This window comes from Fringilla coelebs (assembly GCF_963513975.1).
Source record: "Fringilla coelebs genome assembly, chromosome: 3".
Lineage (NCBI taxonomy): Eukaryota > Metazoa > Chordata > Aves > Passeriformes > Fringillidae > Fringilla > Fringilla coelebs.
In genome coordinates, this window is record NC_140030.1 from 73,748,979 (window position 1) to 73,821,067 (window position 72,089).

Genomic DNA, 72,089 nt, shown 5'->3' on the forward strand with positions numbered 1-72,089 from the left:
AATCCCATAAAAGGTCCTACTTTTAACATGTATAGCCAAGTATTTGTTTGGGAAGTGATGGTGTGCTAACTGGGGAGCATGAATGCTGCCATCTGACTCCTCTAAACATTTACAGCTAAGTAAGATGAGCTGGATTTTAAATATTTATCAACAATTAAAGTAACAGCTATATGACCACACCCAGATTATTAATGTGCTAGGGGAAAATGTGGTCTGAGTGTGGATGTTCTTAGGAGGGGAAAAAGAGGCAAAAACATATTAGAGTTAAAAAAAATAATATGGGAATTATTTGTTCAGCTTTAATCTTCATAATCATTATCAGGCTACAGCTTAATGACGTTCTTTCTCCCAGTTAGAGACACAGCCAGCAGTAGCAGTTTCATGAATTGCCTTCTTTCATCTCTTCACTTCATCCTGTGGGACTCATGACTCCATCTGTGGGAGTTTTAAACATATGGTGAGATATCAAACCCCCAGACTGTTCTCTGTGGCCTTTCAATTTTTTTGCAATCAATTTCAAGTCTTTTCAGTACGTTGGTTTTTTTTTTTCCTTGGCCTGTTGGAGCATTCAGTTTCTCTACCCAGTAATGCCTCCCAATCTCTCCAGACTCTGTGAATACCATGTTTCAGGGACCCACTGTACCTGGTGAGGCCATATTTTGCTGCCAGCCAGCCATCCTGCTGTATCTATAGAAAAATGGAGCCTGGGAGAAGAGTACAGATACCCAGGCCCTTGCTGAAGGAGAGAGAAAACAGCAGAGGCAGCACCCTTGGTCAAGGGACTGCATGCCTGCCAAGAAAAGGGGTCCTCTCCTATGTTTGCACCTCAAGTCCCCTCAGGATGGGACCCCAACAGTTACCATGCAGCAGTGGGAATAATCCACATTTCACAGGGCAGTTGTACAGGTAAGGCAAAGACCCATCATAATTCTGATGAAACCAAAGTGTGGGTCTTATTGCAATTAAAAATTCTTTTTAGACTAAGATCATTCAAACATTTGTTATAGCTCATTGAGCTCTCAGTAAACATTTGGCATTTTGTTTCACCTACTAAATGAAAATAAACTAGGTCCAAGCCTTCAAAAGTAGTTTGGCGCTACATCTTCCCGAAATGAATGGCATCTGTTCCCCCAAACAACTTTTAAAATCCAGCTGGACCACTGAAGTCATCATTTTAGTTCACTTACCGCTCAGCTAAAGCTACTGTCAACTTCAGCATGTTTTTCTTCTAAATACGAATTTAATCCATATAATTTAAAAGCTTGGAGATTGGGCTGACTTTGAACATATGTAGATACAACAGAACAAATCCCATTCAACATAGAGAAAACATGGTATTGGAAATATAATAAAAATTATAATATCACAGCCTGTAAGGGTAATCTTAGTTGTTTAAAAGTCAGTTGCTTTAGTGACTTTTTCCTGTTGTAACTGAAAACATCAATGCTTCTGTGATAAAATGGGAAACTATGTAACAAAGTTGAATAAAAGCAGGTCTTTGGGTAATAAATCTGTCCTGAATCTGGTAAAAAGTTTGGGGTTTTTTTAACCCAGAGCAGCAACATGGGATTTACAGAGCATTTCCAGTGCTCATTTGCACTGCGCTTGGTAGAAGAATGTTCCTTTTTGGAGGCTGAAAATACTTGGCACTCTTAATATGTTCAGCAGCTCACGTGGGGAGAGAGTACAAATATTCTGTAAAATGTTAAAGGAGCAGTTAACTGTTTGTAGATGGATATTTGTTTTCTCATATGTACTGGAAGAACAGGGAATAAAAAGGGTTTCCAGATCCAAGTTTCTGGCCATGAGTTAAGAGTCTTGGGTTCCACTTACGTATGGCTTTTTCCATAACTTACTGTGTGACACCAGTTAAATCATGTAGGAATCGGTGTAGTAAAACACTCAGACATGGACTTAGCTTTAAAGTCAAAGTCTTTCTGCTGAAACCACTGCACAAGTTTTTGTGTACAGCCCATTTTAAAGTAAAGATGAAGTTTGCAAATGGGTGGTAGCAGTATTTCCCTCTTTGACAAGTTTATTGTAACAGCACATCAATTGGTGCTTGTGCAGTTGATGGCCATTTGTTCTGACAGAATGCATTAGCATTTGTGTCTGGATATATTTTATACCTGGAAATTACTTAAGGGAAGGTTTAAAACAAGCCCAAAACACTTCTTCCTCTGAAACAATGAGCAGAAGACTAAGTACCTGATTATGATACCCATTTTTATCTGGCACCAGAACTTAAACTAGAGCATAAATAAAGCTTTGTCAAAACTACCTCTCTCCCTCATCATAGATTAATTCACTCTCCCTTGTGTATTCCATTCCAGGACTCAAAATATGCATTTAGCTGAAGTACTTACAACATGTTATCAGAGGAAGCACTCAGGTCTCTCTCCCTGTCCCTACTAGCTCATTCAAAAAACTCAGTGACAGTCACACGCTAATCTGAAGTTACCTGTTTCAGTTTTGGAACCTCAATACTGTGAATTATGAAAATCAAACTCAACCACAGGACGAAAAAAAGAAAAATTCTTCATGGCTTTTTGCCAGCTTTTCTGTGAGAATGATTATCAGGTGAAATCCAGGACTGTAGGATAAAACCTGAAGGACTTTATCATGCTCATACAGTAGATCTATTTAAACTAGTGGAGATGTTTTTGTCAGAAAAAGGAAAACAATATCAGAATTTCACCCAGCAAAAGTCACAGAATTTATCTTTTGGACCATGCCAAAAGAACAAAGTTTTAATTTTATCACAAGAGCAGAAAAAGAAAAAAAATAGCATGTAAAGCATATTCTACTTTATTTGGACTCCTTCTAATGTAGGAGAGTTCAAGTCTTCCCCAAAGTCAAGCTAAGTCAGAATGTCGGTGATAAAGTCCTAGGCAAAACCATGGAATATTTGGTGGACATCCATCAAATCACAGTTCTTTCTGAGACAGTGCCATGACAGAATCCTGACATTCTTCAGCGATTTTCAGTAATGCAGGTTACCTTGTACAATGGTTACATGATCCAAAACGGAAAGTCCCAAGGGCGAGTACAGAAGGAAAACAGAAGCCTGAAAAAGGCAAGGGGAGGTGCATAAAGAGATGAGAAGTTAAGGACCTGCGCTCATGTCTGATGTGCCATCTGAAGCAGTGAAAGGTAAAATAATACAAAAAACCATCAGTATGAGATCTACTGTTATCTCAGTTGTGTTCCTATATGTTAGCAAATCTGACTTTACAATCTCTCTAATTACCATTGTTCACTTTCCCTTTGCACTGAAAAATCAGGTAAATTGAGACACATGAATGTTATTCCAACATTTGCATGTGTACGTTGGCTCACTGTGCAAAGCAGAGTGCGTATTTGTTTCTTTGAGACTTTCCATCAGGAATCTTGGAAAGAAGATGTTTACCTCTTCCAAGGTGGCCAGAGGGAAAGTGAGCAAGCAAGCATTTTTATGGTTGTGGAAAGACTACAATCAAAACTGTCTTCTCAAAGGTCATCATCCTATATATAAACCACTCAGCTCAAAACAATATGCTATCGATCCTTTATTCCTATAACACTCACAGAGACCGAAAGGAAAGATTTGCTATGAGGCAGCTGGTTAGAAGCTGACACAATAAAATTTGTCCCTTTATTCTTATTTCATTGACTTAAAATTTTCTATTGTAAAAAGGCTTTCCATATAAATGTACAAATAATTAATGAAACTATCTCAAAGACAGTTTCTTCTTGGTCTCAAACACTTTGCTGCATTCTCTTCTCCAGCTGTAATCCCAGAGCAGCTTCCTGATGAGAGTTATCCCAGCACAGTTCAATCTAGTGGAAAACACACCACACAGCTACATATATAGATATAAAGACTAAGTCTTAATATAGCAGGGGGAATGAGTAAACCCACTAGAATTTGAGGTTTTGTGAACATCATTAACTATTTTTTTAAATTCTTGAGGTTTTGCAAAACTGAAAACCAAATGTCTTAAGAAGTCAAAAAAGCCCTCTCCCTCCTATCCTGGCTCAGTCCCCTGGACCCTGTGAGAAAGGGGAAGGCTCCTTGGCTCCTGCTACCCTGCAAGGCCAAGGCCAGCCAAGTTGGAAGGAGCTTCCATGGCAAACGGAAAGGGAGCAGTGCTTGCATTGGCATTTTCTGCTGTAGTGACAGATTGAGCCTTTTGAAGTCTTCTGAGCTCTGAAATATCAACACCTCTTTCTATTGGAATTTAAAATTGTGATGGGCAAAGTTAATGACTTCCTGGGCTCTGTTTTTTGGTTTTTGTAGGGTTTTTTTTTGTTTTTGTTTTTTTTTTTTTGGGGGGGAGGGAGGTGGGGTGGGGGGATTTCTTTTGGTTTTGTTTGGGTTTTGTTTTGGTTTTTTGTATGTTAAGATTTGTGAAGTTTGTCCACCTGTGCATTTGACAGGGCTACATTTCTTGGATTCTGTAGGCAACTGAGCCAAATCCATGCCTCTTCACACCCGCTGCAGGATTCTTTCACAGACACTCTGCAACCCCAGTTCAGGACTCAGTAGCTGGGATCATGGTCTTCTCCTTTGACTTCTGAAATGTATCCACACGTCATGGCAGGTTCTGTGTGTAGACCTACTATAGGGATCCATCTTCCTGCTCTCTGCAGAGCGCGATGCTGGAAGCTGTGCTGGCTGCTCCTCCGGACATTGACGTTTAAAATTCAATGGTTGTGACTGAAGTCCTTGCTTGTTGAGATAGTTCCCAGTTCTCCTAACGCGTCTAGGATCAGCCTAAGACTGAGATTTCTTTCACTAGCCCTGAGCCAAGGCTCACACCTGAAGGAGCACGCCCCGGCGAGCCCTCAACGCCTCGCATGGAATGAAAGGGGATGGTGCTTCTTGCGCAGAAGAGCGGGACCGAGCTGCTTGCGCTCACTTGAGGAGCCGCTGGCTGACATCCAGAGAGCACTTTGCCAACCGACCGGGAGACGGGGCAAGTCTCGGCTTTGGGCTGTTGTACAATTTAAAAATAAAAAGGATAAAAATGAGATAACTGAGCCCTGGAGAAGGTCGGATTTTGCCGCGGTGGCGGCAGGAGCACCGAGAACTCAAGCGACAAGTGTCCCCGGGAGAGCAGGGCCGGCCGGAGGGACAGCGGACGCACTTCTCGCCCGCGGGAGCTCGGCTCGGCTCGGCTCGGCTCGGCTCGCCCCGACAGCGGCTCCCGGCCGCGCTCCTGCCCCGCCGCGGGGCCTGGCGCCGCCTCCCGGGGGCTCTGCCGCGCTCGGCCCCCGCCACACCGGCCCCGGCCTCGGCCTCCCCTGCCCGCCCCTCCGCTCCCGGAGGCAGGCCGCTGCCGCCCTGCCCGCCCCCTGCACCGCCCGCCGGAGGCGGGCCCGGGCCGGCGATGGCCTCGCAGGTAGGCGAGGTGGGGAGGGGGCGGCGGGGTTTATGTCACCGCCGCGGAGGGGCGAGCCGGGGGCGCGCCCCGGCGCCGCTGATTGACAGCGGGGCCCGGCCCGCAGCCCATAAAGGCGCGGGGCGCGGTGCCGTGGAGGGACTTGCGACGGCGTCGGCAGCAGCGCCTCGCATCACGCTCCGCTCCCGGCCGGCCTCGCCCCGCAGAGCCCCAGCGCGCCGTCGGCTCCCCGATGCCAGGTGAGGCGCAGGGCGGGGAGGTGCCGTGCCCGCCGCGGGGCCCGCTCGGCGGGCGGAGGAGGCTGTCAGCCCGCTCTGCCGCCGCCCGCTCGGAGCTCGCCGTGGGCGGTCACCCCGCTGCCCACGCCGCGGGAACTCGGGGTGCGGGGAGCAGCCTTGGGGCAGGCGGTGTGCGGCACCTGCCCGCAGCAGCCCTGCCGCCGCCGCGCCCGCCGCCCGGGCAGCGTCTGTCCCGCCGGGAGCCCCTGGGCTCGAGAGGTGAGAGAGGCATCCGGGCGGCCGGCGGTATTTGGCCGTAGCGGTGGTACCCTGGAGATGCCAGGTAGTAAGAGTTCCGTGTAGAATAAAGAAAACGTAGACAGGAAGCGCTGGCGGCATCCCCCAGTCCTTGCAATAATGTGTGGAGTTGGCAGTGCTGAAGTTATTTGGCTGTACCCAGAGGACTGGATTTCTGCGCATTCCGGGGAATGCTTCATTCATTGTGAGCTGAGACACATATGGAGATGCAATTATGTGGTTTATAACTGCACAGTGCTACAGGGCAAACCGGCATCACGTTAAGAGTCACTTTATCCAGCTGTGGTTGGGTACAGAGGATTGTACATATTTTTATATATATGGAAGAGAGTGTTCGTATCCTGGCACTGAAAAAGGTACTGAAAATTACCCCTATTACTCGGAGCTGTCATCCAGTTTAGATCCCATTATCCTACAAGGATTTTTGGCTGAATATTGTGCTCCAAAGTAAGGATGTGCTAGCAATAAGCTCTATCTCCTGTAGTGTCATATGGTCTCTGTGCCAGCTACTGAAATTTCATTAAGAACATAATAATGTATATTTTCTCTATGCCTTTCCTTTTTGTTAAAGATATTTCTATAAAATCTTTAACTTTTATAGTTCCTCTTCCCTTCACCTGATGTCACATTTTACTTCTGCCATCAAGAATAGACCCAGAATAAGTGCTACAAGAATCAATCAAAATAAAAATTCTGATTTTATATATGTAGTTGCTGTTTATGCATTTCATGAGGAAAATTGTATTATTTATAGTTGATAAATATAATTTCCCTAATGCTTACTACTTTTTGGTTTATTCCTAGGAGTTATGCTGAAGAGGAGAGGGTTGTTGTGGTTTGCTGTCTTGATAACCCTGTGGGTTTCCTCAAATGCTCAGGGTAAGTTCAGACACCTCTTAACTGGATGCAGACTAACTCCCAAAGCTAAAAGTTGTAAAAAGTTGGCTTACCTGAACTACAGTGGGCAAAGTAATCATAAATTATTTTTTTAGTAGTGCCTGGGATATTTTTGGTAAATATACCTTGCCAGTGTTAAATGAAGATTTCTCAATATATTTCAAAATTGCTTTCTTTAGAAATTATTGATTAAAATGCATATAATCCCAGAAATAATCGATGTGATACTTTTCTCTGTGGTGGAAATGTATGGTGAAAGTAGCATAAACAGAATCACTGAGTGGGATCAACATTTAAAAAAGATAAAAGTAGAGAAACAGACATCTACAGACCAAATATAAGTAGAATGCAAATTGGCATGGTGCCAGACCCTCATTTGCATCTGGTTACAGTCTTTAAAAGGCAATTCTCTTTTTTTTGGGGATCGTTGTGTAGGCTCATGGACTCATAATTTGGTTTTCCATTATCTGGTAATCAAAATGTAGAAATTGCCTCAAGATCCTTATCTGATCATATATTTAAAAAAATTTAATGAATAAATTGCTGTGTAGGCATGTACATGGCCTACAGAATAGATATATATGTAAAAGTATGTACTATGTAGGGCTATAAAATATGAAGCCATATGTATAAATGTGTAATAAAAAGTTTTTGTACACACAGAAGGAGAGAATTTTCATGCAAATGAAAATGCCAGGCAGAAAATATGATTCAGTTGCCTTCTTGTAGGAACAGTTCCATTTGTGGAGGCCAAATGGGTTTGTTCTGCTGTCCTTTAGGTCTGTCATACGATTGCAGTTACTAAGTACTGTACTGTGCTGTTTCTTGTAAGACTTCTTGTAGACACATTGTCACACGCTGTTAACTTTTTCAGATGGTGACAAGGAGGAGGAGACCACCTTTGATTTACTTCAAGTCAGTAACATAAACCGAAAGACAATTGGAGCCAAGGTGTTCCGGGGCCCAGACCCCACTGTGCCAGCGTATCGTTTCATTCGGTTTGACCATATACCTCCGTGTAAGCCCGAGAAACTCAAAAAGATCCTAAAACTAGTACGGCAGAACGAGGGCTTTATCCTCTCAGCCACCCTGAGGCAGGACAGGCAATCTAGAGGCACCATCCTTGCTTTAGAGGGTCCCGGCATCAGTGAGAGGCAGTTTGAGATCATTTCCAATGGCCGGGCCAACACCCTGGACCTTATCTATTGGGTGGACGGCTTCCAGAACGTGATTTCCCTGGAAGACGTGGACCTTGCTGACTCCCAGTGGAAGAACCTCACCGTGCAGATAACGGGGGAGAACTACAACCTCTATGTTGGCTGTGACCTTATTGACAGCTTCATCCTGGAGGAGCCTTTCTATGAGCAGCTGAAAGCGGAGAGCAGCAGGTTGTATGTGGCGAAAGGGTCCACTCGGGAGAATCATTTCAGGGTAGGTGACCTGCAGAAGCTTGGGTCTCTGGTGTGGTAAGAAGGTAACTGCAAGTAGCTTGGGAAGATGCAGTGGGCACAGTTTGGTTGTCCCGGTGCCTCTTGGATTTGATGGGGTCACAGGTGTTCCCAAGCAGACTTTCTTCAGAGTGTGCTTTTATTAATTGCTGGATCTGTGTTGTATGATTTTGGGGTTCCTGAAAGCAAGGGCAAAGCAAAATCTAAATCCAGAAAAGGTGTGCAAAACCAATTTCTGGGTTTCCTGTGCAGCCATCCTTTTCTCTTTTGGATGTAAGACTTCTAGAGATGTTGGGTTTTTGTGGTGATCTGTTGAATTTTTTGCAAATTTCTTGAAGAACTGTTTTTACATTGAATTAATATATTCAAATAATGAGAACATGCCAATATTTTTATTTTTCTATTTGAAAGAAGAAGAAAAAAAAGAATTTTTAATGGAGTTGAAGCATGTGGTATTGGTCCATCCTGTAACAGAACATCCTGTTTTGCCATTTTGAATGTTTCTTTTCAATTTAAATTTTAAAAAGAGGAAAAATTTGAGAAGAGAAATACAACAAAGAGTTTTGATCAGTCCTGTAAATGAAATTATTTTTCTTTTTGTGGAAAACATTTGAGATGAAGCAATTACAAGCTTTTTGGTTTTCCTATCAAATGAAAGTGACCTTCTGCCTCATAATCTAGTGATGTGATCTGGCCCAACTGCTTTAAGGATGGCTTCTTTTCAGTCACAGCTGAAGTCAGACTTGAACTCATGGCTGCAAAAATTTCAAAGAGCCCTTTCTTTCTCATCATGTTGTGCCATCTAGTTTTCAGCCAGAGCCTGACATGCTGGAGTTTTGCTCCATGGGATGACCAATTTTGGCAGGGACTTCAAAAGTTCTTGCCCACAGCCTCTCCATTCCTGCCTCCATGGCTGTGTTACTCTGCCAGTAGTGCTCATACAACTGGTTCTGAAGCTGTACTGTTAAGTGGCTCACTGGAACAATCTGGTTTTTAGTTTATTTTTTTTTTTCTTTGAGGGTTTTTTTCCCAAGTGAAATAGATACCAGTCTGGTTTTGGAGTCTTGTCTCAGAGTAGAATCAGCACATTTGAGCAGGCAGTGAACAATGGTGCATGGGAATGATTGGCTAAGGATGGAAGTGTGATGGTGCAGAAAAGTTGGCTTTGACCCTATGAAAAATCTAAAATTCGCTATGAAAATGGAGATTTGAGCTTGTAGCAGATTAATATCTTTTATTATTACACGTTTCAGAACATACCTATCTTTGTGGCTTATAATACTGAAATTGTATATAACAAAGCTATAACCACTTTTTTTTTTCCTGTGTGTCAGGTTTAATGCCTTGTAGATTGCTTTTTATGTATTTGCATATGTCTGAATCCAGTCAGTAGCATGGAATTGAGACAGATCAGTTTTTAGTTACTCAAAAATTGATCTTACTGCTGTTAATTGCCTTTTAAAATTATTATTTCAGGGTCTTTTGCAAAATATTCAGTTAATCTTTGATACTTCAATAGAGGATGTTCTGCGTAAGAAAGGATGCCAGAGAAGCCAGTCAAGTAAGGCTTTTGTTATCTTGTTAATACTGTTCAGTTGAATCTGAAAATTAGAAATGTCAGTTGTGAAATATTATCCTAAAGCCAGGCAACAGATCCCTTTGAAATGAAAATGAGAATAAGTTGCTTTTTGGTGGTAATGGGAACTTGCATGTTTATATGATGTCATTTCTACTCTCTAGCCTATTATTTTGGTTCAGTTACTTAGGTTTATAACTCTGAACCTCTGTTTTTAAGTTGGGGGAAAAATGTGTTGAGCAGTAAATTAGTAGAAACGAAAGGGAAAAAAGCACATGTGGGAAAATACATATTTTCTTACATGAGTTTTCTGCAATTCTTTGCACACCAGACAGGTAGTTTTGCTTCTGAACTCTGCTGCTGTCAATGGGCCCACAAACTAGTCTGCCATTCTTAAAGACACTGAATTCCTTGGCAATACCTTTGGCTGAAAGAGGCTTTAGGTTTGATTCCCAAAGTATTGTTAATCAAAACAGCCTCAGGAAAATAAGAAATCAAAGGAAGAGATATGGGAGGCTTCTAGGTTATGGGCTGATATGTGTTCTCATTAGTCCAGTTCATGCTTACTCTGGCAGGAGGGGAGCACTCTGTGTGTAGGTGTGTAGTGGATTCCCTATGAAACAATTATGATTATTTGTCAAATATGTGCTAAGGTTTTGTACTCAAGTTTATAGGAGGTGCTGACTGTTTTACATCCCAGTGCTTGTAGCTGACAAGAGCTCAGTCAAGAATCAGGGCCAGCTCAATCTGTCAGAGGAATGTTGTGGGTGCACAAGACAGGACTTCAGGGTTTTGTTTGAAACTCCTGCCACCTGAAATGCCATTATTTCTGTTACTTTGCTCAGATATGTGCTCAAATACAGAAAATCAGTGAAGTAGATTGAACTCAATTTTTTCATTGTTTATGCAAAACCCAGAAATTAAATGGCAGCAGATCTTGACTTCTTCAAAGGAGTACTAAATGTTTTGAAATATCACCAAGTAGAAATGCAATGTTACTGTACCTCTACTATGAAGAGGAAACCAATGGGAGCCTAAAGGATTAATTGAATTCTTCATGCTAATACATACCTTAGGAGGAATTCTTCTACAGCTGTAAGCTGCTGATGACCAACAGATAATATTTTCTTATTGTATTTTTATCACATCTGTCAATTGCCAAATTTTCAGTTCCATAAATTATACAGATTTGAGGTTTTTGTTTTATCCTTACTGGGAATTATTTAGCAAATAATTCAATTCACAGTATTTCTGCTTTTATTTTGCAACACCAAGAGAATAATACAAGATGGAAATTTCCTGTGCAGTAATAGAAGAGAACTAATAGCATAATGAGGCCATCAAAATTACTTGAGAAATTTTTATGTACATGTCAGAGTCTGACATTGCCTATCCAGATTAATTACATACTCATGGAATGGGTCAGGTTGAAAAGGACTGCAGGACATCATCAGTGTAACCTCCCTGCTCAAGGAGGGTCATCCAAGAGCACGTGGCACGTGGGTTGTGTCCAGATAATTCTTGAATATCTCCAGTGAGGGAGTCTCCACAATCTCTCTGGACAGCTGTTCCAGTGCTTGGTCTCCCACACAGTAAAGAAGTTCTTCCTCATCCAGGTGGAACTTCTTGTGCATCAGTTTATGTCCTTTGCCTCTTGTCCTATTGCTTGGCACCACTGAACACTGAACAGGGCCTGGCTCCATCCCCTTTAGATAGTTATGCACCTTGATGAGGTCCCCTTTCCGCTGTCTCTCCTTGAGGCTGAACAGACCCAGCTCCCTCAGCTTTTCCTCGTAAGATGGAGGTGCCAATCCAGTCTCTGGTTGGACCCATTCTGGGGTGGGTATGAATATCTTTGTTGTACTGAGGAGCCTAGAATTGGACACAGCACTCCAGATATGGCTGAGGATGAGGAGAGGATGAGGAGAGGAATGGTTCTTCTCTGCCCATCTCTCCAGCCTGTTGAGGTCCTTCTGAAGGTTGGCACAGCCCTCTGGGGTACTGGTCACTCCTCCCAGGTTTGTGTCATCTGTGAGCTTGCTGAGGAGGCATCTATCCCTTCATCCAAGTCGTTGATGGAGAAGTTTAACAAGACTGGGCCCACTATTGAAACTTGGGGGATGCTGCAAATGACAATTACCACAGTTGAAAAGCCATGAATGATTTTGCTATTACAAGATATTTTCCCATTTTGATGGCAGACTTGTTGAGCTGAAGTACAGGCATTAAGATGACATATTTATGTGTTAATGTCCCATGACAGCAAGGCTGATGTTACAAATGAAGTTCCCTCAGCCCTAAGAACACAAAAGGAGACAGGACTGTGTTTTCCCAATGTATCTTTAAGCCTAATATGGGAATGTGACATACGGTGAAATGGTGGCTTGGGATTGCTGTTTGGTTGAGGGTAGGAAAGTATGTCTGTAGTGTGGTGACTGCTAATCCTTTAGGCAGGATTTATGCATTGCACTGGATAGGAAAGATGACAAAAACACACCTAAATAGGCACATCATTAAAATCTCTTCTTGAGTTGTATCAACAGAATGATATTTGCATATGTGAGAGGATGCACATTTTACTCTTCTGGTTTCTCATTTTAATCATCTGGTCCTTAGGAAATTAGCAGGAAGCCAGCAGCAGAGAACCGATTTCCCAGTGATCCCCAGGCATCTTCTTTCAGTCACTGCCAAGTACCAGTAGGAAGTGAGGATTTAGTTCTTCTAACATAGTTTTGGTTTATGTTTCCTGCTGAGATTGCAACTTTATTAATGTCCTCAGAATGTTCCGGTCAAGGCATACTCCCATCTTGGCTTGAAAAATATGAAATTAATGATCTGAGAAGTGCTGTGGGGGGATCTGAGAAATCCAGTGTTCCAATGTGGTAGGAAAATTGCATTCTTTCCAGGGAATCAAAAAGCAGCTGAAATAAACTGTTATGACACAGAGTTCTGATCTGCTATGTGGTTTTCTCCCATACTGTAAATGAAGCTGGACAATTGCTTCAACTTTGGAAAACTGAGAACAATTTTTTATAGACCTTGGCTAGTGGCAGATGTTTCATAGCTAATTTAAAAGCACATCAAGCCAATAATTTTAAGTTTGGTTGAGAAGTAATCACTTAATGTCATATTGTGGGTTGGTTCTTTGTTCTTTTATTTTAGCCTTCCAAATGAATGAAGAATACTTTGCTCCTGTTTTCATTTCCTTTTATATTTATATAGAATACTTTACATTGTATGGTAAAGCATCAAATCAAGCTCTTAAAATTTCTGAAGATTTTCTACCTTTGGTGATTTGTCAACACTGAATGATATTGGGGTTTTGACACATATGTTTTATGGCACATGTTCCTGTGCTGAATTTCTTCTTTTTAAATTACTATAGACTTTGCTTGTATTCTCTCTTTGGTAACCTTGAGCTACTCCAATGTCACTAAATCTGGTAAAGAAGTCTTTATTAAGAGATAGGAAAGTATGGATTGCTGTATAGCTGATACCAACTTTGAATTTCTCATGGAGTCCTTAGAGAAAGTGTCCATGGAATCCATAAGATAGTTACCTGATGGAGATTCAAATGCTTAACAGAACAGAGACTGTTTTGTTTAGTTGTCTATGTGCTTTATGCTTTTTTGTTAAATAAAATAATGCATTCTGTTATTTTATTTGTTACTTTGTTATTATTTTTTTTACTGTAGACAGGGATGTCTTTTAAAATTATATTAGAACATGTCCAGTTCTCCCTGTCTAATGCATGCAAAGTTCTGTTTTAATTACAGTCTGCCTTTTGGAGGAGTGTTTGGAGTGACAAAGTAAATAATCTGTCTAATCTTAGCTTGACCTCCATTTCACTTCAGAATGAATGTTTTTATTACAGCTCCTCTGAGTTTAATACTGGGCAGTGTAATATAGAGCAGCCCAGTCTAGTATACATTGGGTAATGGTCCAAATTTGATCCATCCGTGGAATTTATGGAAGAACAAGGACAATGACTTTCTGCAAGGAAACTCTTTCTCCTGCCTTTTTCTCTGCCTTGAGGAAATGTGATAGGTCATGAAAAGTGTGAAGCCTTTTAGGTCTGAGTGGATAAAATAGGTTTGTTTTTTTGATACTGTGTCCTTTTGTTAACCTTCTTCATAAATGAATATGTTGCAGTGCCAACAATTTTAAAGTGAGGGCCATGTGAGACACAGCTTGGCTCTTAATTTTGAAAAGGGAAAGCCTGGCTCTTAATTTTGAAAAGGGAAAGCCTATAATTGGACCCAGCTGACATCTAACCCCTCTTTTATTCATGGGTATAATAAGCATGAAGCTGTGCCAAAATAGATGTGTTTAAACCCTACCTATGGGTGCCAATCTGTGATTTCAGCAAGAATCTGTAATCTGTGGAAGAGCTTTGTATATGCTGCTCTTCTCTTTCATTCTCTTCCTACCAGCTGAAGTGAACACCATCAATGAGAGCACTGAAATCCTTCACTTGAGCCCTGCTGTGACAACAGAGTACGTGGGTGAGAAGCCAGAGAAGGCAGAGTTCTGTGACCGCTCCTGTGAGGAGCTGGGATCAATGTTCACAGAGCTCACCGGCCTGCGCATCGTGGTGAACAACTTGGCTGACAACCTCCAGAAAGTGGTAGGTACCTGCAAGTCTGGAGAGCTGGTGGAGGTCTGCTGTGCAGTGCTCTTTCCTTCCTTATTTTATGCCAGAGTATTTAATAGAGGTTTCCATATTGCATATGAACACCCGTTAGTACATCTACGTAATGTAAAGATGTCCTCTTTTCATTGAGACTAGTTTGGTAGTTCTTGAGTACAATACTTAATCAAGGCTTGGTTTTCACAGACTGGGTTTAAAAGAGCACACACATACACACACACATGCTCATACAGAGGAGAAATCCTTCTAAAAGTTTGGAAATTGAAAGCTAGCAATCCCAACCTTGCTTGCATACTGTTAAAGCCTTATTACCATGCTTACACCATTTATGAATACCTCAATAAGTGGCTGCATGGGGCATCTAAATTGTAAGCAAATGTATGGGATTTTCATAGTTGAGGTATGATGGTGATGTTTTGCTGGAGTCTGCCCATCTTTGTTTTTTGAATCAGCTAATTATTTCTGAAGGAATTTTATTAGTGTGTCATATGTGTTAGGACTAAAATCTTCTCCACTAAAGATGAGCTGTGTTAGAATAAAGCAAAATGCCTAAGAGCAGATTTCCCTTAGTATTCTGTGACTGTGTTTGTACCATTGCTATGAGAATTGCTATGCAGGACTGCAATACTTAAGACCATCTTCTTTATGGACATAAAAATAAATTTTTTTGATGGAAGAATTTAGTCTGGTCGTATCTCAGTTTTGTCTATTTAAAACAGTTTGCTTATAAAATACACAAGTTGTTTTCATTAAATTCATCTTCCAGTCTGAAGAGAACCAAATTATGTGGGAACTGATTGGGCCTAACAAAACAATGAAGAACCAACCAGTTTGCTGGCAGGATGGTCGTGTCTTTGCAGATAATGAAAGCTGGATCGTGGATAGCTGCACCAAGTGCATTTGCCAGGTAAGGTTTTGGAAATATTCTTCTCTGCAGAAATGGAGTTCCAGCACAACTGTCCATGGCAGGTTATATTTACTTAGAGCTTGCCTGGACTTAATGGGGTTTATAAAAAGGAGTCCCCGTGTCTATGATAGAACAAATCAAAACATTTCCACATGAAACTTCCCCAGATGCCCACCTTCATTTACCTCTCTGTGAGCATTAAACAGTAAATTGATTTCTTTGCCTGTAGGATTCCAAAATTGTGTGCAATCAAATCACCTGCCCAGCAGTTTCCTGTGCTGATCCAGTTTTCGTTGAAGGTGAATGCTGTCCAGTCTGCTCTCATTGTGAGTATCTAGCTGAGGAGATAGATAGATAGATAGTCTTTGGCATTATTTAAAATCACTACTAGTGTTTTTGAAAGCTCAAAACAAATAAGATGTCAAGGCAGGTAAGATCAAATATAGACTTGTATCAAACTCTTATGTATACAAAGATCATACAAAATAACTTGGGTGCTTGAAGTTACCCTCCGAAGGATTTGGTCTGTCTTCATTGATTATGTGGGTTACTTAGAATTAATGTGATAACCTTCTTAGCTACTTTGGGCATAAAATGTTAAAAGCATGCTTCTCCCCAGTCATGTTTCACATTTTTTTGCCCATTCCAAGAATAGGGCATATTCTTAAAATGTGCTCTTGATCATGTTCACCATTATGCAGCTTTCAAAGGGGGGGGCACATGTCACACTGACCTATATTCTGAAGCCAAAGTCAGTTTGGACTCAGGTTTTCGCTTGGTCCATTCTAGAGACAAAATGTTTTTCCTTCAAAGATCAGTGCTTCTTGCTTCAAAGATCAGCATGCAAACACACAAGTTCATGAAGATCCAGGATTCTTATCTGAACTAACCTCTCATTATATTACCCATAATTCCGTAACAATGGTGGCAGCTTGGGAAAGCAAAATTAGGAAAGGAGAGATCTAAATGTTAAAGGACATGTTCTGCAGAAAAAGAGAAGAGAATATCTTCGAAATAGGATAATAGAGCAACTTTCAAAGCTAAGCACTTTTTCTTACCTTTTGCTCTGCAGCTGATGACAGTGAGGAGGGCTGGTCACCGTGGTCAGACTGGACGAAGTGCTCAGTTACCTGTGGCTCTGGGACACAGATGCGAGGAAGGTCGTGTGATGTCACCAGGAGTGCTTGCACAGGTCCACACATCCAAACAAGGATGTGCAGCTTTAAGAAATGCGACCATCGCAGTAAGTAATGCATTTCTTCCTTTTTAAAAGCTTCTTTGGACATCTCAAAGCAAAACCAAGTTTCATCAGAACAGTATGTACTTAAGAAATCCTATATGCACAGGAAAAGATGTCATTAAATTCTTTGCCAATTTTCCCCTTTCAAATATGTCAAATGTCACTTTCCTGACAATTTATTAGGTATGGGCTTAGCTATGTTAAAAAAAAGGATCATTCATCATCTTTCTTTAGCATTATGAGCTAGAGTCTTTTGTTTGAACTCAGTGTGGAGATTAACACTTAGCCTTGAATATCATGTTTACAAACTGTGCTTACATATGCCATTCAGTGATTGTTGGGCCATTCCATTAACTTAGCTGTGTTTAGGAATACAGTCATCATGGAAGATTTCTGAAAAATATCAAACTGCTTTTATATTTAAGGCACTTACAAGGATGGTATTCCAGAAGTTTAGTTAATGCTATTGCAAGTTACCTGTGATATCCAGGCTAATATGGTACCTAAGGCAATATCTAGCAGCTGAGACTGCTAGATGTCCAAATGTGCATTTTGAACAAGTGTTTGTTTCATTGGAAAGGTTTATTTTTAAGTAAAATATCTGCCATAATTGTTAGTCATATATTGGTTACTGAAATTACTAAGAAAGCTGTTCTTGAGTACCTCAGCTGGCATGCTGGCTTTGTAAGGGAAATGGTGGGAAAGAGATGGGACATTCATCAGATGTGCTGAGAGGCTATTAGAAGGCTAACCTCACAAGTGAGTTTGTATTTCTGCTGCAATTGGGCTGTTTGCTTGAGTTGTGCTATTTTCTCTGGCAGTACGTCAAGATGGTGGCTGGAGTCACTGGTCTCCCTGGTCTTCCTGTTCAGTTACCTGTGGAGTGGGAAATATCACCCGCATCCGCCTCTGCAATTCTCCTATTCCCCAGATGGGTGGGAAAAACTGTGTGGGAAATGGGCGTGAAACAGAGAAGTGTGAGAAGGTTCCATGTCCAGGTATGTCTGTGGTCTTGAATCAAAAGTAACACCGTAATATTCCGGCTGAATTCCTTCTTTGTCCAGATCTAAATGGCAGTGAATTTCTATGATGGGAAATACAATTTTATCTTATGAGTGAAATAACACGCAAGGGTGTTTTGAAAATGAAGACAACAATGCAGTCAGAGGTTTTGTAAACCTTCCAAGTTATAATTTGGCTTTAAAAATTAAGAGTTTGAGAAATTTCCATTTTACTGATATGTCTCTGCATATCAAAAATAAACACTTCCTTTCTAAAAGGAAGCTGTCTCTGTACTTGTTAGGAGTACACATAGAATCCCCCATAGAATAGTCAGGTTTCTTTGATATTTGTGAATACATTTTTTACACATTTAACACAATTAATTGCTATTATAATTTTCTTATTCATCTACACTTTTAAACCTTTTTTAGAGACCTTTCATTCCATACACTTTCACTTTCCTTTCATATAATATTTCTTCCTTTTTTTCTCTTCGCGTATCTAGTGGGCATGGCATGCTGTTTTGAATTATTGGCCAAAAAATGCCTATGAAGCAGTTGGGTATTTTTCATTCATTGGTTTGTTTCTGAAATATTGCTATCTCAGTGCAAACATCTGCCATCACTTTTCTACATACATAGCAAGGAACTGTCTCTAGTCAGAGATCTGATGAAGGATTGTTGTCATTGGCACCAGGTGTCCCCACTTTTTTGCCTGTGATTCTTTGCTCTTTTATGTATCTTAGTGAATGGCCAGTGGGGTCCTTGGTCCCCGTGGTCTGCCTGCACTGTCACCTGTGGAGGAGGGATTCGTGAGAGGTCTCGCCTCTGTAACAGTCCAGAGCCACAGTATGGAGGAAAGCCATGTGTGGGAGATACCAAGCAACACGATATGTGCAATAAGAAGGATTGCCCAATTGGTTGGTATCCATTCTTTACTCAGTCTGAGTAGCTATTATTGCTGTTATCTCTTTAATGGGTAGTTATGAAGTGACACTACAGGAATATGCTAATTATACCTTTGTTTCAGTAGAGGACATTTAACTATTTTGAGTGCTGCTTAGTGAGATTTTATATATATTTGTGATACCAACTTTCTTGAACAAGTATGCCTTTCTTAAATAGGGATTGAATATGCTGTAATGTATTCAACTAGATGTAGCAATCTGTAATTTTTTCATATTTAATCAAGAGTAGTTAGTCTTAAATGCACTTAAAACCTCTACTTTAGGAGCTTCAAAAGAGTCCATTGCATCAAGTGTGATTTAAGCTAATGATCAGAGAATCCCTGCTTCTTAAATGAAGTTTTATGTAACTTTTATGCTCCTTACCTAATTTTCAGTTTTGTGTGTCTTTGCCAGATGGGTGTTTGTCAAATCCTTGCTTTCCTGGAGCAGAGTGCAACAGTTACCCAGATGGGTCTTGGTCATGTGGGGCATGCCCAGCAGGATACCTTGGCAATGGTACCTTCTGTGAGGATCTTGATGAGGTATTGGCTTTGTTTCCATTAACATCAGGAAATGACCATGAAAAATTCATTATTTGGTAATTACACAGCCATCTAATTGGTTTCTCCTTTTTTTCTTTCTTCACCTGCAGTGTATAGCTGTGTCAGATGTTTGCTTTAAAGTGAATCAGGTCCATCGCTGTGTGAACACAAATCCGGGCTTCCACTGCTTGCCGTGTCCTCCACGCTATAAAGGAAGTCAGCCCTATGGAGTAGGGCTCGAAACTGCCAAGACAGAGAAGCAAGTAAGTGATATTGAAGGGAATTCGATGGCTTTGAGTAATTCTCATCTGAAATGTCTTTGAATGATGGCATAAGATAAACTTGGGTACCAAACAAAAATGGCTTGAAATAACTAACTGTTGTTTCAGAGTATTTTTGTTTTGAGTAACAAAACACTGAATTTGGGATTGGCTTTTTTAAGAGTTTGATTTTTTTTGTAGGTATCTGCACAGTTATACCAAATGAGCCAAAAATTCCAGGAGCAAACATTTCCCTGCTTTGCATTCCTTTCTCTGAGGTTAACATACCTGTTCTGGAGAATGGAAACTGAAGAATTAGGATTGTTTTTTTCATAAGTATGACACTGTTAATTTCAGTGTTAGCAGACATGTGTGTTCTCACTCCCTAAATTCTGGTGGGCCAAAGTTTATCAGTGGTGAAGGACAGCAGGAAGTAGAAGTGAGTTTGAAGACAGTTTGCTAGAAAAGACAAAAGATGTTAAAGTGGAAGTCATGATTTCCCTTCTCTTTGTTGCTGTTGAATCAATCTGTGGTTAGTTCAGCTTGTGAATTCTACATGTGAACCATCTGTGTAAGATTCTCAAATACTGTCAATGAAAAATATAGTGATAAGGAAGAGGTAAAAAAAACCTACGTGAGGTGAACACAAGAATTACTTAGGGTCTCTTTGATTTAAAAAGATAAGATAGTCTTTTATACTGTCGGGCAAAACACTGAAGAAAAGAGGTGAGTACAATCTCCTTTCTGTTGCAGTTAATTTCTGGGGTTTAGTGACATCTGGAAGAAGGCAGATACAGTTCTGAAATTGTTAACCACTTTAATTGCTTTTTAAATAATGTCCAATTTTTCTGGTGGTTTTAATTATTTTCATTGTACATATTTGTTGGAGTTGTGAACTGAGAGAGCAGTGTGATTTACTAACCACAATAAAAACAAAGTTCCTGTCTTCAGAGCTCTAAATAACTGGTCTGATTTTGACAAAGCTGAGGCACATACAGCTGGCTGTGATTATCAGGTTTCATTGGATATGCTCCATCATTTATAGGTCTGTGAACCTGAGAATCCATGCAAGGACAAGACACACAGCTGCCACAAGTCTGCAGAGTGCATCTATCTGGGCCATTTCAGTGATCCAATGTACAAATGTGAATGTAGGACAGGTTATGCTGGTGATGGACGCATCTGTGGTGAGGATTCAGATTTGGATGGCTGGCCTAATAACAACTTGGTCTGTGCTGCTAATGCAACATACCACTGTGTGAAGGTAGGTAAAAAAGGTTGATAAAAATGTTATGTGTTAACAACATTTTCACTTTTTCCTAAATAGTTGTGAGTAACCCTTTTAATTCATGAAGCTGGTGGTTGCTTTCAGTAAGCTTTGACTGTTACAGCATGCTCGTTTTCTAGGAGATTGTGAAATGTGTATTCACTTAATCTGGTAAGATACAGTAAGGGATTCTCAAAATTAAATCCAGAGTCTTCTGCCTTGGATTTCTTCCTACTCAGAGCACATGGACAATTGGGATGCTTGTGAATGGGGTTAGCACACTGAGCAGGAGTTGCCTAAGGCATGGGTGTGAAGCACAGAGCTGGTGAGAACCAAACAGGGATCTCAGGGACCAGGCGAGTGTGAAATCCTACCTGCAGGGCTTGTAAAAAAACACTGACAGCCATGTAAGGGCTAGAGTTCAAAATGCTGTCTTGAACTACCCTTCCTTTAAAAGAGTTAAGCAGACCACACACTGTGACAACTGGATTCAGAGCCTGAGATAATTTTTAACAATAGGAGCCTAAGAGAGGAATCAATGTGACTAATTAGAGGCATTCTCCTTATTGCAAAGGCTCACAGGAACAGGATGAGAGATTCAGCCTCTCACCCTTCAGAGATGTGAAATCCCAGCTCTCACTCTCTCAAGGGGAATCACCTGACCTGCCTGCCCCCATTTGCTCTACTCCTGGCAAATGGTACCTACTTAATCTTGCTGTACACCTGTGCTGTTGTAGTGACCAATGAAATGAGACCAATGAGAAAAATCAGCATCAGGGAGCCTAAAAATGGTGGCATGTAGGTTTAGTAGGGTGTGTCCACCCAGATATGTTCCCTGGGATCTGGTTCTGTGCTCATTCGAAGCACGCAGTAAGTCCTTCTTGGTTTCATGGCCTGAGGTTTCTTCCAGTGGGAATTGCTCAAAAATGGTGAGCAGCCTCCTTGTAGCTCTTGTCCTGACGCTGTATGAAAGCAGGTTGCACATGTTATTCCACCAGTTTAACAATGGCTCAAATAGCTGAGGGGTGAAGGCACCCCCTGACAGGCAATTCCCTGGATCCTAGTTTTGAGTGGTAGCCTTGCTGACGGCTGAATGACGGGCACAATGCAGAGGGGCATACACTGTTTGCAGCAGCAAATTAAGCAACTGGGATGGAGAAGTTTTGTCAGAGTAGAAGGCATGTGCAGGTGTTCAGTTTTAAACACCTACCTGCAATGCGCTGACAACACTGGATGACCTGCATGTGATCATCAGGCAGATGCTCAATCGTTTTGCTAATCAGTCATGGCTGTAAGGACAAGATTTTCTCTTCTGAGGTTTTTGAGGGTTTCTTTTCCCAGACCTGAAACATTTTTGCTTTTCCTTCTCTGTGTTAAAGTGGTCTGCCTATAAATCTTCTTTAAGTTCTAGCACAAAAACTTCTGCTTAAAAAAAAAAGAGGAAAGAAATGCAAAAATGACTGAACTCTAGACTACAATAGTGGTTAAAACAAATACAGACCAAGAGACTAGGAAAGTTTGAAATCAGGCTGTTGAGAGGAGAAGTCACTTGTGTGAATCTGGGCTCTATCAGCTGAAGAGTTTCAGATATGGATGGAAATTTGGGCCTCAAGTGTTGGTCTTCCTCACTGTAATTGATGCCTGTTCATTGTGGATTCAGCCGACTTAGCTGTTGCACTTCATATATTTCTTTCAGTTCCTGTCATCAGAATTTGCACATGTTCACTCTTGATGTAACAAAAAGCATTTTTGTTAAACACGACATGCTGAACCCATTCAGAAAAACACCCTGTTTCCAAAGATTGTTCAATGCTTTGTGTAATATGTGTTGATCTAATAGACACAAGTATTTCATTTAGGAGGACCTCTCCACCTGCCAGAAAAAAACCCTTAAAAATACCACGAATTTTCAGGCCCTTGTATTCTTTACCAAATATACTAGTTGAGTAATTTAATTTTAAAAAACTTCAGTCCTTGAGCTGATAAAGATTGAAAGTCAGCTTACTCTTGTGACTATTTTCTTTCATTTCAAAAAAATTCTTGTATTACTGGTAACCAGTGTTGAGGTAGACAGTCAAGACTCTTTACAGGTATTTGATAAAAATTTTGGGGATTTGATATTTATCACAATATTTCTAGTACCCTTTTTCTTAAATTGTCTTCACTATTAGAACCACTGAGATTGAAAATGCCTTACTATAATATTAATTTTTTAGAGTATGTGTTACAAAGGAGATATTTGTGCATTTTTTTGACAGATTTAGTTTTGGGTGAGGTAGATCTGGAATGTGAGTAAGAATGAGAATAACAGTGTGTTTTCATAAATGTATTTATTCATAGCAAGTAGTAGAATTAAAATCCATTTTAGCTGTTTTTAGTATTTAAAAAATGTATATTAAAATTTGACAAGCTATTTTACTTATTTTTCAGTGTAACTTAAGAATTGTTTATACAAGGTAGTCATTCTTTACAAAGCTGTGATACAAAATAAAGAGATCTGTTTGACTTTTATTTTTAAAGCCATGGGAGTGCAAAGGTGCAGTTTTGCAGAACAGTATAAAGACACTTTTTTCCAAAATCCTTTCTTAGAGTGTTCCCCTTCATTGATGTGTAGTACTTTCCATTGCTGTGTAGTAACTTTCCATATGAACAGCTGTTTCTGAAGACCTACTCTTGGCTTGGTTTTTTATTTTTCTGGCAACAAAACCTGGTGTTTTTTTTTCTGTAATCTTCAAACATATATCATTAATTGTCTGCAAAAAGTTAGTGTAAGATTGCATGTCTGTGCATGTGGTGTGTTTGTTCTTTGCTAGTTCCCTCTAAAATTTACTAGAAATGTCACACTAATAGCAGCTGGGAAATAGAATGATTTGCAGCTGCATTTCCCTTACTTTACAATATGAAAGCAGCAAATGAATTGGCAACAAAAAACCAGGCACTTTCAAAAGTACTTTGCTGATTGCTCTTGTTTTATAGTCTCTGGTGTACCATATCTACTCTTCTGCCCAGGCAAGTTCTCCTGACATAATGTAAGCATTATGTATTGATTATTTCTTTTGGCCAGGATAACTGCCCCCTTCTGCCTAACTCTGGCCAAGAAGACTTTGATAAAGATGGCAAAGGAGATGCCTGTGATGAGGATGATGACAATGATGGTGTCGAAGATGACAAAGTAAGATGTATATCTTCTGCAGTACATTTAACCTAAACATCTGATTTTAAGGGAAACCATTACAATAGGTGTGAACTTTATTGTTCGGGGCTTCAACTGAGTTATTCTGCACTTCATTCCCTCAATGATGTGTAGTGCAGAGTAAAGCTGTGTTCAGTCAAAGGAGAGTAGTGCTGTGCAGAGCAAAGCAGCCTGGGGAACCCCAGGAACTATGTTCTCTGTGTCGGTTTTGAGTTCAGTTATGTACATGAAAACAGGTTAATGGAAAGTGGTATTGGATTTTTTATATTGTAATGGGAGAACAGCATATCGACTGTATTTGTAAAGCTGGTAAATATTATATATATGGTGCTGGTTTTATTCATCGTAACTTCCTTCTAAAACAACTATAAACACAGCCAGTATCAAAGGAAAATGATGGGAGGAAAATACCTAGCCTGGTTCATACTTTCCTTCAGATCTGCCCAGAAGACAAATTCATTTACCTGCAGAGCCTAAAAGATAGCCACTTAGTCTAAAACTGTTGCCTTGTACAATCAACAAAAAGATAGAGGCACTCTGAGTTTGCTTCACCCTGGCTTTTCAGAACATGTTTAGGATGAGTGAATTGTTACTAGAATTTTGCCGTTCATCTTTGTTCCCTTCAGAGGCAACCTAGATGCTCTAGAGCTTCAGATGGTTAAAGCTGGATAAGAGCTGTGTTCATTTGGTCTCTATTTGGAAAACTTAAAAAAAATTTGATAAAAAATATCTTCTGGCATGTGTATTTTTTGAATTGTAGCTAAAAATTGTTTTATGAACAGCATAAGATTTTGACTTGCCTCTATATGTTGCCCTTGATTATATGAAATGTATTTCTGGGCAATTTAAAGTATTGTGCTGAAAAAATATTTCCAATTAAATGTGGGTTTTTTTCTATTTAGCAGAGAAAAAAGAAGTTTAAAGATTTTTTCCTTCTGACCACCCTTCGGGTTCCATGCCACTGATGTAGCCCTCACTCCCACTGTTTTGGTTTTCTTTCTTTGCATTTCACACTGAGTATTTCTTGTGCATGTGAAAAAGTCCATGTGCAATTTGGGAATGTATGAAATGTTAGAATTATTCTTCTGGCAGATTTTTAAATTAAAATGATAGGAAATTTTCAAAATTCCATTAAAAGGTCTCAGGTAAAAGATTTTTGGTAAATGAGAGTATTTCATTTTAACTTTTTTGAAGACTTTTTACATTTTGTTATCTTGTTCAGTAGAACACAACCAATAAAAAGTGAATACTTGTTCAAATTGAAAAATCAAAATATGATATAAACTTGAAAATACCGGCACTAGTTTGTTCCAAAAAAGTCAGAGTAATAATTCTAGTTGTTTCTTTTTTGTTTTTTGAAAGTTATAAAACGCAGCTGAAGTTGACCTGATTTTGCAACATGTTCTGATATTTTAAGTACATGTACCAGTGATATACCTTTATTTAAATGTCTGAGTACTGGTCCAGTTGCTCTCCCTATGAGATATGGAACACAATTCACATGTTTTGTACAAAACAGACAGCCAGGCCGTCCAGGTGCCATCCTGTTACTGGCCAAGATCTTCAGTATAGGTTCACCTAGTCCATTGAAAAAATAATGGATTCATATTTGATTTTTGAATTCTGTCCAAGATGAACAGGAGTTACCACTTCATAGTAAGCTCTCATGAGTTGTGATTTATATTGTGAAATCTATTTTTTTTTCTCACTAGGACAATTGCCCTCTTCTGTTCAACCCTCGCCAGTTTGATTATGACAAGGATGAAGTTGGTGACCGCTGTGACAATTGCCCCTATGTACACAACCCTGCTCAGATTGACACAGACAACAATGGGGAGGGTGACTCATGTGCTGTGGACATTGATGGAGATGGTATGATTTCACTTTTGAAAATTAGGTGCTGTTCTACAAGTGCACTTTGCTTTATGGCCAGTAAGATTGGCTACTTGCTTTTATATGTGGAATAAAATTGGGTCTAGCAGCTCAAAAATGTAAGACAAGACAGAAAAGGCTGAGGTTCATCTGCCCTGTGTAGTATGGTTGCCCATACAGTCCCTAAATGACTACAATTAATATTACTAAAGAATAAATCACAGCATGTCTTTATCAGTGTAATCTTTAAAAAAAAAATTAAATCTTTCCTTCATTTGTGTTCCAAAATAATCAGGATCTAATGTGATACTTTTGTTGACTTGTCCTTCTAGGGAGGGAAAAGAACATCAGAACATTCACACAGTTAAGACAATATCCATAGTAATCTGCTTTTCTATGACTGTATAAGGATGCAAAACTCACAGTAATCCAAATACACATTTTTTAGTATATCTTAAAATATTGTGCTTATTTCCTCCACCAGTACATTCCTATATAACCCCATTTTGATCAGAATTAAGATGGAGGAAAAACACTTAAATCTTGTTCAGAAATCATATCCCTGTGGCATTTCAAACATGTGAGGATATACAGAAATACAAAAAGTTGAAGTCTAGCTTTAGGTTTTTCTCAATGTTTTAAACATTTAGATGCTTATCTGACTTTAGGTTCTGAGCATTTTGAAAATCTCTTATGCTCCTTCTGATCATCAGGTTCATACTGGTGCTTCAGGTAGTTCTGCATTTGAAGAAAAATCCAATCATATGTTATTGGCTGAAAGATTATGCAAATATACGCGGACCATGTAATACAGGGAAGGGTCCTTGTATCTTTCCCAGAAAGATATGCCAATGTGTTTGTTTCTTTTCATCTTATAATTTTGAAGTAGATTGTTGGTTTTATAATGAAGTTTCCTGAGGAGGAACAGTTTCTTTTGAAAATTTGGCACACTATACAATTAGTGATGAACATGTTCTGGTAAAATTAAGTTATTTAATGGTGAGGCAGCTGAATATTAATACAGTTGTTTCTATACAAAAGTTCAGAAGTTTGAACCTGATGTAGCTGTGCATTCTATGCCATTTCTTAGAATAGGGGAATAAAATCCAAAACAAATTATTAAAGAAATATAGCCCACCCCTTTACCTGTTATTCAATGAACAAAATCTAAATGCTTAAGATGTAATCAGCCCTTATTCTTCCATAGAATACATACAGAAATTACATACAGAAAATTTTGTCATAAGAAAATGGAATTGATACCATTTTTTTCTAATATTTGTTTTAACTATTTGTAGCAATGATGTTGTAGCAGTCAGAAAGCTTATGAGCCCCTTAAGAGCCTTGCTTCTTCACTGGTGATTCCTACAGTCTATGGCTGTCTGCGATGTATGTTGTACCATTTTCATTCTTTCAATATTTTGTTGGGTTTTTCCCCCTAGACATTTTTAATGAACGAGATAATTGCCCTTACGTCTACAACACAGACCAGAGTGACACAGATGGTGATGGAGTTGGTGATCAGTGTGATAATTGCCCATTGATGCATAATCCAGACCAGGTAAATGAATTCAGTTTCCCTAATGGTAACATCAAAACAAGGGCAGAAAAAAGACCACAGGGATTGCTATCAGTCCCTGTACTGAGCAGCTGAAAAGGGGGACCTATATTGCTCAGTTTCACATCTTGTATTGTGAGATCCATTTGTATCAGATGAAAGGGAAGTACAGTGATGATTGCTTTAATCCATCTGCAAGTAAAGCCCTGCCCTGCAATTATCCTGGGACCAGATCTTTACCCACTGATAGAAGAATAAGTTGCCATACTAGCTTGATGTTATTCTTGTGCTTTTAGCAGGGTTGTCATGATATTTGTCACTACAGAAGCTCTTGAAGAGAAGTGTTGAGCACTTAAGTACCATGCTGTACTTTTGTATTGAATAAAATAATAAAATTACTCTGTACCATTCTTTTTTGGGGTAGACTGATGCAGATAATGACCTTGTTGGTGACCAGTGTGACAATAATGAGGACATAGATGAAGATGGCCACCAGAACAACCAGGATAACTGCCCTTACATCCCCAACGCTAACCAAGCTGATCACGATCAGGATGGCAAAGGAGATGCCTGTGATCCTGACGATGACAATGATGGTGTCCCAGATGACAGGGACAACTGCCGCCTCAGATACAACCCTGAGCAAGAGGACTCAGATGGTAAGAGCAAGGTCATATGAATTCCATTTAGTTCTTAGTATCTGATTTTGATCTTGGAGTATTAACATCTGGGAAAGAGACTTTTCACATCAAACCGAGCTGCTTTTGACATTTGAGACACCAGGAATTTGATGGAACTGAACTGCTCAGTTTGGTCAAGGGTTAGAGCATTTGGAAACATCTTTGATAGGAGCTCAAACATGCACATCTTTAATTATAGGAGAAAATTTTTAACAAATTTTTTAAAAAACAAAAATGCTTTTGTAATATTCTTATTTTTGCATTTAATTGAAACATTAAAAGTGTCAGAAAATATTTCAAATAGCTTGAATTATAAACGTCTTAATAAATTAAAAGTGTGCTGTTTCACTTTCCATCTGAAAATTAAAATGGAAATAAAATTATTTACTACACTGTTTCATTTTGAAAAACAGACTATTTCTTCAGGATTTTTAAGTCAATTTTTTTTAATTGATTCCTGAGCAGCTTTTCTCAAATTTTCTTTATAGACTACTTTAAGTATGTCTTGATACATGTCACAGTTTGAAAAATGGATATGTAATTGCCTTTGGTTTTTTTTTGGTAAAATATTGTTGGTCACCTCAGACAGTACTTCTCTGTGCTTGGCTATTAGAGATAGTTTCATATATAATTTTGATTTTGAAAATGTTTATGATCCTTTAGAAAAAACAAAATATGTTTAAATAATGACCCTTGCAATAAATGCAGGTAAGCAATTTCAGTTCCACGTTATACAACTTCCTGGAGCCATTCCATGGCTGTGCTGTAGAAATTGAAAGCAGAATTTCTTACCTACACAATATGTTTTATGTACATTTAGAAAGATAAAATACTGAGCCTTGTCTGATTTCCTGGTAAGACAGCTGCTGTCAGGAGGAAGTTTCTGGTTGGTAGTCAGTAGTAGCTCTTAATTTATATAAATTCCGTAGTAGTCAGTAGTAGCTCTTAATTTATATAAACTTTCAGTCCTATAATATGTGTCCAGAACATCTTTGTATTTCCAGTCCCTGGAATAGCCCCTTGATTTCATAAATGCAGAATAAGGGTGACCCCAAGATGAGATAGTTAGTTAGTTTGTTATCCTTTAGTATGGATAACAAACTATCTCATCTAGGTTCTTCTAAAGGAAACTACATTGATGTATGGATTAACAATTCAGAAAAAGCATATATTTAATCAGTTTAGCCAGATCATCACTGTCATTAGCAGCAGGTCCAACAGAAATCTTGGAAAAGGGCTAAATAAAGCCAAAAAATTGCTCCCATGCTCTTGAAGATGTGAGTTTTAGCACATAAAGATGAGGCCCTGGAGAGAGCTGTTGGATGTGTCTGGATAAACAAACACTTTCTAACTTTCCTTGACAGAGAATGAATGTTGTCAGCAGCAACTCACTACCAAATGAACATCAGCTGGACTTCTAGTGAATAATTAGATTCTTCTGTGAATTATCTCTTTGATTTGGCAAAGGAAACAAAAGAGGAAATTAATTCCCTTTTCTCCAATGAGTGCTAAGACAAGCAGGTGGAGGAACACACAGCTGGTCAGGATCTGGAGTTGTCTATGGCAGATATCCTGGGTGGAAAATGGGACCATTTTACCACATATCTGAGCTGCAGAGAGCCCTGAGACACTAGATGTTTCAATTTTCTCTAATTACTCCTTTCTTTTTGGCTCTTGCCTAAAACTCATTCTGCTTTCTGTCTGAAAGCTCCATACTTGGGTAATGCTGTGTTGGTTAGTCATGGTAATGTAGCTTTCCATCTTTCTGTGAAACATTTAGTAGTAGGTCACTATTGAATGAGTTGGGTCGTTGGTATTTCCCACTGTGTTAACTCCCATGTTCTTAGGGCAGTCATAAACACTGTGGGGAAAAAACCCAAAAAACAGATACTCTGCTGTGTGAGGATAGAAACAAATTAGTTGGCTGGTTTTGCATTACTACCCAATGGAATATCCAGTGTTTTCTGCTGTAAAAGTTGGAGCCATTTGGGAATTTGTTTCTATACTTGTCTAGCCAAGCTTTTCTACATTATTTTCAGGTCTTTGTGCTATTGTATGCCATAGAATAATAGAGTTATTGGCAATGAGCTTTTTGTATAAATGCCTCCTTTCACTTCTTGCTACTTGAGGTGAGTCAGGTCTCTTGGTGTCCATTGATATTATAGGTAAACTAAGAAAGCAAATAATTTTTAGTTTTACTAAAATATTTAGTGTGGTAAAAGTGTTGAGCAGAAGCACAGCTATAGATGAGCTGTACTTTCTTTGTTCTCTCAAAAACTTCCTGCAATCCATATAACAAAACTTAATTTTTTCATTCTTTTGAGGCTAGTCCTGTTGAAAGCAGTGTTGCCTTCTTTTCTAATGCATTTTTCTGAAGCACTATGTAATTTATAAACCGAATTGTTATACCTACAAGTGAGAGTGGTTAAGCATGTATGCATATTTTATTGCAACACTCTCTCCACTTTCTTTTGTCATAGAGGTGACACATCTGCAGTCTGTGGCATCTTAGATGGTTTATTGCAGAAAGAATCTTAAGACAGTGATAAGGCTCTGAAAAATAGTTTAATATGATCAAGAATATATAAATATGTAGTAATATATAATATTTAGTAATGTGTGGAAGATTAGGATTTTAATGGTATTCTTTGAATTGATTTGCACAGCACTTATTAAAATGTGGTGTTGTGTCCACATCTGGAATAAATCAAACTGAACATGTAATGCAAGCATTAGTGAATTACATCGACACAGCAAACTTCCAAATTTTCCCACCCTGCTTCCAAAGTGGTGTATAAACTGGGGCTGGATAAATTGCTAACAATTGCCTCTGCTTATTCACATTGCTTACAGGCGATGGCAGAGGTGATATTTGCAAAGATGACTTTGACAACGACAATGTTCCAGATATCTATGATGTGTGCCCTGAAAACAATGCCATCAGTGAAACTGATTTCAGAAAGTTCCAGATGGTCCCTCTGGACCCCAAGGGAACAGCTCAGATTGATCCCAACTGGGTTATTCGCCACCAAGGCAAGGAGCTGGTGCAGACTGCTAACTCTGATCCTGGAATAGCTGTAGGTGAGTATCGGATGTGATCATCTTTGGAAAAGTAACAAGTGATTCTGTGATAGGAAAGGAAAAAAAAAGTAGATAAAATGATAGAAAAAGTAGGAAAAAGGGTACATAAATGCACCTTTTTGGTGCTGTAAGCGTTGGACTAATGATGGAGGCAATGTATATTCCCAAAGTATAAACAGCTCAATGCTGTGTGCGTTTTTTGTCCATTGATCTCAACATTGACTGTAACATACAAAAAACCCAATTGAAAAGATTTATGTAAGTATAGTGCCTGCTGTCTTCAATGCCCCTTGTAAGCAACTTACTTCTCTCCAGAAGTCTCCCTGCAGGCAAGTGTAATTACCTCCTCTTCTACAGGTGAGGAAACTGGGAAATACCACTTATGTCTCCTGCCAAAATTCAGGATGGAGCTGGGACTCCTGGGTGTGTGGAACTGGACCCAGCATTTTAACTCAATGGTTTGTCTCTCCTGTCCTCTTCCAGGCTACGATGAGTTCAGCTCTGTTGACTTCAGCGGGACGTTCTACGTTAACACCGACCGTGACGATGACTACGCCGGCTTTGTGTTTGGCTACCAGTCCAGCAGTCGGTTTTACGTTCTGATGTGGAAGCAGGTCACTCAGACCTATTGGGAGGACAAACCCACCAGGGCTTATGGCTATTCTGGTGTGTCTCTCAAAGTAGTGAATTCAACAACTGGTACTGGTGAGCACTTACGAAATGCTCTCTGGCACACAGGAAACACCCCTGGACAGGTGAGAGATTTAAAACTTGAGGCCAACAGTGCATGACTCATATTTTAAAAGTAAGGGACATGTTTCAAAAAGAATTCCCTTTCACACCTCAATTTTTGGGAATGTTTATCAGTTTTTCTTCAATTCCCTTATTAGTAGTGTCACTTGTAACACATGCATTGTATTTCAATGACAATCACATAAAAGGTAAGATGAGGTGTGATCAAAAGGAAGACAAGAGAGATGTCTCAGTTATGCACAAATCCTTTGTTACTTCTGTATTGGCACTTGCTTCTTTGGTGTTCCAGCATGTTTGAATGATACATGGTTTAGAGTACAGTGAGAGAAAAAGAGAAGACTTTGAAAAAAAGAGAAACTACTGCTGTTCCAAATAAGGTGCAAGCATGGAAGAAACTTGTGCATTTTGGAAATTAAGTTAGTAGGGCTTCACTTGGGGATAGGAATTCACAGGACTGTCACTGAGTGGAAGTTTTCAAGGAGCAGCCGCAGGCAGTATCATCTGTACAAGCTGCAGTTCTCCCTCACTGGGGGCACTCATTCAGCATCAGCTCTGTCAGCCTGGTTGTGTGTATGTGAAAACCCTGGAGAGTTCCAGAAGCATTTGGACAATACTCTTGGACATGTGATGTGACTCTTGGGGGTGGTCCTTTGCATGGCCAGGAGTTGGATTTGATGATCCTTGTGGGTCTCTTCCAATTAGGCTGATTCTGTGATGTCATAAGGGAAGTAAAGGTTCAATGCCATAACCATCCTCAGTGACTCTAGCTATGAAATTGCAGGTGAATAACTGATCAACATTTTAAGACAGAAATTCCCATTACTTTCACCCCATAAAAGAAGTATTTTGATGATACAGTCAAATGTTAAACTAGTTTCATTTTCATACTCTGCAGAAAACAGGCTTTGGCAGTTACTGTGGTGGATGTGGAGTTACTGGGGCACGGTGTGTTTCTAACAAGGCATTTGTGTTCCTACTGTAGGTGCGTACTTTGTGGCATGATCCCAAGAACATTGGCTGGAAAGATTATACTGCTTACAGGTGGCACTTGATTCATAGGCCTAAAACAGGATTAATAAAGTAAGAAATATTTCTGTACCTCTGCATTTTCTAGTAGCAATGCTTTTGTCTCTGTTGATTTAAAAGCTATGTTGCCGGTTACATTGTTGTTTCTGATAATTATATTACTTGTGTGACGGTTTGTCCAACATTTTGGGAACATTTTATTATCTTTAGAATAATTTATTTTGCTTTTCAGATGTATTTAGTTTAGTCTGGATGATTCAATATTTACGTCAGCTAAATACCCTTAAATTAAAGGAAAAAAAAAGGCCTCTTTCTCAATAGCTTTTCGGTAAGGAGACCAAAATTCCTGAGCAAAACTCAAAGCAAGATTAGAACATGAGATTGCTCCCAAGCCTGTGGAATTTCAGTGAATGAAAATAATTACAAACATGAGTATTGCCTCAGGGAAGTAGGCCAAGGGCCTGTCTACTTCAGCATCCTGTCTCCTGTAGTGGCTTACACAAGACAGTGCCGAAGTGTCCATGAGCACATCTGTAATGCACACAAGGAGCTGTGGCAAATGACTTTCTGTAGAGCCCAGCTGTTTAGCTGATGCTCAAAGACTAACTGCCCTTGTCAGTTTTATCTAACTAGTGGAACTGTAAAGGATATTTTTCATGGGGTAGAGTCAGACCTTACCTCCAAAGGTCTTGCTTGTGCTTATGTGCAGGAGGTTTTCATTTTGTCTGTGAAAGAGAAAGTATAGACAAATTAGGATAGACTAAGTTACCTGTTTTTTGTAAAGAGAAGTTTCTTTATGCTTCAGTGTATTGCAATGCAAAGCATTGACTGATAAAGGTCAAAAAGAAGCTTTGTTTTTTTTCATTCATGTTGCTGTTACCTGTAACTTCCTTTACAGAATCTACATAGTGTCAGACAAAACATGTTACCACTGGTATCACATTAGATTAATCTAGCATGGCAAATTCTGTGATTTGGGGCATAAATTCCTTCATACTTTAGGGTGTTCTGATAGAAAATGAATTAATTATTTTTTTCACTAATGAAGTCATGAAACAATTTATTTGTACAGAAATACCAATTCCATATGAACATGATAAGAGCTATGTAATTTTTTTGATGGGTTGAACGAGCTATTAAACTCTTTCCATATGTTTTGGGTTCTTGATATTTTGAGAATTATATTAAATAGGATTACATGAACATGAAAATCTGTCATTTTTTTTCCTGTTCTTTTCACCATCCATTAAATACTGATCTCAGGAACCAGTTTCATACTTGTCTTTGTACACTTTTCAGGAAACAGAACACTTATTTTTTTACAAGTGCTGGACATGTATTTTTGTCTAAACATAAATCTGCCCCTACCTAACTGCTGACTTCTAGGAAGCTGCTCAAGTGTTTTCATCCTCATGTGAAGCCATCTTGCTGTGTATAACTAATGTATTGTCAGTTGAAGCAGGGCAATAATCCCTGACTCCAAAGACTAGTCTAATTAACAAACTATAGAGTAATTTCTCATTTGGCCAAGGAGACTGAGAGCCTAAAAATCTAGACTATCTCAAGGTCTCCCAGGAGAAGCAGAGGATCCAAGTTTGTGGAAATGCAGTCTCTCTGATAAAGAAAGAAAATGAAGTGCTGAATTTCAAGGTCTTCTGTCTCCAGGGTCAATGTCTGAAATACTAAAAAAGACCTCCAAGAACCAAAAAAAACATGTCCTCCTTTTCCAATTTATTATTAGTCTAGCTCTTGGTGTCCAAATCCTTCCAGCTTTCATTAAGTTCTTAAAATGCCTGAAATTGAGATTCAGCATGTCTCCAATTAATACTTTGTTTGACTCTAAAGGGATGGTTCTTCCAATTTCTGATGTTGGCCCTTGCACCTAAAGATAAATAAATCAGCTGTTCACACAGCTGCAAAGACAGCTTTGTTCAGTGATGTGACAAGGCCGTGTGCTAACCCCTGAGTTCACTGGGACAGGGGCTTATCAGTGAATGCTGGTACATGACATAGTTCATTCCAGGAGACATGACTGTTCTAAATAAAGAACTGGGAAATCTTTTGCAGATGGTGTGCATGAAAACACTAAAGGAGCAGTCCCACTGCTTCTGATTAATGTGTTATGGCTGCCAGCCACGTGGGTGTGAGATAGAGATGAGAAGTGATCCCTACAATGAGGCTGGGTTTTCTGGTGTCTTGTTAAAATTAATTCTGTTCCAGTTTTTAGAGACTGTTACCAGCTCTTACACTGGATACTGTATATTCCTCCTTGTTTAATTTATGTTCTTCTTTACAGAGTTCTGGTTTATGAAGGGAAACAAGTCATGGTGGATTCTGGACCAATCTATGATACAACTTTTGCTGGTGGACGATTAGGTCTTTTTGTCTTCTCTCAAGAGATGGTCTATTTCTCTGACCTCAAATATGAATGCAGAGGTTAGTTACAGAAAATGTCTGGAAAACACTTAAGCCTTTCATAACTTGTGGAACAAGCACAAAGTATCTAAATGAAAAGTATCCTCTAAATGAAAAGCTATCTGTAATATCATAGCATGGCATAAATCTTTGGTGAAGTGCCATGAATGCCCCTTGCCCCTAGAATAATCTCAATTTGAATAATACACCCCAGATGTTTAATAGTATCCACCTGGAAAAAATGAGGTAGAAATTTCTGAGACTTGCTTAGAATTCTCTCTATATATCCCCTGTCCTCTGTAGACTATTTCAGTATGTCCTGCAGGCAGAGAGATACTTCTGGATCACCCCTCTTTCAAGTGGCATGGAAAAGAGAGCAGATATTTTTAATGAGCATGTCTGTCTGTAATGCCTTGTCTGAAATGTTTTGAAATACAGATAATGCTTTTCTAGGTTTTCTTGTATATGATTTTGTGCAGCTAGATACATAGCTGCACATACACAGGCTTGTCTTTCTCTGTAGGCACATGTGGTTTTATATAGATGTCCTTCCCTTTGTAGGAAAATGAAGAACAGAAAGTGTTGTGCTGCATCTCTTAAGTGTATCATGGTGGATTTAAGTGTATCATGGTGATTGACTTCCTAACCAAAAAAACCCCATCACAACTAATATATTTTTCCCTTTTCTTTCAGATGCTTGAGCAGTGGTTGCTGCATTACCAGCAATGTACTGTAGATGCTATGCAACCCAGACACCTCAGTACACCCTGGTACTCCCTGTTTCTATTTTTGTGTACCTCCTGTCCTCTCTCCTCATGCTCCACTCTCCAGGATCCTCCCAGCTGCCAGGAGTGCTTCAGCCACCCTTCCACCCAAGTGCCTTCTCACAGCCAGGACTAAAGGAACCTGAACGTGAACGTCGGACCCACCACTGAAGCAAAAGCAGATTGATACATTAGAACACTTTTGTAGAGTGAAAACTTAGCAAAACGTGTCCGTTTGTTTACTTGTCTTTTTTAAAGAATGACGTTTACATATAAAAATGTAATTACTTAATGTATTTATATATATGGAGAAAAAGAGGGGGGATGATGATTGTCAGTTATGTTTAAGTGAAGAAAATGTGTCTTAATTTTTTGGGTGTATGGTTGATGCTTCCTAGCTCTGATCAAGACTGGACTTCAGTACACAGAGCTTCTGGGTCTAATTTTAGCAAAGTAATGGAGGGCTACACCAACAGTGAAAATTACTTTGGATATTAAAGATCAATTATAAACATTTCTTGATTCACAAAGGTGCTTAGTTGATAAGGAGGCTCTTAGTAACACTCTTCAAAATTATTATTGGTAGAACTGTCAAATTTGCAACCTAAAGCATTCTTTAGTAGGGGAGTTATTCAGGCCGAACAGAATTGAACTAGAAACTCTCATGTGAAAGGGAAGAGTGATTCATTTAAACATCTGAAGCTATCACTATTGTCTGACTTTCAAAAAATTATTTCCAGTTGCCCTGTTTTCATCATATTCTGCATTGCCTTTGTAATAAAGAATATACCGTGACTATGTGGAGCAAAATGAACCTTGAACCACTTTTCCACCTCTGCTGCAAAAAGCACTTTGACATCCTGAATCCTGATGTGGGTTTTTGAAAAGGTAGCAACGCTGCCATTACTTAATTTGGTAACATATGAATTTAAGGTTCCATTTATAAATATTTTGTTAGTATTTATTGTGGTTATCACACCAAGCTACGTTCTCTGATAATTGATTTTAAAGCGTATAATCCATCAATAATGCATTCATAAATAATGGTATTTTAAAGCTATTTTTGAAAGCATATCACAGTATGTAGATGTTGTCAAAGCATGGCCTACACTTAAGTATAGTTCCATGGGTTATAGTCATATATTCTTTAAAGTTAAATGAATAATAATAATAAGGAATTTACAAATGGAACCTTAATATATATCCAGTTACCCTAATTTTAATATTTTTGTATTGTTTCCTATGTCTGCTGTATATAGAACTTCTTAAATAATGCTGAAGGGGTACCAGTGTTTATTCTAAACAGATACAACAGTTACTCAGATAAACAATAGTATAGACATGTTTAACATTTTTGTTTTGTTTAAGATGTATGAACTTTGTTCACAAAAAGAACACAGGCTGGTGTAATTTTATTCATAGATGCGATACCTGATAGAAGAATACAGTACCTCTGCCTTCTTCTAGGGCACAGTGAGCTAAATGTTGAATCAACTTTTTCTCCTTTGAAATAGATTTTGTGGCTATATTCATTAGAAAGGAATCAACAGTTGCTGGCTTTATTGCACATTTTATAGTACTCATATTATCAATTTTTTTTTATTTCAGTTTGTTTTGTTGCTGGTTTTTCTTTTGTTTTGGATTTTTTGTTATTTTCACAAATCCTCTTCATGAGGTTTTAAATATTTCAGTTTCTTTTGGTGTTTCAAATGGCATCCCCAATTTCCAAGTGGAAGGGAGGATGACTTCATTAAATATGAGTAATGGCTGTGTAGGGTTTTTTGTTTTGTCAGACAGAGACATCAATTTAGGGATAAAGATGTTAATATTTGGACTGTATCATAATTTTCCTATTCTATGTAAATTATTTATGATGGGTTTTTTAAAATTTCTTTTTCTTTTTTTTTTCCTTGCAAGTGTGTGTGAGAGAGTGAGAGTGATGAAATTTCATTTTGTTTTGCCAAAAATTGTAAATAATTATTTATTTGTTTACAAGGACAAACATTTATCAATTGGCGTCCTGATTCATTTAGTCAGATCCTCATTTTCATATATATATATATATATATTAAGAAATTAATAATAGGAAATAAACTGTAAAAAGGTTTTATAATCCAAAATCTCTTTACCTTTTTTATAGTTACAGTTTTTCATTAAAGAAAATATTCCATTCTACTAAGCCTTTAGCTAAGCCTCTTGCCTTGCTGGAAACCAGTTCATTTCAAGCAAACCAAGAAATCTGTTGCTTTGCTAAAAAGTCACTGACTGTCTTCTAAGTTTGTAAACAGCAGTTTTCCTAGTATCTCTGACAAGACATCATTCCCCATGAAGTCTTTATCTGGCAAACAAGCACAAATTTTATTTATAGCATTGTGAATGAGAAATTTTGGTCCTGCTTCTCTGTATCGTGTCTTGGCCCATGTGTTTGAACAAATATATCTTATTTTGCAACTGCTGCTTCTCTGAGTCCCATCTGAGTCCTTGGGATTCGTTGGTGTGAGTGAGGATTGCCTTCTTGCTGAAGAATTTCAGAAACCAATGAATCATCACAAACCAAAGAGAATAAAATACAAGAAAATAATTCTTAGCATGAGACATTTCCTATGAATATAACAAACTCACAGGGAGGGGAATTTGAATTGCATTAGGAGAAATAAGAAGGCCGAGCATGTCAAATGCCAGTTTTGAGCTGTGAACAAAAGTTCTAACTTTCTTGGCCTTACAAGTATCCCAACTATTTGGTTTCCTTGGCTTTTCATTCCCATGAGAGTACTTGAAACATTACACAAGAAAGCCGTGTAGCCTTCAGTACATTTCTTTGTGAGTCCTTTAAAACAATACAAATGTTCAGTCTTGCAGACATCTGCAAGGACATCAGTGGTTGACATTATTTCAGCTAATAGAGTGTGGTCAGGAACTTATTCTCCACTTTCTCAAGAGTTTTCTGAGCTCTTCGGTATGGATCATCATGAGAGTTTTGAACATGAGCCCTTATTTATGGTTCTTTGGGGAAAAAATCTTTTTATGGCACCAAAAATCCACCCACAAAACTAAAGACAGGGAAACAAAGTGACTGGAGATCCTGTATTAGTGCTAATACAGGATCTCTGAGAAAAACAGAAGGGATGGACCGAAAAAAGCAAAATTTCTGGGAATGAGCAGGTTCACCTAAAGCAGTGGCATCCTCTGACCTGAGTCCATTGCTCTAACCACCTTTTTTAAGGCTTTTGAATATACTCAGAAGTATTTGCATAATCTGGTAAAAATACATATTTAAAAATTATACAGTGTCTGCACATCTGGTTCCCAAAAAGAGATGGGTATGGATGAAGGTCTGAAATTCCTGTGGAGTGGCTTTTTTTTCTCACAAGGGGAAGCTGAGTAGAGCGGGTGAGTAATAGTAGGCAGAATTTTTTTCGCTTCCCTGGGCATCATGTTCCCACCTACTAAAATTTAGTGACACAGTCCCCTACCTTTAAAATACTTGTTATATCGTGTGTATCTAACTGGTTTTGGGCCAGCCAGAAAAACAGGAACTCCTCAAATCCTCCTAAAATTAAGTTCTTGACTTCTTGATCATTTCTAAAATGTGGGGGTTTTGGGTAAACTTAGATAAGCCACTGAATTCTAAAAAAGTTAGATGAGCTCACAGTATTTAAGGATTTGTCCATTATAAGAGAAGCAGATTTGCCATGGTTTCTTCCAGAAAGAAAGGAAATAATTCCACCCAAGGATTATACCTGTGATTTTGCACATCAGGCAGCCCAAATAATACATCATGAACACTAACATACACATGTACTCCCTGCTAGCCACTCGACAAGACAGGAGCTGCAGAGACTGTCGCGGTCAGAGGGCCAAACCCTCATCTTGGTCAGCTCAGTGGGAGTTTTGCTTGAGTGATAGCTGGATGAGATTCAGTGTTTGGTTTGTGCTGCAGACATCCAGAGAACAAGAGCTCTAATGCTTGCATGGGAACATCTGCTCTCTAAAGCCATTTGAAAAAAAATTATAACTATGTAATAACTTGGCACAGCATTGTTTCCATTGTGGAGAAGACCACCCTTGTAGATGAGGAAGGGGGCCTTTGAAGGAAAAGAAACCTGGTGCTGATTAAACCAAAGGTTCTTCTAATCTATTATCGTACTTCTTGAAAGCTGCCTGTATCAAATTCACTAGAGGGAGGTGTCAAGTTTGTATCATTAAAAACTATACATTAGCAGTCCTAGAAGGAAAATATAATTCCTAGCCCCAGGCAGTAAATGGGTGGGTCTGCCTTTGTGCTTGCATGGTTTATTTTGCACTAACATAACTGCAAATATTATTGTTATTCATAAAAATATCCCAGATTTTTAATCCAAATTTTCCTCCTATTGAGAGCTCTGGAGATTGATTATACATTCAGTACAGTATAAATATCCTTTTTACCAATTTCAGGTCTGTTGCTGTTTAATTTCATTGGCAGACTTCATTTCTCCCAGACTTTGGAAAGGAATTAATAAATATTTCATCATAAAGCTGTGTGTTAGAAAACCAATATACTACTTTGCTTTTACTGCTTTGTGCAAGTGTCTGTAATGGATTTATGTGGTACATCAAAGGTAGAAGAATTTCCTCTGCTTACTGAAAAGATCAGCTGTTGTGTTGTTGATATTTTGTTGTAGGTAAGGATGCTCCCCATGTTTATGGCCTTCTCCAAATCTATTGTTTTAGCTCTTGTGCAAATATGTTATATTTATATACACAGAGAGAGAAAAATCTACATATTTTGCAAAGGTTAAGTATCATTCTGCACTTGGCTTGTTCTTAATGCCCTCCCTAGCCAGCTGCTACTGGCCACAGTCGGAATCAGGCAAATGAGATGGATGGATCTCTTACAACCTTTCCCCTTGTCAATTATCACTGATCATTATCTGTTATTCTTGATCTATTTAGAGCTAGAAGTGTTTAGTTCTCTTTTAGAAGCAAGTGAATTTTCTTTTTAGACACTGCTGTCATTTCTGAATTCTTTTAAGCACTGCTAAATGCACCAGCCTCTGGAAGCTGGAGGGTTGCATCACAAATCACACTTCAAATCTTAGAAACAGCTGTTCTAAGGTAACTTTTAATTTAGAAAATTATTTTAGTCATTGAGATTACATAGTCATTCAGTAACTTCTGGCAGATAGTCTTGACACCCCCTTTATGAGCTGATTTTTTTTCTCTTTAAATAATATTGATGGAAAAGAAAACAAAGGAAAGGATAGCAAGCTGCAGGCACTGTTAGCAGCTGAAAGGATAATTTTTGATCAATGAATGCTTTTTCTTCATTTGAGCGAAGAAAAAGAAACCTAATGGTTTCAGTTTCATGCCAGGCAGTCTTTCACTGATCATTCAATACCGTGTATTTCCTGGAGCTTCTGCTTCTGCCTTCTTGCAAATAGCAATAACCTCCACTAGAAAGACATTAAGGCTCTCCTTCCTGGTGAGACTGGAGTACTTTTGAGTTTACAGCATTTCAGAGCTGGAGCCCAAGAAAATCTGTCCTGGTTTTCAAAGATTCAGCTCAGTGTCTAGGTTTTTGCAGCCAGAAGCAAAGGACCACCCATCTGGATGTGGATGTAATCCAGTGAGCAGTAGCTCACCCTGGATGCTGAAGAAATAGGGACAGTGTTTTGAGCTGAAACTAGTGACAAATGGAAGATCAATTGCCTTCTCAAGTGAGATTAAGTTCCAAAGATATTGTCAGTCACTGCTCTAGAGAAAAACAGTTCTCCATTTAAAAAGTTCCAGTGCCCATAAAGGAGAGGGAGGGAAACCAGAACATTGTTAAATGCTCAGATAAAGATCTGCACAACTTTCAGAGAAATGGAGCATATACAGGCAGTAAAATGGCAATAGACCACATTAATTTTTGGGTTTTTTTTCATCTTGTAAGTTCTTCCTGTTAAGTATTTTTTTTAAAACAGAAATAAAGAGTCACATTTCTTTTAGATTTGTTATATATGAATGTAATATTCCCACTTATTTGAGAAGGAAGCAAACTCAATTTTACGCCGAGGACACTGAGACAATTATTTTTATCTGCAGTTCCAAATCCCTCCATAGGATTTAGTTCATTGCTTTTTGTTGAAGGCTTTATAGTTTTTTGTGTTTATTTAACAGTATTAAAGTCGTCATCAATGACAAATTATTTCTTTGGGTCAGCTTATTTGATGTCTTCACCAAAGACTGGTGTCCAAACTTGAAATACACCTTAAATCAGTATTATACATTAAATTGAATGAAATTAAGCCATTCATGGTTATAGACAGGAAGATTTCTCAACTCTGCATAGAAACTCTATTGTCCATCACTGGACAATCAAACTTCGTGCCCAGCATCAGCCATCACTGTGGTGCGAGAAGATAATATCCTCCTGCTCCTCAACATAAGGAAAAGGGAAGCTGTAGCTGAACAGAAATGAAACAGAGAGATTCTGAACACTAGGGCAATGACTTTATCACAAGACCATCTGTTTCAAAACATGAAGGCACAAGTCATTATGACAGCAATACGAAAAAAATCAGCTCCTGCTATGTCCTGTTCAGAATTTCCTCTAAAAATGACTTGACATCTCTTTAAGAGAAATTAAGACAGGCAATCTTAACTGAATGCTTCCATATTCCCTTGTTTACGTTCTATTTACTCATTCAACCATGGGGCACTCTGCTGGAAGCATAGATGAAAAGAACTCTTTCCTGCTAACTTGTTATATTTGGCAGATTGAGACCAATACACTGTAAGGCCCAGACTTTCAAACATATCTGCAGTTTTGAGTACAAAAAAATGTTTTGGAGCTAATGGCTAATTAAAAAAAAATTACCCTGGGATTCAATATATTATCTGAGTTTATTATTAAGACAAATAATATCTATGGAATAGTTTCAAAGTGGGGGTGAAATATTTGCTGTATAATATTTGAAAATGTGTGAATAATATCCACTTTTTTGCATTGATTGAAGGGTCTTTCATGTAATTTTTTCAGTTCTTAGAGTTGATTTTTTTTTTATGTTTCCATCTACAGTAACATAAAAATGAGGAGATGATTTTTGTTATTAGCAACCATTCTTAACTGCATGGAAGATATGAAGTCTGTTTTTTACTGAAGTCACATGCCCTGAGCAGGAATGTTCTATCCAGAACCATTTGACTCATCTGCGGAGAGGAAGAACTGCTCTCTTCCAGTTCTCTTCCAGAAGGCATTCACAGCCTTCTGATGAGAGACACAGTACAACTGAGTTCCTGAAATCAGAACCTGGCATCTGTGGCACCAATCCACTTGACCTGCCATGACAGCCAAAGAAATAGCCAAGCTAAGACTCCTGCTTACAGCTGTCCTGGAGGCCAAGGCCATGGATAACTACTTCACCCACTGAGGTTTGCAGATCAGCTCGATGGCTTCTGTGCTGCCTGTACTAAAAAAATGTTCCCCTAGCCTTATGCCAATGCATCTGTGTACAATCTAGCTCCAGATTTAGCACCTGAATACTGCACTTAAGATTTATTTCTTTTCTTAATGATGCATACAGACTAAAATTAAACAGTCTCACTTGCTTATTTCAGGAACATTTGTGCCAGGGCTGCTTTTTTTTCCTTCTATGAACTGGGGTTTCATAGTGCTCCTGTATGTCCCAGAGAATGGAATGACTTGAAAGAGTTCTTAGAGAAACTCCAGTGCAAACCACTGTAGTGTTATAATACTGGAAGGATCATTGCTTGTGCATTTTCATTCCTGTCCAGGACAAGTTCATAATGTGGTGGGTCCTATTTCTCAAAAAGTGTGCATTGATTACCTAATTATATACATACTTTCTTCCCTCGGTTGATTCTACTCACAAAGCATTAAATATTGTGATTTACCAATGCAGTTGGTAAATCACAACCTATTTCATATCAGCTATTGCTTCATATCAACTTCTTAGGTCATGCACAATTCCCAAAGCAGAGTGGAGCCACTAGTTTTTGTAGTACTTTCAGAAATAAAAGATTTTTTGTAAAACAGTTGCATTAATTTCTATAGTTTCAAAAGAAATTAATGTGTGTGTTGGCACATGTGGCCTTCTTATAAAGAGGAAGTTCACTTTTCTGTCCAATTTTGATGCTGCATTTCCATATGGATATGGAAAAGACATTATCAATGCACGTTTTTGTACCCTATCCTGCAATATTCTGGTAAAGTTTGAACACTGGAGAATGGCTTGGAAAACTTTTGGGCTGTGACATCTAAACAATTCAAGACACAGAACTGGTATTTCTCAAGAAGAAAGATTAATTTTTGCAAGAAACTGTAAATATTTCACTGTGATTAATAAGGTAATAAATGACTGTTCATTCAGTAGTCTGCATAGATGTGTCCCTGTGGGATAAGCCAATGTTGGCAATTTGCCTTATCATGGCTGCCAGTTTTCCATTGACATGTTCAGAATTTTGAGATACATACATCATTTTTTAGCAAAAAGCTTGACTCTTATGTCGCAAATGTTTTGCATTTGAAATGTAAAATAAAGCTGAAGCTGAAAAAGTTATTAATTCAAAAGGAAACCATCTCAGAGCATTTTAATTTCCTGCCATAACCATAATTTTCTGTCTCATCATCTGGGGCTGCGACACAGATTTATGTCTGTAATGTCCCTATTGCATGAGAAGTTGTTCCATTTCTCTTAGGGTAACCTATAGGAAAGGTAGAAAATCCTCCCCTTTTACCTGCCACAAATCTCAGAAGTACATAGCAATGCCAAGGTGGTGGGAGTCACTCAGCATTACAGACCACCAGGTTCTGAGAAGGAAAAGAAAGAAAAATTAAGACAAAAAGGCTGATGGTGGGAATTGCTACTGCTACTTGACAGGTCTAAGAGCATCAAATAGCAGTTCCTGATGGGAGCTTTTAGGGATTTCTAAATTTTCTTCAGTTTAATTTCCTGAAATATATTAAGCCAAAGGGATTTTTTGTAAACCTTGTCTAATACAGACCTGTGAATGTCAATATATCTGTTACCTTATCTATTTGTTTTTCATTCCCTTTCTATCGATGATATTTCACTTCAGAGAGTAAATTGCAAAAAAAATCCTCCTTATTTTCCTAATAAATTAAACTCATTTTGTGTACTATAAAGAGAATTGTTTAGCTGTCAGAGAGAACTTTTTTGCTTATTTAGAAAGTGTTATGGTTCTTCGTGAGTGCCAGAGATGCTGCCATGGAGGAAAGAAAAGTCCAACCCTTGTGGTGAGACTAAGATAATGCATGGTGAGGAGTGGGGGGAGTGCATCTGAATTTGTGTGGTTTAATTCCGAGGCACAAAACCTTGGGAAACTCAATTAATAAATTGAACTCTGTTAATATAGGTTTTATGTGGATTACTGAGTCAAGGATACTAACTTTACTCACTTTACTCACCCTATGAGTCAGTCAAAAAGCACTTGTGACAATGTACAAATAGGCAAAACTCTATTTAGACATATTCAAAGTAAATGTTCACGTGCACAGGGCTTAGCATGCAATTCAGAATGAAAAATGTACTTATTGCACAATTCCTGTTGACAACAGCGTAGCTGCTGACTCAAAATAGTCATAGACAAAAAATATCAGTACTAAACTTTCGGACTCAGTGGCAGATGGAGACATATTGTGGTGATTTGTGCTGCAAAGGGGCCTCCACGTTCTTACAGTATTTATGCCAATATCACTTTGCTAAAGCTATTGAAAAGCCAGCAGAAATCTGTCAGATGCAGACATGTAACATTCCAGATGTGGCTTAGGGGAATGAGTACAAGAAAAGCAGCAGCAATAAAATTGCATGAAACTTTATAGCAACTGACAAACCACACAAAAGAGGAGGGCAGAGGTAGCAAAATACTCTGCCCAAGTTATGCTCAGTACTTGCAGAAATGTATGGTCTAGTCTGCAGAGACTATCAGCCAGTGTCTGAACCACCTAAGATGCCTGGCAGGATATCCTGGGGAGCTGCTGTGCTGTGTGCATCATCATCCAGCTGCTAGGCTTTCTTTGTTGCTATGCATTTTTTATTAAATAACTATAAAACCAGAAAGCCAAATTCTTGCTTCACTTGTGCAAAAGCAGGATGAAGAGTTTGATGTATGCATAAAATACAGACGTTATCTTCCTCAGAGTGAGTTTACAGGGATGGCAATCTTCACTTATATTCCTTTTGCTTGGGAGAGTTTTTTCTATTTTCTTAATACTTTCAGAACAGTATGAAGGCCACTGATTCATGTTCATAGCTAGGAAATACCGAGGGTTCTTAGAGATGAAAACAGAAAAGATTGGAGATTGTTAATGTTGAGCTGAGGGCAACTGTTAAGTTTCCCAAAGGAATGCAGGTGATAAAGGGTTGGCCATTCCATTTGGTCTGTGTACCACAACGCCCCATTTGCAGATATAGCTGTAAGTAAAAATTTATTTCCAGATGTGTGAGACAGAAGATATTATGGTAAATAAATCTGGGTGGGGGGGGTGGGGGGGGTGGGGAGAGGGGGGAAGGCAAGAAAACCAACTACCAAACCCAACCAGAAATGGCAGAAAAAAGTCTTTTCTTAGAACAATTTTTTTGTTTTTTAATTTAGATGTGTAAGATAGGACAAGTATAGCTGAAAAGGTCAAGTCTGAGACAAAAGAAGACTTAAAAGAAGACTTTAAAAACTGTTCCTTTGAATGCAGAGGGAAAAAATCGTTCCTGTTGCGATCTACTCAAAAGTGAATATAAAATCATAATTATTCCATATCTTTCTGGTACAGCCTTTAAGTGAGAAAATTTATGTTACAAACTCCTAGTGGGACATAAATAAAATCATTGTTTTCAACGTGCACTTAGTTTTATCCAGGCAGACGAGAGCAAGTGTTTGTTTGACTATGTAGATTCAGGAGGATTCACCGCCTGTGTTCACTGGAGTGACTTCATCCAAGCTGACCTCGTGTTTGACTCACATCCCTGCACTAAGGCATTTGAATAGAATGACTTATTAATGACTTATTTCTGAGCTTAAGCAAAAATCTCTGATCAGACAGAAGGACCCAAATGCTTGTGATTCTGGGTCCTAACAGTTGCATTCACCTGACATCGCTAATTTAATAGTTATTAACAATATTGGAATAGGTACAAGTCATCTCCTGAAAATTTAGTAATGCTGCTGTGATATACAGGCCATTGCTTGGATATAAGAAATCTCATCGCTAAAGCAAAAATCAGTTTTGAGTAACTGCTCCAGCTGGCTCTGCTTGGAGCAGGGCTGTTGGGCTAGACCTTTTCCAGCAGTCCATTCCCTCCCACTTCAGCTACTCCGTGACCCTATAGAAAATGATGGAAAAATAAAGGAGCTATTACACAGACTGCTAGAAGCACTGGATTCACTTCATTGTTAATGGCAAAGCTTCAACAGCAAATTAGACTGAGCAGGAAAATCTGTAATCAATGGTGAATTTAAATCTGACTTAGAGATAGGTGAGAGGCTGTACAGTTATCTTCTGTTTAACTTGTATTTAGTACCACATGCAGACTATCAAATTACACAGATCCTGAAGGAAGACAGAGTCCTGACTACCCTATTAGACAGATGCAGAAAGTGAGTACAGTCCTACTTAGACCAGTAAATGTCTAGAGCTGGAACTGGCTGTAACCACGAACAGAACTACCTGAGTGCTCCCAAGAAACCTGCTTTCCATCAGAAAATTAGACACTTGGAGAGAATTGTGATGATGAATCTTTGCAAAGGCTTTCATCTCTTAATTTCTCTGACTGAAAAGAATTTGTTTTGAGAGCAGTCATAATAAGAAAAATTTAAAACAGAAAAGAATAAACACAGTCAAAAGAAGTAAACTATTAAGGATACAGAACATGCTTTGTATCATTCTTACAAAGTGAGAAATTGACTAGTAACTGGAGTAGGGTTCTTACAAATCCTAGTTTCTCAAATAAATGAAGCTGGCACAACCATGCTCTCCATCTGCCTATCATCTGCTAGTAGACTTACTAGTAGAAGTTTTAAGCTCATTGGAAAGTTTTTTAATTGACTTGACAGAGCTGAATTTGACAGACATTTTGAAGATTATGAAGTACATATGATTTTTGTGCCAATAGAATTGATTGAGTTTTCTCTTCCATATGGATTCTCTCTTTTTTACTAGTAAGTTACAAAAAGACTGAAATCTTTCCTCATAATTAGCAGATCTCTAATCTCTTTCTCTTTGATGTCTTATAAAGCTCCTGAGGAATGAAAATTCAGCTAAAAGAGTGATTGGAAGCCAGTCATTAGTTCCAGTGCCCGTGGAGTTGTACGGGTCCCTGGAAATACCTCAGAACCCTCATGAGTGGTCTATTCATGTGGAACTAAAGCAAATAAGCAAAACCAAGTTGCAATTTCTTTGTTCTGTATTAGTACTAGTCAAGCCTCATGGCTAACTTGCTAGGTACTGCACAAGCACAGTTTGAGGTGCATTTTGCTGTCCTGGAAAATCTGTTAAGTGCCCAAGACAGACTAAAAGTACTCATGTTCAAACCTGTGTGGAAGTCATGAGAGAAGAACAGGTGGAGAGTTGTGTAATAGGCAGGTCAAGGGGATTTCCCCAGATTTCCACAGAAGGTCATAGAGGAACAGAACACAATTTTCCCAAATGCCAGGTTTTTCTCTTTCTTCTTAGTATCTAATGGGAAGTCTTAGGCAGGATTTGAAAAGCTGAGAGGAATGAGTTTAGTTTGTCCTCTAGCAGGTAAGATCTTTTATCTAATTAACTTCCTTCCTGGTATTGGACACTGAAATTGTCTAGGGTAATACAGATAAAAGTAAAAAGTATGCATTCAGGGGGAAAGGTAGGAAAATATTTAGGGGGGAAAAAATCATGTCATTCAAGGGTCTGCTGCTTCTATTTCAACGAAAGATAGTTTTATACTATATCAAAATATTGCTGTAGAATAGGAAAGCTCCGTGATTCAGATCCATGCTTCCTCCTCAAGACAGGGCAGCCTCTCTAACCCATTCCTGACAGACGATTTTCTTGAAATTCCTTCAGAAAAGGAATTTCACAATTGCCCTAGATATTACCCTTAACCACAGTTACAGACAGAAGAATTTCTCTAATTCATGAAGTATTTTTAGCTGCCCTTTGAATCAATTGCTTCTTGTCCTGTCCACAGTGAACACAGACAATACTTCACTGCCAAATTCTGTGGCAACCTTTTACATATTTGAAGACCTATTTTTTTATATATCACTTCCTCCCATGCAATCCAGTATCAATTTATTCTCATAAGTAACACATTATAGGCCCCAAACACCTTTTTTGTTTTCCACTGCAGTATTTTCAGGTGTCCTGTTTTTAAACATGCTTGTTAAAAGATGCCCCAAATCTGATTAGAAGCAGAACAGAAGGATTGCATCACGTGTCTTGCAAAATCACTCTCCAGTTTATAAATATCTAGTATGAAGTTTAATTTTTTTCAGAAGTTTATTTTGTGGTCACCTCTCATGTACAGTACTGACCAAATTCTGTGCAGCCTACTTTCTCTTTGGACAGTTGGTTGCTTTTCCACTTGTCTATATCAGTTGTCCCCTCCTATGGGTGTACTGGAGGAATGGTTGGCCCCTTTGAGAGCAGGACTGTTTTGTTCTTTCAAGATCTGGATGTCTTTTGCTGCTGTGATTCCACTCAGTGCTCTGAGTTCCTTTCTGAACCAGCATGGACATAAGGTAAAGAAACAAAATATATAATGTTGATTCCTTTCTATTATTGAACTTTACAAAGACTCTGGTCTCTGTAAAAAAAGCTTAGCAGTTATTCCAGTCTCCACATGGATAATTAAGTAAGAACATGGCTACAGATGCTGACTAGGTCTCCCTAAATACTTCTTGCAGTTTCTGAGGTCCTTCTTGGTAAAAAGGTGCTTTCTTTAAGCAAGAAGTAATTTTGTCTTAAAAGATGGGCATTGTTTCAATCCAGCAATCCCAGTGTGGAACAGCTTATCCCAAAGAAGGAATCGCATTTGATTTATGTCTACAAACTAAATCTGATTAAAGAACTTTCAGTGAACAGCTACCTAACCAGCACTGTTAAACTAACACTAGTGCATCTATTGACTATGGTACCAATCATTATCCTGGGGGAAGATGAATGCTGAGAAGAAACTGTGCTATTTATTATACATGAACTGCCCCTTACAATTGGGCATCACAGCAGGTGGACGTAGAGGAAGTAGGAATGTCCCCAGCAGATCCTGCTGGCCAAAGATTTCAAATTGCAACCCCATACTGTGTATGCATGCCAGTAGAGGAGTACACATATGGACAAATACTCAAAGTGGAAATTAATGTTTCAGCAGTCACACTTCATAGCAGTAGTGAGAATCAGAACCTCATGTTTGCACTTCTGTGTGGGAATATCTGAAAGCCTTTATTGTCCATGGGCCTAATCATGAGGTGATGATCACTGCCAACAAAGTGCTGAGAGCTCTCAGCTCTCACTGCAGTCAGAGTGGGGACATGAGGACACTTGGTACTTCACAGCAACGGCAGCATCATCCTGCCTCTCCAAACACATGCTGTTTTCTGAAGTTCCTGACTGAGAACAATTGTTGTTCCTAAACAAACAACAGCAGCTCAGCTGGAGTCCCAGCTGCACTCAGGCCAACAGCCTCAAATCCCCAGTGTCACTTCGAAGCGATCTGTTTCTGGCTCTGGTGAAAAAAAAATGCATTTGATCTGTGACTGGAAGAAGACCATTCTTTCTTCCATCCTCCTGTGCCTTTCACATCTCCTTGAATTGCATCTCCTACCGCCTGAGTACAAGGGAAGCCAATTCTGTCAGCAGGACTCCTCCAAGCAGACTATGTGTCGTGAAAGAGCTGCTCCTCCTTGGGACCTGGAGCAGCGCCTGGAGTGAGCACAGGCTGCCAGCCTTGGAGAAACATTCCTGCTCTTGAACAGGGTCAAGGGGCAGTGGCAGCCCAGTGATTCATCAAGTCAATCAGGCACCAAGGACTAGTTCCAGAAAAAGGGTCCAAAGTAAACACTGTGATCCTGAGAACGATAAATGACACAAGAAGCCAAAGGAGCCCTTGAAGAAATGGTACGGTAATATTTCATTAGACCACCTATTGCCACAGTTAAACAGCTCCATTCTGCAAAAGCTTATGCTTGTAGGTCTTGAATGATGAGGTCTTGAAAAACAGAGAAGATCTGCAGGAAGGATGGGATGTGCTCTCACTCGCAAAGCAGACTTAAAAACAGCCATGGATATTCTAGTCCCGAAGCTTGCTGAAAAAATTTTAAAAAAAGGCAATTTTGCATACAAGAATTCTTTGAGGTGGTTGTTCTTTCTGAATGTATATTGGCATTAGCTGTTTTGGATTCTTTCTATACACAGCAAATGTTTACTGATGCCAGGAGTATGATAATGGGACTACTATCAGTGTTTTAAATCCCGTAACAAACAACTGTGTGTACAGTGTATTATTTTCATTTTTACTGGTAGATAGAAAGGATACGTTTTTTAATGCTACTCTCCTCAAAATCTGTTAGGCTAGATTTATTCAAAAAGTGAGACTCTTTTAGAGCTAAGTCACATATTACTAAATTTATTGTTACCTTGTAGTCCTAATGCTTGTGGTCCAGCTCTTTGATTGATCTTTCTGACAGTGTGGTGATTTTAAAGGGTACAACAGCCCAGCCTCTCTCCAGCTAAACCCCTAGAAAGAAATGAGGCAGGGAAGGAAGGAGGCAGGCCACACAGGGCCCTGAAAAGTTGTTATTCAGATGCTCTCGAATCTTATTCTGAACTTCTCTGGTCTGAAAGACTTGGCAGGGCTGACTCTTGTGTAAACCTTGAGGTTATGTGTGGTTCATTCCAGGTTTGGTGGTCTTTTAGTGAAGCACAGGAGCAGGCCTGCCATCCCAGTTGGTTCAGGGAGGCAAAGGCTGTGTGAGAAGTTTCTGCCAGCCATACAGATGAGTTACAGTTGCATTCAGGCTAACTTTTTCAGAAACCAGAAAATCAAATGCGTAATCCACACAGGAATTGGAGCCAGAATTTTTATCTGTTCCTTAGAGCTATTTTCCCTGCTGTGCTCTTTCAATAGGAAGCTTTGCCTTCCAGCAGGACAACAGCCATCCCACTGCATGAATTTCTGCTGCTTCTTCACTAGGGAATTAAATAGGACACGCTGTGTTGCAATGTAGCTTCAGCTTTGCTGGCATCCCACTGGAAATGACCTTTGGCTTTCTCAGACAAGTTATGATACTGACACAGGCTGTGCTGATGGTGGCTTCATCCTTTTATTTCAAGAAATTCTGTAATGGAGAGACATAAGTTGTAGGTTTTTTTTTTAATGTCATAAAAATTGTTTCCCCATTTTCATGATAGTCACCTCTACTCTTACTGGTGCACTCTCAGAAATGAAACCTCAGCCCTGCTGTTCTGTTTGGATGGATGGATGGATTCAACATCACACCTGTTGAAAGGGTTGTAAAAACGTTGTGTATGCACTAAGGATTCCACAGCAACCAGGTGCAGGTGCAGATCACTGGTTTCACTGTGTTCTGAGGAGCGCAAAAAAGTTAACTTTGTAGACAATTTATACAATTAAATCAATACATATTAAATGTATGATTCTATGAACTAGTGGCTTGGGACAGTTCTGCCATGCCTAATTTCAGTGAGATGATTCTGCCTATCAATAATACTCAGATTTTCCAGACAGCTGATTGGTTTTTCAACTGTCTACAGTTAGTTCACATCTTTCTTGAAATACAGAGACCTATCCCTTACATAACCCTTCATTAAGCAGTGTCTGCACAGTGCAGCAGAAAGCAGAACAACTTCATTTACTTTTCAAGCTGGATTCTTATTTGAATATGCAGACATGCTTTGTTTGGGTTTGTTTGACTGGTGGTTTTTTGCATCTGTATAACAATGCTGACAGATTCAGCTGGTTACTGTTAGTCCCACATCACATTCTTTAGTAGTTGCTCTCCATCTCGTATATGTCAGCTTGATTATTTCTTTCAGACACTACCTATTGCTTGTTCTGATAAATTTCATCCAGATTTTTTTTGAGAGTAGCCTACACTGCGATATGTAACTATTGAAATTAGTAGTTTGTTTTACATTCTGCATGGGTTAATTTGGTTTCTAAAAAGGCATGTAATAACACATCAGCAACACATGTGGTAGAAAAAAAAGACTTTTCTTTTGTGACTTTTGAGGTCGCAAACCCAGTTTCAGCTGCACTCTCTACTGTGCAGACAGGAAAATGTTTCTCTTTGCCAGAGTTCCTTAGTCTGATTTACCACACTCTTTAGTCTAGGTCTCCTCTGTTTATGAAAAACTACCTTGCTGATCCAGTGTTTGACCTGAGCTATCCTCTTGTGCACTAGTGCACAAGTCAGCTCTTGGAGAGCTTGGTCATGAAATCAGACTTGCCTCCAAGAACAGTGAGATTTGTATAGCTAGATAGATTGAGAGTTTTTGGCAAAGAGACACCCTGACAACTGACAGCTGGAGCAAGCACTGCATAAGTGTCTCAGTAAACTTTGTGGAAAGAGGAGGAATAGCTACCATCTGAAGGTATGTCTTATAACTTAACCAGTCTTCAGCACGAGGTAAAAAAGAGCGGCGTGTCTGGATTTCTATTGTAGCAATACAGTCTCTTCCTTTAAAACTCTCTGCTACTATTTATCAGGACATGATAAGAGCTTTTTTTCATTATCTTCACGTCTCAAGCAGAGTAAAATATGTGGAGAATCTGTAGTATGCACTTCTACTCATTAGCCTCCCAAGTTGCTCCATAAACAGACAAAACCATCATATTGTGAGAGGATTGTACAATCCTATTTATTAATTCATCTTAAGTCTATAGTCTCAAATGTCATAATCTTTGGAAATCTATATGAGGGCAATAACCTTTGTGAGATCCCAGAACTCTTTTCTCATGGCTTGTGAAAGTTAGATAAACCATAGTGGGGTTCTGTTATTTATCTATCTTATAGTTGTTTTATTTACTAATTTTTTGATTCACGCCCCTTGAACCTTTCAGAATGAAATAGTATTGCTTAAGTCAAGGAAAAAGGAATGCAAGCCAAGGTTAAAGAAAGAAATAGGAATATTTATAGTTCAGACAATTCTGTAATTGTTTTGTCTGGGTCAATATGATCTACAAAAGCTTCCTTGGGAATGAAAACTCAAATGAAAAATTTCGGTCAAACTGATTAAATTTACACAACTGTGAGAACTAAATCCCTCTGTATGAAAGACACATTCTTCTCTATTGTGCATTATTATTTTGCTTATTTTTTGCTACACAGTGGTCCTTGGAGGTACCAGTGGTCATTAAGTCCCATTCTGTCAGTAGAAGGTAAGAGAGAGTCTTTGGAAAGGTCCTGTAATGGAAACAGCAGGATCAGGAAAGGGTAGAAATGCATAACCCACATGATGACTTACAAATCTCTTGTTTCAAAATTATGTTTTGTATAGTCATTCCAGTTTGTATCCACTGGTGGGTTGGACTAGAGTTTATTTACTGTATCTTAGTATGTCAAATGTGAGCTAGAGCAATGGTGGGCATCAAAGGAAAAAATAGACAAAGCAAAGGCAGAATCAGGTGAAAGTAGAGTGGGTGATGATGGTGAACATATGTTCTCTGGCCAGATAAGTAAGCTTGTTCAGGAAAAAGTTAACTACCTAGAGAGTTTCTTTGCAGAACCATATCAGTTCCTGAAGATGCCTCAGAAAATATTTAGTGCTGGAACCAAACCTCAGTTCAGTTTTTCTCTCTACTGTACAAGTCCCTACAGGGCAAGAAGAGAAGAATGCCTAGTTCCATTGTTACCCTTGTCTGTACACCTTCAGTGAGTGAAGAAGAGAGGGACTATTGTTTTATAAAATCACTTTATTCCCTCCTGACTGTATCTGCTGAAGTTTCCAAGGTGTAAGTGAAAATCCTAGCAAATGAACTCAGACTGACTTTACTGCTTTAGGCGACCTCAGCTGTGTGTGCTTCTCATGGGAATCTCCTGACCTGTCTCACTATCCATCCTTGCTGCAGAATCATCCTGGAGTGTGTGAACCCGGTGCCTATGAGCAAACTGGAACCAGCAGACATGCTCCAGGAGCAATGAACTCGTCGTCCCCATGACCTGCAGCTGCTGCCAAGGAGATTTCAGAGCACAGGACAGCCAAAAAACAGAGCATCCTGTCTCCCATTCTTGGAACAAATGCAGCAATGTGTCCTGCCCCAAAATGGTAGATCTGTTGGTCCTTCTCCCACATTTTTGTTTGCCTTTGCCTTCTGAACAGAGGGTTATTTCTCTGAAGGCCCACTGGGGTTGAACTCAAATCTTGCTTTGGTTTCATGCTGTGAGCTAACTCCTGGGCACTTGGGCTTTGAGTCAGGTGGTCAGAAATGCGGAGATGAGTCCATTGCTGCTCGTAATTACCACTGGCTGAAATGTTTGCATGCCTCACACCAAGACAGTATAACTGACTGATACTTAAAGGTAGTGAAAGTAAAAATATGGAAGAGTGCAGGGGCAAAATAGTGCCCTCAACATCCTTCTGCTTCAGCTGCATGTTGAAGCTGAAAAACAAAACAAAACAACAGCTTAAATAAACTTCAAACATTGAGTAAGTTATCACTGGAATAGAGTTAAAAATTCAAGCTGACATGAAATTCAAGCTGACATGACTTAAAAAAAAGGTCCTCTCTAGAGTTTGACTTTTATGGAGACAAGATTTTACTTTTTTTTGTCCTCCCATCTTGGTTACTGCAGTGACATTGTCTTTCTCTCTTACAGTAAAATTTACAAACTACTTGGGAAAATACAAACTCACTCAGTCATACGAGGCAACACCAAAACAATCCAGGCAAGTTTTGAAAAACGTGAAAAACAAGCAAACAAAAATGTATCATTCATCATCTTTGCATGTCTGTGAGTCTGTAGATCAATCTATTTCACTATAAATATGCAATTTAATAAAGGAGTCAAATTATTTCTTTCATGTGCATAAGGAGATTTGGTTAAAAAAACCCCAAACAGTCATGTTGCAACAACAAAATGGATTTTAGCCTTAACCTATTGCTCCAAAGGCATTTGGCCTTGATTCCTGTAGCAGGACTCAGCTGGTAAGTAGTCAAAAAATTCAATTTTTTTAAACTCTTTTCTTTCTCTAGCATGTATGTTTATGCTCTGGTTTTCCACTGAACCTGGTCCCCATGATATATTTTTGGTGCACTTCTAAATTTTGTTTGTCAGAAATATTTCTGTTTATGCTTAGATCAAGCCCATGAAAACATTCCATAATTTTCATGTTTTAAAACCTGGTCGGAATTGGCACCTTTACTGGACCACACAAAAGGTCATTTGCAAAGTGGGCAACCCAGTGGAAACTCTCCAGTGATATATTCTACCTTGCTTATAGAGTCTGGGCTGCTGAGCTCTGTGATCAGATCAGCTGTGAGGAAATTTCAGTTCTGTTTGTGTTAAAGTAGGCTTTCAGCTTTCAAGGTTGATGATATTAGCCAAATGAATTTTACTAGCAGTGAATGCCCTACTGCATTTATACGGAGTCAGGGCAATCTGTAAGCCAGGTGGAAGCAAGGGAGAGGAAGGAGAAAGGGCTTGTCTGCAGTGTGAGATACTGTGATGTTCTTGGATCACACATAAGGAGGAACCATGAATTTCAGGAGATGGAAAAAACCCCGAGTATGTACTTAGGGAATTTTTGCCTGAATTAGGACATGGATCATTATCTACAATCCCTAACCATCGCTTACTTCTGTTGGGCTGCACAAGGCATGTGCAAAAACTTAGAGTCACTTATGTTCCTAAACACAAGTAGTACTCAAACACAACTAAGAAGACCTTGTCAGGAGATCTGATGTGTATCCCTTTCTACAAGGACTGATTTCACCTTAGGAATATTAAGAAGTGACCTGCTCAAGGAAAAAAAAATCAAGTGACCTAGCTTTTCTTTATTGTTGTTCTAAAGAAAGGATTAAGAATCAGGAAGAGATCTATCACCAGAATATTTTCTCAGTAAGAAGTACTTCTGCACTTCATTAAGATGGAGAATTATCAATTGTGGCAGGGAAGCCATGTAAATGAGGCCTTGTAAGGAATGAAAAAAAAAATCAGATTTCTCTGAGAGCATTTGAATATTTTAAAAATATTTTGCACTTGAACATTAGAACTGATTGAAAGACAAGCCCAGAGAGGTCTTAATAAAGACTTACTACCATTTTGGAAATATATACCTATACTACCTTAGCTGTAATAAACTATAATTTGGATGACCAGGTTTGTACAGACACTAACAATATTCCAAAGAGGAGCATTTTGCCCTTTTCTATCTCTCTGGACCGCTGCTAGTGAGAAAATTCTATGAATATTACAATCTGCTCTCTAGTTTCCTAACATAGAAAATGTCATTACGAGAAGAATAAGTGCATGGCAGGTTTCAGGCTATTTCATATTCATTTGAAAAAAAAAATATTGTACTTTAAGTCCTGACAAAATTTCTGCATGGATATTAAAGGTGAAAGACCAGAACAGTCCTTTCAGAAAGTTTAATAATTTTATTATTAAGCAGGAATTTAGAATAGTTTGAATTCTAAGAGTGTCTTTAATTTGTAGATGTATATATTGTCTTTAAGAATTTCCATGAAAAATCTGCTCAAATTACAGCTAGAAGGTTGTCTCTTAATTGACTAAAAATCCTCAAAAATTAATCTCAAAATCTAAAAGTCTGTCTGAGCTCCTTCTGGCTCCAGGGTTAGCAATAAAGATTCTGGAATCACAATTCATGTCAAATCCTACTGAAAAGATTGTACACTGTGGCTTACAACAGAGGGGAGAAACTATTTTTTAAGCAATTAATTTAGAAGGTCAGATGTTGATACAGAGAAAGACCAGGTACCTTGAGTAGAACAGTGCCAGTTTTGCATAGCTGTACTTCAGAGTAAAAGATGAATTCAGAGAAAAATTCAAAATATTTTCCTAGTCAAGTCTGCTTAAACAGAAAATGTGCTACAGTGCCCAGCTATACATTCATTTCTGTGCTGTGTTAAACCATCCAGGGAGTAATTGAGCCTATGTGTTCCCTGCATGTCATCTTTTGTTTGGTAGGGGAAAAAAATCTGGCTTTAAGGAACAGATTGTGTTTAATTTTTTAAAGTGGGAATGTATCTGTTGTTTCAGAATCTCTGCATCAGCCCCTAAAAACAGTTAAAAGACTCCAACCCCAACCCCAACTCTGAAAAATCTTCTTTCCTTATGTATGTGAAGTGCTCAGAGCTAAAAACTTATCATTATTTTAGCCATGGAGAAAGGCTTAATGACTGGCCATGAAAAGAGTTTTATGACTTCCAGCCATGTGAAAGAACTAAGGAAGTCGGTGTCTGAACCAACCCCACTTCTGATTCACAAGAGCATTTTCCACATTGAGACTTGCACCACATTTTGCTGCGCAGTTCCTTTTGCTGTTTCCAATTCCTATGCAAGAGGCATTCAAGGACACACAACGTGGTTTTTTAAAATGTTTGGGTTTGTAGGTTAAAAAAAATGCTATTTGTAATAAAAGTTCTGTCCTCTCAATGCTGCAAAAATTTGGTCATGTCCACTGTAATTTTTTTTCCAAGTTCCCTGTTTGTCTTGGATTGCAATATATGTCCAAATCCCTGACAATGGCTAAAGCCACCAGTGATTTTAAACGTTACTTGTATTGTGTAGGTTTATACCAAGTGTGTGTATAGGAAGTGTAATACCTACATGTATATTGCCCTGAAATATATTCTACTTCAGGTAACTGTGCATTTCACAAGTTTGCACTCAGATGACAAATTTTGGACAAATTTTGTCAGTGGGTTTCGTACTGTGTGAAAGATGCCATGGATGAGACAATGGGCGTGGATCCCTCATCGTTCAGATCTGCTTTCACCACAAGCTTCAGGTCACTGCCTGTCTGCCTGCTCACTTGTGTTTACCAGCACTTAAAGAACTAGAATAAAATGAAGTACCTTAGGCTGCTTTTTTCATGCATATATGTCACTTTCAGGGGTTTAGAAACAGTTCCTCCCAGGCAACCAAAGCCTGAAATCTGAATAAAACAAGACTACTAACACACCTTTGCCAATAGAATTATCTGTTTGAATGCTATGCTTCTGATTTCCAACTGTTTGCATTATCAATGTCTATGATAGGAGACTTTTAAACAATAGTACAGAAATTGCCTGTGGCAGAGGAATGCAAGACTCTTTAAAAGAGCTGTATGATCAACAGCCTTATTAGGACTACCAGAAGCTGGGAAGTTGGTCTTTCATAGCCAGTAAGTAAAAACGTGTGTAATTGAGGTTGCTTTGTCCTGAGAATTTCTTGTAAGAAAGATTTGCATATGGTCCAGCTGCCCAGAATATGGGAATCCCTAAAGAAAAGCTAACGTGTTTGGCTGTCTGTTACACAGAAACAAAGCAAAGCAAAACAAACAAAGAAGGAAAAAACAAAGCCTTTTTGGCAGGGGGGTAAATGACTCATCGGGTAAAAATCCTGCAGCTGGATAGCACTGTAGCTGAGACAGTTAATTACATAGAAGGAGATGTCAGGATGCAGCTCAGACAGCAAGAGGGAATGGAGCAGAGCTTTGCTCATGGCAGCCAGCGGTCTCTCAGCCGGGAAGTGCTGAGCTTGCACGCACAGCCTGGGCACATGTCCTGGCCAGAGGAATCCAGCCTGTGGCATGCCAGCATGGAGGCTGTCAATGTAGGCTCAAAGCAGATGTGGCTGTTTAGAGATCTGAAAATTCCCAAGTAAATAGGTCGAATGTGGCATTTGGAATTAAGGCTAGCTCTGATTTTAGACACTCTAAGGTGAAAACAATTATTCAAATAGTCAATACTAAGTGATTAAGTTACGTGTCTCCATTGCAATACAGCAGGATTAAGATCAAGAAAGATCTGAGTAAACCATTCTGGGCTATGCTCAGTGAGAGTGGGATTCAGCTCCAGCTTTATCCAGGCTTCTGTATATGAACTAAAGTCTGAGCACTTACTGACAGGCTAGTCAATAAAATTAATGAAACCCATATTGAATAATTAACTTGACCCTATGGCAGATACTTGGCAATAGTTAACAGAACAACTTTCCAGACTTCATCAACATCCATAGACTGCTTGTACATGGGGATTTAATACCCCAAGGCATTACTGACCCACCTATTCATCAGGAAGGCATTAATCCTCTGCAGATCTTGTAGCATATTTGCCAGACCTGTGTGGATCCCTTGGATCCACATTTCCAATGACTATATCCCTCAGAAGCCTGTGTGGGGGCATCAGAGCCTTCTTGGTTATATAGACTAAACCACTATTGACTGTGCTACCTAAGCTCCAGCAAGGAGCAGAACATGCCTTTAAGTAGTTGCAGCAGCTGTTAGCTACTGGCTGGAACATTCTGGTACTCTGTGCTTGGATCCCAAATGGTTTGATTGCCACTATCCCCCTTCAGAAAGCATTGCACTAACAGCATGCATAAGGAAAGTGATTAGGTTGGGGCTAAATATTAACTTCAGTCACTCCTGCTGCTGAGGCCCAGCAGACTCCTTCCTGAATGGATTAGTTTTTGTACTTTAATGAAAGACATTTGATTATTTTCAGTGTTTTCTCCTCCTCAAGGAAATGAGAAGTTCATATGAGGCACATTAGGTCATTGTCTCCTCCCTTCCCTTAAATCCACTTGTTGATTTCAAGACAGATAAAAATATTTATTAGCACAAAGCAAAGCTACAGCAAAAAACAATGAACAAGAATATGTCTAGGCATTTTAACCTTTACCAAACACTGTAAATTTGTTATGAGGCAGAGACTAAATATGTTTGCTTCTTCTTCTTGTCCTAGCATTTGGCAGACAACATAGGGCATGGCAGCAGCAAGAACGAACTGTGGTGCAGGATGACTGGAGCAGGTCCTATTAAAGGAAAGGAAAGGTCCAGCTGGCAGTGCTATCAAGCCAGCCACTGAAGCTTGGTCTTTATTTACTTAACCACAGCCCCTCATTTGAGTTTCACAGCCAAAAGTCCATTATGGAACTGCCAAAGGCAATAACGATTTGATTTCCATTCACCTGTGTACTTTTGCACCTCTTAATCATAAAATCTCTCCTCCTGATACACTTGCTTGCCATACATTCCCAGCTTGGATACTACTACCCTTGGCTTTGGCTTTGTCCAGTTTGTATTTGCATTTTAAATGATACTGAAAATATGTGTTTTAGGGACCCTACAATGGGTAAAGCAACAGGACATATAGACTCCTCCTGAACTAATAGCAACCTCAGCTAAGATTTCCAGATGGAAAATAATAGCATGGTGTTGATTTGCCAGTTTGTGGCTGGCACCTAATAGAGGTTTTACTAGAGATATCTAGATTTCTCACCCATTAAAGTAATAGTTTAGAAACATGTGAGTAAGTGGTCTGAAACCCCTATGAGAGATTATTTTGATTGAAGTGCTTCAATTATTTTTGTAATGCTTTTAGAACATTTGCCAAAAAAATCTTTTCAATTTGGCAATAATGACACAGAGTTAAATCCTGTTGCCACTGGAGCTAACATCAACCTCTTCTTGACTTTCCCCAGAGCTCAAATTTCACTCATAAATAGTTTGTTTTTTTTTTTTCTATCTTGCTAACAAAAGTGATAACCCATTATGACTCCACTGGTGTGTTTTCCCATCTCCAGAGCAGAGCATGTTCCCCTGAGTTTTTTCTGGGAGGAGCCATTCTGGGAACTGTTTTCCCTTCTCTCTGGAATGAGGACTCGGGATGCTCATGTGCTACCATCAGTCTGGTGCAGCCCTTATGTGTGGTCCGGGTCCAGGCTGTGTATTGGATAAGGGGAAGAGAGAGGCCAGAAAGATGAGTAAGTGGGCCAGGTGCCACATCTGATACTGTTTCGTCTTCATAAAAATCAGTGTGAAAAAGCTACATACATACCTGTCCTGAACAACCAGATGATACTTTTATTTCTCTTTCTGTTCTAGTGCTCAGCACTCATTGCTGCCTTGTTTCTTATGTGGAAAACCTCCATCAGCAATTGATGATATTATGGACCTTTCTTCTGCCATGCACTGTGCAAAGAGCTGGCAAGAAAATCCAAATCTCCTGTCTGCTGGCTCATATCCCACAGCTGCAGGAAGTCTCAAATTTTTTACACAGAAAGAATTTCTGACTCCAAAATTATTTCCAGGAGCTCTCCAGTATGGGAACTGTCTAAAGGAAAGAAAACAGCAGGAACAGTTAAAAGAGCAGCACTGCATATGGTCACAATCTATGTTCTAAGTCAAAAATAAATTCTTCTACAATACCAGATACAGTAATTCTGAGGGGAGAATTTTTTTTTTTAATTCACATATATTACCAGCATTATCTCTGGTAAGGAGAGTATCTGAAAGGCTCAGCTATGTCCTGTGTATGAAAAAAGCAGACAGCTGCTCATGGTGTCACTTTCCTGGGTATTCAAAAGAGAAAAGTGGGCTAGAAGTGCATGATTATGTTCATGCAGTGTTAGCTACTTATACCAACAACCTGATTTTTATTTTGCAGGGAAGATGAACCTTTTGATGATGATCCATTTTAGAGCCTGCGTTCAAAGTTTAGCAACTGATCTGCAGCTATCACTACTAATTCATCTTTACTGCTGCACTACTAACTTGCTTTACTGCTGCATTTGGGCCCTTCATAGGAATGGTGTTGAGATTATCCCTCCAAAACATTACTGATGAGCATCAGAGGCACAGCAACAACCACCAGGGAAAATAACTATTTTTTTTTCTACTTATCAGTCAATTTTGTCCAAGGTTTGTTTTTTTTTTAAGTTCAGTATGTCCCCTACTTTCTTGTTATTCACACACTTTCAGTTCAAAGAGTCAGCAGTGGTATCTAAGAGACATTCTTGTGCAGTCAGAGGAGGCTGCTTTATCTACCATGTTCAGCACTGAGTTTTTAACACAGGTGTGTCACAAAGCCTTGAGAGGAAAGAAAGGGATTAAGAGGCAAAGCACAGCTCTAAGAATATGGAAATAATTTTTCTTGCTAATTTTCCTTTCATTATGTTTCATGTCAAAAAGCCAAAAAATGTGGTAAGAAGAAAAAACACACAACAAAATCCAAATGCTATCTGTCCCAATCAAACAAGCTGCCAAACAAATAGAAATTAATTCCAAAATATTCCATACTATGCACTCTCCAATATCCAAAAATAATACTTTACCTCATGTTTCCATTACTTCCCTTTGCAACTCAGAACTGTGCTTGGCAATACACCTCTTTCTATTGTTCCTGTCATAACATGTATCAAATTACTGTTTTCACTGCAGTCACTCCTGTGTTTGAGCCTCATGTAGACAAACAGTTCTAAGATTTTAACAGTTTAGCACTGTTGGCAAGAGAGCTGTGCTACCAAGATTCCAGCTTGGGAATACCTACCAAGCATCCAGGATTTCCTGGGCATATTTTTTTTCCACCTTGAATCTTTAGAAGGGCAGACTGTTTTGTCAGACTTGTCATCTGCAGACCCCAGGCATCCTCTCTGTCATCCATCCCAAGATTCCAGACTGCTGCGTGCCGTGCTTGGATTGCCACGTGCAGCCAGCCCAGCTCTGTGCAAGTGCACAGGTTCTGGGAAGTGCTGGCTGAACCCCTTGAATGTCTCCATCTCATGTGGGCTGCACATGCAGCAGAACTTAAACGCCTCCCGCGCACATCAGATTTATTACTTGTGCTCAGAAAAAAATGCAGAGCAGGTCTGAGTCTCGTGGATGGGCTGCTCCCTTTGTTCACTCACATCATACTGCATACAGGATAATATACTTCCCTAAAATGGCAAGGCCTTGGACTAGCATAGAAGACAGAGGCTCAGGCACAATTCACTAGAAAAATGGGGCAATTGCCTCTTTTCTGACAGCAAAGACAGAGCTGGGGGAGGACACGTGGAGTCCAAGCTGCCAGCACCTGGCACAGCAGGCAGTTCAGGCACTGAGCCCACAGGGTGACTTGGGGCATCTGCATGGCCAGCATGCTTCAGGGGCCCATCCAGAGCCCCAGGGGAGCTTCTGCAAAATCTGTGGCTATGGAAAGTCCTGGAGTGAAGAGCAAAGCTGGAGAGAAGGATTCATGATGAGAAGATATACTGGGTTTGAAAAGGGCTTTTTTTTTTCCCAAACATTTGATTTTAACCTGATTTAATCTGGCAGTTTTGTTACATGAACCATGCAGGAAAGATGGGATGGTTCTTCATGGAGTTTTGGACCCAGATTCTTGTCCAAGAAACATAGATCACGTATCAAGATGTATAAGCCTTACTGTGTGCAGATTTCTGCGTAGGCAATCCAAAGCTGGGTATCCAAAACCTGGGTATCCAAAACCTGGGTATCCAAAACCTGCCCAGGTAGTGAAGCAAATACCTAACAGTTTGCCCATGCCAACTCAAGGCTTGTCCTCTGTTTTCACTTTTGTCAGCACCTGAGGTACATTTCAAGTTCCTTCTTCAGTTAGTGGGAGGAGAGAGACTGAAAAAGACAGCAGATCAGCTCGTGGCTCTCCTTACCTGTACCTCACAATAGATTATAGAGGGAGTGAGAAGAAATGTTTAGGTTAGCTTTGGTGTCTGAACCATGGCTCTTGGCAGATGCAGTCAGATGGGATGAACATTTTAATGATCTGCTATAGATTAACTGTAATTAGGCAACTAAGCACAGTTCAAGCACTTACTCCCTCTGTCCTTCCCCAATGAGACAGGAGAAATTGTAGGAAAAGCAAAACTAAGAAAACTCATGGTCTGAGATAGAGACAGGTAGGTAAGCAAAGGAAAGAGGAAGAAGAAAGACAACAAATAATGGAAAGGCAAATCATTCATTACCTCACCTGAGTAGGTTGATGCCCAGCCAGTCTACAAGAAATGTCAAAATCCCCCCAGTTTATTTTATTACTGAGCATGATGTTTTATGGCATGGAATATCACTTTTGTCAGTTAGTATCATCTGTCCCGGCTGCATCACCTCTCAGCTTCCTGTGCATCCCAAATTTACTCACGGAGGTGGAGAGTTAGAAAGACTAACTCTTTAATGTTGTGCAAGAACTGTTCAGCAAATGCTCCTCTAATATAATCTCTATTTTAGTCACAAATTCAAAGCACAGCACATTACAGGTTGCTAATTTTAACTCCATCCCAGACAGATCCAACACAGGATTAAATTGAGAGAACCTCTGTCTATGGTGAATTGAGAGTATGATACAGTCAAAAGTAAATGTAAAGATGTGTTTCAGATGTAAATGATGTTCTTTCAGTGTCTTAAATCCTTACTCTAACAAATACAACACAAAGAGAAGTAAACAGGGAATAAATTTTCAAAAATTATGCAAAATGTTTGTAACTGTAATTGGACTATGAATATGTTCCACTGCTCCAGGAAAATATGTTTACTCTTCCTGGTGATCATGAACTTCATTGTAGTAGCCTTATTACTCCTCAATCCTGGCAACGCTGAGCCACTTCTAGGCAAGCACACCCAGTTCCTCCATAAATTCATCTTTTCCTAGTGCTTCGGGATGATATTAGTGTTAAAGTAGTGACAGCTGATAAAAAGATCACAGAAAGTTACTTTAGTCCTGACTACATTGTGGATTTACAGGGATTATATAAAAGTGAACAAAGGACAAAAGGGTAGGCATGTGTGTATGTGTTTATCTTTGTACAGAAGCTGATCTAGGCCCCTCTTCTTCTCTTACTCTCTAGTAAAAATGGAATTGAGGAAGGGGAAGAATGGTCAGAGGGATTATTGGAGAGTGGATGACATGATTAAAGGGGCTTTCTTTTTTGCAAAGTCTGTACATATTGTCCTGTTCCCTAGCAGTGCCAGGGACGAGGCACTTTAGGCTACATGTGTGCTCATTTGAAATCTGTTGGATGTATGAAGGAACCAGTTAAGGCCAGAGAAAAACTTCAACTGCAACACAGGGGTTGAAGCAAAAAATGGGAAGAGGGCTTTATTAATATTATTTAGAAACAAATACAATCCTATAGAATCAAGTTACTTTAATTGTTCCTTTTTTGATTATCATGCAGATGAGATACTGTTCTGGTCACAGAGAGGAGTTTAGTGCTGTGTGGCTGTGACCATGTTTTTATTCCGTACCACCTACCTTATCTCTGGGGACACAGTTTTCTAAGGAAAAGCCTGATGCCTTTTACTGGAAGTTGGTCATTTTGCCTCACTTTGGGAAGGTGTCAGCACCAACCCCTGCAGATGTGATCCCTCTGCTGTCCTGCTGGTCCCCCTTCCTGTTCTATCCGGAGCGCGAGTGCCAACCTTTAGTGCTGAAAGAGATCAAGTGCAGTGATGGAAGGACAGCCCCAGCAGGGAAGCTGTCAGTGGTGGTGGGGACATGCCTGACCCAGCTGGGTGCAGCTGAGCCCAGCAGAGCCCAGCTGAGTGGGGCAGGAGTGTTCTGGAGAGCAGCAGTGCCGGAAGGTCGCAGCGGCAGCCGCAGCACCTGCGCAGGACTGAGCTCTGCAGAGCGGTGCTACAGCCCCTGCTTGGATGATGTAGCTTCTAGGGGTTTGTTTATCAATGCTTTTCATTATTTTGGGCTGGGGAGAGGGACACATGAGCCACGGCATATTGCCTTCTATCCGAAATACCATGTGCTGCAGTGAGGGAATGGTTGCCATATTGCCTTTGTCTGGGAAAACCACACAGACCCGACCTGCAGGGAATGTCTGTCAGCTTGCTTTAGTTCCTGGTGGTGACTATGACTACCTTTTTGTGGGTAAAACACCTTCTCTCTTTTTTTTTTATTTTTAATATGTTTGCTATTAATACTGCTCTTGTTATTGTGCATGTATTGCTCCACTGCTTTGTGCTTTTAGTAAATTGTTACCTCAACACATGGTCTTTCCCTTTTTTGTCAGAATCTCTTCTTTTTTGTCCCTCCCTTACTGGGAGGGGCAGGGAAGGGGAGAGGCTTGTTTGGAGTTTAATTTCCTGCATATGTGAAAACCAGCACAGATACCATTACTAATTAAAAAGTATGTGATGAGAAAAATAAACCTGTATAAAAGCATGTTCACTTGTTAATTTGATAAATTGCTTGGACAAATGTAAAATTCTTTGCTTTGTTGTCAGTTGTGCACAATCATCTGTTCTATTTTCCAAATTTCATAGTCGACTCTGTGGTTTAAAAAAATGAAATATTCACCATAAAGTTTGTCTTCTGTAGAGTTCTGAAGTATTTTAGTGTAATCTTATTCTTTTGTCTCATTGCTGCCATTTTTCAGACAGTTACATTTATGAATCTCTTGCCTCTCTTTGCACTCATATTGCAATAGCTTCCTGGACACTTATCTGATATTCTGATATTACTGTTACTTGCTTTTTAAAACAGGTGCTTCAGTCATTTATTGAAACAAGTTTTCACATTAGCACAGTAATACAGGTTAATGAGACATTATGGCTTCTAATCCCTCAGAAAATGTAACAGAAAAGTTTCTGATGGTAAATTATAATGTTACAAAATGGAAAAGCTCAAATTGTTACCCAGATTTGGAAACCTAGCAATTATGGAGATTTAGACCCAGGCTAAACCTGAACTTCATTGACTTTTTCAATGAGATAAACCAGGACTGGACCATTGTACTTTCCTATTTTATTATATGAGGTCTTGTGATCTCTAACTGTAATGTAAGGTTTCAGTAACAAGTAATTCTAGCAAACTATCTTAAAGCTAACATCAGTTAGTGGATACGTTTCACATGTTAATCAGTTCAAACCCTATAAAAGAATGCATTAGTAGGAAAAGAATAACCATAAATTTAGGTCTCACATACTGTGTGATGTGCAAATGGGGAAAACCATTTCACACAGAAAATTTTAGGAATGACAGACAGATTACATCTATGCCAATGCCGTAATTTTTTGTTGGCAGAACATATCCAAGAGTCAGACTTCCACGTGTCCTTGTAAACTGTAGACATGCCACTGACAGAGAGTAAAATTTCTCATTCTTGTTAGAGGGACATATTCTGTGAGATAAAGTGAAATAAAACTCCAGAAAATGGACTAGAAAGAAAAATCAAGGAAAATAATCCATTACAATAGAACTTTACTTTTCGGTGTGGCCACTTGAAAAACTCTTCTCATTGTTGAGAGAACTCTGGACCATATTTGGATGCAGGGATTGTAAATAAGACCTTTGAATAGCACTATCACTGCTAGCTGCTGATGTGATCTGTAGTGCTCACTAATTGCTACAGTCCTGGCTTTGCACAGGAAGCCTCAGTCCAGCTGTTCATGCTTTGGAAACCCTCTGCTGAAACCAGGATATCTTTTCTGTCCTGAGAGGGCATTGCTTCTCCTTTCAGTTGTGTTTGACCAGAACACATGTAGTACAGGCCTAATTTTTCATTAGATGAAGTTGCAATCTACTGTTTGTTTCATAAATTATATCTTTCTAGAAAGTTGTCTTGAACTAAATCTAGTTTTTAACATTTTTTCCCCAAATATTCTGAAATTTTCTCCGTGATATCCCATAAAGCACTTAGTTTATAAGTGCCACTGTATTTTACTCTTTTTTTGTCTGAGTTAGACCTTGAACAAATGAGATTAGTGACTACTTCATTATTCAGTTAATTGTTTGGAATTTGAAACTGTTTAGAAGTACTTGAAACCTTGACATGTACATGGAGGGAAGGCACTCTAAGAAGCCCTTGGCAAATCCTGCAAAGGCTCTGTAGTGATGAGAAAGGGTTTTGCAGGCTTGGGATAAATATATCTGGGAATTCTTTCTAGATATTTAGCCAGCTTCTTAAAGGTGAACTAAATGAAAACAGTTTTGCTGCAGTGAAAAGCTCTTTGCTTTTCTTCTTTTGGCAACTGCTCTGCACTTATTTTTATCAGATAAAACGGCACATGGTAAAACAAATCATATGTTCTCTGCCATAAATCTTTTTAATGCTGAAGTTTTCTCAGAGCCTAAGTGATAACTCCGGATGTTGACTCATTTGATAAATGGTATCTCATGATCAGGACTGCAGCCTCAAAAGCTCCCAGATAAAGTTATGTCCCATGCTGTGAGGTTCTGCTCAGTGCTGAATAGGAGAAAACCAAAATTATCTGCTTGGGCAAGACAAAGGGTGGGCTCGAGTGTGGCATGTTGGTCAAGCCTCAGTCTCCTGTGACAAATACTGGGACAACTTTTCTCCCTGACAGGCTCTGACACTCCAAGTAAAAGCCAGGGTATAAACTCTGTCATCAAAGCAGTTGTGCCAAAGTGCTGCTCCTTTCCTGAGTGAGGCAGATTGCAACCATTTCTGTAGGCTATGCCCCACACACCAACTCAGGGGCTGCCTCAGGCTGTGTGGCCAGTCAGGTGCTTGGAAATTGCTTGGAGGAAAAAATCATACCTTGGGATGTTACTCTGTGAGTAATGGGGCTAATAAATCTGGTTTTGTATGGGCTTGAGTCCTTTAAAGTGCTCCAAAAGTGCTAATCCCAAACTTCTTCCACCAGCCATAACACTGCTTAGGGCAGACTCAAGGAAGATAGGCAGACCATGCAGTAGCTGATATCCAGCTGGGCACCTCCCTATTTTGGTCCCAGCTTGCATCTTCATTGATGGGTCAGCTCCTGGATCCAAGGGTGCTCACTCTGGCCTACTAACACAAAAATTCACCAGGTACAGGCAGACAGTGAATAATCCTTCTCTTAATTAAATTAATATTAATAAACAAGTGTAGATGTTACCAATTTTTAAGGCTATTCATAAACAATTCCAATGCACCACAGAGAACTCCAGTTTTATAAACACCTCAGTACTTCACAATGTGTCTTGTACTTGGTAGCAGTTTATATGTGTACACCTGACTTCACAAGATCCACTTGTAGGACATTTTCAGCTGTTTTTACTAGAAGTGGAAATATATCCACAGTTCAGTAATTAGACATTCGTCTACCCATACTTCTGGTTCTAAGAGCTACTTTCAGAAGGACAAATTTAGTGGCTTACTCCTATTTACCAAAATAATGTGTTTAATGATGTGTCATTCCCTATGTTGCAGCCCATTGGAACTATTTTGAAGCTGAATGGTTCAAAATAGTTAAGAAACTATTTTGTTCCATAGGTTCAGGCAAATATTGCACAGGGTTGTCTGGTCTTCTTCTTAGTTCCTGTACCTTTTGAATAACAAGAGATGGAAATTAATCTGGATGATTTTCACATTCACCCAAGGAAACAGGGAAAGGTACAGGGTTGTGTGATCTGCTGATCTACTGATTTAAAAAGGAGACTGGGACCTTACTTCTGCAGCTGGTATTTCTCAGTTTGGCTGCTGCTCTACCTTGTGACTTTAGACGTCATTGGGGCTTGCTATTGCTGTTAATTGATCTTTATTAGCTGCCAAATTATTTCTAGATATTTCCAGGACAGAAGTGTGTGCATTTAGTCCGCACCATAAATTGAATAGGGCCAAGAAGTAGATACTGACATGGGAATTCATTCTTATCTGCTGGAAAATTATTAGAATAATCCTTGTTATGGGTTTGACTCGGTGGAATGAATGCTTTCCAACAGCTCCTAGGCCCAGTTCAGGACCCAGCCACAAATTAGTCTGCATGCCTCCTGATTTTGCCTGAGATGTACCAAGGAGGCACAAGGCCCATCCACTGAGCAGATGCATAAGGTACAAATTCCTTACATAAGCATATGTGTAATAAGATGTGTCCACACAGAGCACACATGAGACTGGTTTGAGATGTCCTACAAACAGGTTCTCTGCAGGAGTGCTACAGGCTGGGCAGCTGGATGTTTGCTATTCCCAGGTGAAAGGCCAAATTTATCAATTTCAGTTTTCTTTTTTTCCCGTGAGGAGCTTTTCTAGGTAGAAAGAGACCCATGCTAAATGAAAGCTTTTGGTACTGCCACTAAGTGAGTTCAGGTGTCTTTGCTTCACTCAATCTATGACCGTGTCAGTCACAGAAAAGAAAGATACTGGATTGGCCAGGAGATTTGATATAAACCTGACAGTTTGCAGTCTGAGTCTTTTAGTTGGGATTTAGTGAAATTTCAAAGACCTTAAGCAAAATATATGGTACTTTCCTGACCTTGTGCTTATTAGGAAGCCTAATTAGATACAGTGTAACAGCAATGGAACTCATAACTCATCTCTTAAATGAGCTTTCCCGAAATACTGAAAAGAACCAGGTCAATTCTCATTGAAATCCAGGGAAATGACAAGCATCTAATTTACCTCAAGTGATAGGACAAGAGGGCAAGTTTAGGTTTGATGTTAGGAAGAAATTTTTACCTCTGAGGGTGGTGAAGAACTGGAATGGATTTCCTAAAGAAGCTGTGGCTGCCACATCCCTGGAGTCGTTCCAGGCCACATTGGATGGTTCTTAGAGGAAGGTGTCCCTGCCCATGGCAGGGGTGTTGGAACTAGAGGACCTTTAAGCTCTCTAACTCAAGCCATTCTGTGATTCTATGAAGAACTCTTGGAAATTCTGTCTCTGTAACTTTGCGTAGTCTTCTATACATGTCATGTTTGCAAACAGTCTATGATTTCACTGCACAGGTACAAGTAGAGACTGTAAAAACTGTCCAGTATTGGATTTCTGAACTATTTGTTGTTTCCTTTGTCAAAAAAAAATATGGGAAACAAAAGATACCACAGGCACAGTGCAATATTAAGGGTACTGGAAAAAATTGTCACAACAGCATCTGCTGCCAAATGTTTTCATTGAAAACAATCTGCTGCAAACAATGAGATTTACTGCATTTAAAATGAATTTAAAAACTTGACAAATTTTCTCCCAGCTAGTTTTATATTAAAATGATGTTAATACAAGCCCCTGTAAGACTACAACTAGAAAGATGTCCTTGATAAATATTTTTAAAGCAGGAAACCTGCAATTGGTGTAAATAGCATGCCCAGCAAATATGCAGTTACAAGCTCTTGGCCTCATTACCAGAGGATTTAATTACATTTATGTTACATAAGATTCTTTTCTCTGTCTGTCTTCCTAGGCTTT

General features: G+C 39.2%; 1 protein-coding gene across 1 annotated transcript; it reads left to right on the forward strand.

Moving 5' to 3' along the window:
* The first annotated feature begins 5,555 nt into the window (after nucleotides 1-5,555).
* THBS2 (thrombospondin 2) lies at nucleotides 5,556-38,173 on the forward strand. The gene is made up of 22 exons (XM_084202999.1): nucleotides 5,556-5,623; nucleotides 6,725-6,799; nucleotides 7,692-8,248; nucleotides 9,742-9,826; nucleotides 14,275-14,468; nucleotides 15,259-15,399; nucleotides 15,629-15,725; nucleotides 16,472-16,642; nucleotides 17,461-17,637; nucleotides 18,387-18,560; nucleotides 19,002-19,129; nucleotides 19,240-19,392; nucleotides 20,435-20,653; nucleotides 23,721-23,828; nucleotides 25,562-25,721; nucleotides 27,164-27,282; nucleotides 27,704-27,938; nucleotides 30,813-31,040; nucleotides 31,524-31,795; nucleotides 32,776-32,873; nucleotides 35,116-35,255; nucleotides 35,928-38,173. The coding sequence occupies exons 1-22, from the start codon at nucleotides 5,617-5,619 to the stop codon at nucleotides 35,933-35,935; spliced, it is 3,546 nt and encodes a 1,181-aa protein (XP_084059125.1). The 5' UTR covers nucleotides 5,556-5,616; the 3' UTR covers nucleotides 35,936-38,173.
* The last annotated feature ends 33,916 nt before the right edge of the window (nucleotides 38,174-72,089 follow it).

Bases quoted from the DNA above. Each gene is read 5' to 3' on its own strand.
- THBS2 (XM_084202999.1), top strand. The intron at 6,800-7,691 runs GTAAGTTCAGAC...TAACTTTTTCAG, and splicing joins GGTTTCCTCAAATGCTCAGG to ATGGTGACAAGGAGGAGGAG. The intron at 25,722-27,163 runs GTATGATTTCAC...TTTTCCCCCTAG, and splicing joins TGTGGACATTGATGGAGATG to ACATTTTTAATGAACGAGAT.